Source organism: Anopheles cruzii, chromosome 3 (genome assembly GCF_943734635.1).
Source record: "Anopheles cruzii chromosome 3, idAnoCruzAS_RS32_06, whole genome shotgun sequence".
Lineage (NCBI taxonomy): Eukaryota > Metazoa > Arthropoda > Insecta > Diptera > Culicidae > Anopheles > Anopheles cruzii.
In genome coordinates, this window is record NC_069145.1 from 721626 (window position 1) to 778693 (window position 57068).

At 49.8% G+C, this 57068-nt stretch overlaps 3 protein-coding genes across 3 annotated transcripts; 2 read left to right on the forward strand and 1 right to left on the reverse strand.

Moving 5' to 3' along the window:
• The first annotated feature begins 10938 nt into the window (after window positions 1-10938).
• Window positions 10939-47492, forward strand: LOC128274473 (protein sidekick-1-like). Its single transcript, XM_053012688.1, has 5 exons — window positions 10939-10999; window positions 26813-26964; window positions 27075-27285; window positions 36196-36453; window positions 47239-47492. Exons 1-5 carry the CDS (start codon window positions 10939-10941, stop codon window positions 47490-47492), a joined length of 936 nt encoding a protein of 311 aa, XP_052868648.1.
• Window positions 11350-13350, reverse strand: LOC128274302 (putative serine protease K12H4.7). The gene is made up of 7 exons (XM_053012448.1): window positions 13091-13350; window positions 12844-13025; window positions 12533-12768; window positions 12039-12455; window positions 11848-11980; window positions 11607-11776; window positions 11350-11539 (listed from the first exon to the last, which is right to left on the reverse strand). The coding sequence occupies exons 1-7, from the start codon at window positions 13337-13339 to the stop codon at window positions 11433-11435; spliced, it is 1494 nt and encodes a 497-aa protein (XP_052868408.1). The 5' UTR covers window positions 13340-13350; the 3' UTR covers window positions 11350-11432.
• LOC128274303 (ATP synthase subunit delta, mitochondrial-like) lies at window positions 41939-42429 on the forward strand. The gene has a single exon (XM_053012449.1). It carries the CDS (start codon window positions 41939-41941, stop codon window positions 42416-42418), a length of 480 nt encoding a protein of 159 aa, XP_052868409.1. The 3' UTR covers window positions 42419-42429.
• Window positions 47493-57068: the final 9576 nt, after the last annotated feature.

The window sequence follows — 57068 nt, forward strand, 5'->3', positions numbered from 1 at the left end:
GTCAATCTCATCTCGTTCTGCCGTAATGGCGCGGAAGCGGCGTTAATTATGCGACCAACGACGTCACGTGCGCGGCAAGAAGAAAGTTCCGGTTAACTTACGAAAGTGATCGTGCTAATTCGTTTGATGTTTTGTTGCCAGAATTGCTTGAGCTTCGGCACTCGATCCGATCCTAAGTGTTGGAGTGTTTCGGAGAATGTTTTGCGGCGTGATTCTCTAGAATACACTTGCTGATTTTCTATCAACCCCCGTAACTAAGTGGAGCTCGCCATGTGGTGCCAGGCAAGGCGACAATTTCGGCCACTTTTAATTTCCATGGTAATTAATGTTAATCAGCTCTAACACCATCTAAATTTCTGATCTATATTTAATCGATTCGGCGAAACCGAAAGCGAAAAGGGCATCATTTCGATTTATAATTATGGACCGTCTTCTGGTGTAAAAGCACCGAAAACCAGCATCGGAAAAATCCTAACAAACAGTACCAGGACACCGATTAGCTTAGCCATTTAGCAGAAAAAATGGTCCACAATTTACGTCCCATCAGAAGTCGCATTGGTTGAGGCCTTCTGAGTTGTTCCATACGTCAGAGGACCTCATCCATAGCCTATCTCACTCGCATCTCGCCATTCCCAGCACTAATTGCACACAGCTTTGCCGCCGATTGCTCAGCGGCTGTCTTTGATCTGCTCAACCGGACGTCCGGTCACGTGAAATCCTTCAAACAACATGATGTGCCCCGTGATTTGTTTGTATAAGACCATTCCGTTTGCTTTGGCGGACTCTAAGGAACGGTCGGTAGGACTGCTTCCGAAGAAACGCACAATTTAATGCTGAGCTTCTAATCCGATGCGCGATCATTAAATTGCCAGTTGTTGCTGTGCGAGGTTCCCAACAAGAACTGCCACTACTGGGTTGATCAATAAGTTTTGAGGTTCAGTAACAGAGGGCGCTACTACTTTTCATATGAACGTATGTGAAGTTTCATGTCGACTGTCACTTTTCTTTATTTAAAAGCCATTTAGTATCGACGTGTCGTAGTATTTTGTTACAATGGAAAAAATGAAGTAACGTGAAGTTATTGAATTTTTGTTTTTTGAAGATTTAAAAGCAAAGGAACTTTATGATAGCATGTCATACGTGTTCATAAATTGGAATCTCATTGGAACAATTTGATGTTCAGAGAGACTATACTATACGATAATAAAGTGTATTTCAAACCGTAGAATTGTGGTTTTTCTTATCGAACCGCAAAACTTACCGAACAGCCTGCTATTGATGCGGTTTAAAGGCTAATCATCCAATGTTGCGTGACCTACTAATAGAAAAGAGGGTTGAATGTTGCAAATGGCGGAGCAAATAAATGGTCATTGTTTCGCTTTCGTATCGTATTAAACTGGTGAGCATCGCCTTTTATGCCGCAGAAATAAGCGTTGATTAACTCGTTTTATTTGCTCACCATTGTAACAATAAAGCACTGTTCAACTACACTTTAGTATAAATTACACACGTAACTTCACATGCGTACCATTTTAGTGCGATCTCCGGTTACCGCTCGTGCGGGCAACGAGCGGAAAACCGCAACCCGGCTGGGCAATAACAGAGACCCGGTGACTCTGGTCTTGTAAAATGGCCGCTGGGAGCTAGCTGCAGTTCCCGCAACTACGCCACGGCTTGTTTTCTGAAGCTTGACAGTATCCTAAAGCGATAGCGGTGGCGTGGTGCAGCATAAAATTGATAATCATGATAAATGGGGATTAGACTTTGCAGCTCTGGCCAACATTATAACACGCTCCAAATTCCAGCCGCCTTTTTGTGTGCCCCGGCCGCCCGTTTAAGCCGCCCAGCCGGGACACATGTGGTGACGTCCTCGCCAGCCACACACACCGTGCCTGGCCGTTTTGTAGTGAATTAAATTCCTAAGCCAACTCTTCGTGTACTCCAGGCCGGCCCATGCCATGCTACTCATAAGTGGGTAGTTCGGTGTCGAGTACATACTTCTCGCAGTTCTTTCCAGTTTTTTCCATGGACAACTTTATGCTGCCTCCCCTTTCAGGTTTAGTAGCTTAATTTGACCACTTACGGGCACTTCGCAGCGACGCCATAACCCTTCGCAATAATGCGTCGTCCAGGCTGTCGGCTCCGTGCGCACCGACACCGGCACCGTCGGTCGATTAGAAGCTTGAGTCTTGTCTTCTAATCGGTAGTAATCAGTTAAGTGTTGTGAATTTATGAACCTTATCGAGGGGGGGCCTGGTGAAGCACCAGTCAATGGCCGAGCCGTAGAAGCTGTTCGATAGTGAACGCTGCAGATTAAGCGCCTTACGCACGTTCGATGCGACTGCAGATTGGGGCGATTGGGGTTTTGTGCCGCATTTTGTCCCTATTGTGTCGCCATTGAAAGGTTCCGTTTTTTTCCTCTGCGTACCGTTGTCGATTGTGCGATAAATTGAGTTAGAAGGGTCAATTGGGCCTGCCTCCTGTCTTGTTGAAGTATGTATTCTACCTCCATGCAATCACCACCGATGGGCACGGAATACCCAATGAACCGTGTTGTAATATATTCGCATTTCACCAACCATTAAAAACTTTGCGGCAGACCCTTCGGTCCGATCGCAGCAACCCGGGTTGTAATGCCCTTTCGCAGAATATTGTTCTCAGCCGCCTGAGATGCCTTGAAGAGGCTTTGGGCGGAAGCGACAAAAAATATGCTCAAAGAAACTCCGGTCGGTGGTGAAATAAAACGTTATCCCCGGCTCCGGCCCGGTAAAAGGGGTTGGAAATTGAATATCTCTGGTCTCGGGCTGAAAAACGGGGCCAACTGCAAAGTTTTTTCGTGCCCTTCGTACTTCGGGTTAGCAGGATGAAAAGCGTTGTTCGCCAATCACCTGGCCGGCATTCCATTCGTCGGCCACCTCTGGCGCTTTCTTCGGCTCGGTGAAAATCGGTGCACGAGAAAATCGGTCCTTTTACTCACCTCATTTTGCAGTGCTCGAGAGTAGAATTACCGAGCGAGGGAGCCCGGGCCGAATTTGGTGCACAAGAATCATCAAGATTCGGGGGAAGGAAAAATTATTCCAGAACTTGCCAGTAAATATATGACCATTCTGGCACGTCGTCGAAGCGCTAGGGCCACCGTGCGGAGAAAAGAAAGATCGTCTCCGTCCTTCGTGTGCGGGGAAAAAGCTAGATGAATGTTCGCCATTTCGGTGCCCTTTGCGTACGTTCCGTGCGAGTAGCGAGACCCATGCTCAGACCCCTTCGCTCATATGCATCAAAGAAAATCCTTCCTATTTATTATGTCAACTTGTACAGGGAATACGGAATTAGTTTGCTTCTCGGGTGCGTACGGAATTCATTTCGTTCCACCGAGAAGGTGAATTCAAGACTCGAATTCGTTTCTCGAATTACTATTAGACACCCCCCGCGCTACGCATATCGATTCCAGCTGTGCCTTAAGCTTGACTGAGAAGGCATCCTATTTATCCTTTAATTGACCTGTGGCACCGGATAGCGTGGCTTTCGGGCATCTTTGCACGAATTATGTTCCGGATTAAATAGCAACAGACGCGGGAGATTGAATTCCGGCGCAAGAATTGATTTTCAAATACATTTTTCCATCCTGCGGAGAATACTTTCATCCAATTCATTAATCGTGCGTCGTACTTTTGCTCTTTTTGCTGATCCTCTCTTAGCAACAAATTGATTTGTCCGTTTGTCCAATTGAACCTTCTCTCGTTCGGATCACGTGCCTGTGTCGAAATGGCCGCCCGGATTCACCGGAAACCCGGACGGTGAACCGAAGCACATTTCGATCCATCGATGGCACATGTTGTTAATCTATAAAAAGAAAGTTAATTGGAAAGTTTAAAAATGTAAAAATGCAAATTCACCATGCCAGTGAGAGGTTGAAATGCAAAACGCGAATACACCAAAAGGGGTCAAATGTAACCGGTCTGAGGTGAGGACAAAAAAGGTATGAAAGGGGCGAACAAGGTGCACAACATGTGGAGGAAAAAGGGCTTTAAAAATAAAGAAAAACCCGCGGCGTTCACAGGTTCACAATGAGGACGGAGCGGTAAACAATCGGTCGGCAAAATAAAATGGAAAAGCGCAAAGCGTTTGTGGTGCCAAATTTGATTTCCTTTTCAATTTAATCAACAACGAGCCTGGCGTACAGCATTTTGGGCCTCGGTTGTTTCCACACCCGGTACGGTTCCGGCACAATGCTCGGGGAAAGAAATTCATTAAAGAAGCGTTGTAATTCCGGGACAGGCAAATTGCACAAGGGCCAAACACTCCAGCCCGTCAGCGTTTGGTCCTCGTTTTCCCTGGGCAATAAAGTAGTGGCGGAGGGAGGAAAACATCAAACCCAGCGGCGCAAAGTGTTCGGCCAAACGGGCCGCTACCGGATCACCGGGAACCGGTAACGACCCCGGTGCTGGCTGCCGATCTCCTGAGCACCCTTTAGCGATGCGCAATTAAGTGCGTTAACTAGTGCTCTTTGATGCGAGCGGAGCATTGTTGGGCGCATTGTTTTCATTACACGTGTTGCGGAGTGTTTTCCCGGTGGCCATTTCGCGCGCAGGATGGCAGCGTGAACGATAATTAAAAGCGACTCCTGGCGCGGTAACGATCACAAACCCAGCACGCCCGTCGATATTCCGGAATTATCCAAAAATGAACCGAATGCAAAGTATTATCGATGTAAGTTCTCGCTTTAAGACCCACCTTTAATGGAGTCAGCTGTCGCACATAATTTCAACGGGTAATAAATTCCTGAACGCTTTTCCACGCTGATAATCCTTCACCTACACGAGCTCATTTTAAAATCGCCCATAACAAGTGTCCTCTTTCGGGGAAGCGGAAGCACCAAAAGGCAAGTGAAAAGGAATGAAAAATGTCGTTATTAATACTTAAACTTTGCCCAGCCCACCCAACCGAGGGCCAGATCTCGGTGTGACCACCAGCACCGGTTGGTTCCTTCAAACACTTGCACACGCTCCAAGGGATGATCCGGCCCGAGGCCCGAGGAAACCGACGTATGTTGCAGCACCATTAAAAGCACTTAGTCAAAATCAATTGAGAAGTGTGCCGGTCCGAACGCCGAAGTGGCTCTTTATCATTTTGTCGGAAAATTAATTGAAACTATAGATCACTACAACCCCGGGGCCCAGACCAAGCGTGGGCGGCAGCAAACCACACTTTTGGGCACCCTGCAACGAAATCTAGCGGCCGGTCGATCGAAGAAGTCGATCGGTGAAAAAAGGAATGGCGAACTTTTACGCTAAAATTTATATGAACCACCAAGCCGGTGTTCCATAATCGACAGTCGGTGTCTCTGGTCAGCCTCTGGTGTGATGCACTAACATTCCGCAGCCCCTAAAAAGAGGTCAAAATCGGTCTGGCGAAGAGAAATGGCGAAGGTGAGCAGCTCGCTAATCGTTCCGAGCCACCGGCAGGGTTGCCGTTGTCCCCATGAAGCTGCTATTCCCTGCTAGGGATTCGCGTAGATTGCGCACTGGCCTGACGAACAATTTGCAAAATGACTTTGCCGACAAAAACGGGGGAAAAAAACAAAAATCCGAAAAAGCCAATCTCGAAACAGACCCGAACAGATGGCCCTTGGCCTTGGCAATAGAATGCTGCAGGAAATAATTAAAAATTTATAACCACCCGCCGCAGATTTGAGCCGACCGCTGCCGACCGCCGGAAGTGTTTTTCGGATTCCTTTCCTTCCTGCCTTCCGCTAAATCAACCTTCGATTCCGACAACCCGTGTCTCTCGATGCGGCCTCGGATTAGCAAACAATTTTTCTACGGTCGCATTCGGAAATTATGTACGAGAACTTTAGCTTTAGCTATTGTTTCACCGGAACCGCTGGGCACTCTGCGAAAGACACTAAACTACGGAATTGGACTCTTCGGTCATGACAGAAAATTGGAATGCAACTGGCCAACCAACTACACACAATGCTCGAGTTTGGTTTGCGTCAACCGAAAGTTGTAAAATCCTTTTTTCGGCGGCCGGAGCAGCAAGCAAATTAAGAATCCCGGAGGGCCAAAACTCGCCCGGCCCGGCTGAAATAATGCAGCAGCAAAGCAGGCGAAAAACGGATAAATCGCGACCACGCTCCATTGTCGCCAGTTCGGTTTCGGAACAGAAGTTCCCCGAACACTCGCGCGGTTGAAAAGTTTCCCGGTCCGTCGGTTTCCGCGCCGACCGGATTGGACCGACGATTTCCCCCAACTTGTGGCGCAACTTTGGGCCCAACTCCTTTCGCGAACTATTCCCGGCGTGCTGTGCGCCCACTTTTCGCCTTTTAGGAATAATTAATGCAAGGGCCGTGCTTTTATCGATATTCTGCACTTTCAGAGATATTATCCTGCGCGCGGACCTCCCCCGAAGCGCGTCTAACAGTAAGAAACAAAGAGCTGCCGGGAAAAGGGGACAAATAAATGAAAAGCCTCCAAACTTTCAGACGTATTCATGCCCGCTACAATGAACCGGAAAATTTAAAACCGCTTTTTCTGGTTTCGATGCCCGCGGCCGGGCGGTCCTGGCGTCCTTACCAACCGCGTCACGACGATAGGCGGACGGACCCGCGGCACACGATCCTTCTGCCGCGAGCACAAATAAACAAAACCATTACCATAATCATAATAGAATGTCAAACAGCAGAAAGTGCGCATAAAGTGCGGTCGCGCTTTAGGGCCGCCCCGTCAACATCAGAGCGCCGGATTCGGAGTGCGGCGGACGCGGCATGATCCTTTCCGGCACTGCCAGGGCGACAGGATTGGGATTCGCGAGCTAGAGCTTAATTTTTTTAATCCTTCCAAGCTACGATGAAGACGCATACCGGCCCGATTTGCCGCTTTAGGTGCACAGCTGCAGTCATTTTAAATTTTAATTTATTTCCTAATTAGCGTCCTAATAATGTTAGCAATGTTCGCCGATTCAAGAATGTGTCCCTCAACGGGAAAACATTTAGTCACAAGTTGAAACCAAAGCAACCATAGGCTGCGCCTCGCAATGCAACAGCAAACTATTTGCGAGCAGAGTCCGATCGCCGCGTCGCAGTGGCGCTTTTCCGGTGAAACTATTCCGTTTGCTTCGAAATTCTCCCGGTGGACTGTTTGGTGAATGCTGCGCAATGGTCGCTCTGTCTTAGAGGTGAATCAATAGCCAAAACTTTGTCCATTTACGCTTGTATTAAATTAAACATTTGACGTCAATTACTCCGCAGTTCATTTTAATTGACACGCTGTATTCCAACTTTATTTATTTCATTCCACTTCCCCAATTCACGCAGCCTTTCGAGCAAATCAGCTTAATAATTTTACAACTCATAAAGCAGCATAAAGTTTCCAAATTGAATGTAACTTGAACGGTGCACTCCCGTCTGAACACTCTCATAAGTGGCGAGATGGCACAGATAGGGTCTTAAAAAAGGCGCCTAAAAACAATATTCACGCTTGCCAGCAAATGATATCTCCATTTTGCGTACATTTCACCAAAGTAACCAGATAGTAGTTGGTAAGCTTCTCTCTCTATCTGCCGCCTTGCCGCCCGCTGTCCGCCGACCGACCTACGGCTCGGTTTAATCCGATCACGACAGGGAAAAAAAGGACGTTGCGACAGTCGTCGTCGAGCACGGTGTCGGGTTTTCCGTGGTTCACGGAGCAAAGGAATAACGAAGCACGAATAGCGGGTTGATGAAAAACGCAATGGCAAAAAGAAATCAAAATCAAATATCTTTCTACTGCAGGTCCTTTCACGGAAACCAAGGGGCCGGGCCCGACCAGGGCATCTGGCTCTGGTTTCCCCCTAGTCCTCGTACCCGATAAAGAGCCGTACCATGCAGTCAAATGTCCCTTAAAGGATGCTCATTACTATTTGAAGGAAAGTATTTTTGCCACCGCTCGGTGTGCGACGCCGAACCAGAAAAAAGTTCCTCTTCGGGGTCGGTTCCGGCGAGCAAGAAGATATTGAAACTTTTGGCGTTATCGGAACAATCGTTCACTGATAAAAAGTGGCGAAATATTTGATCTTTTAAAAACGAAACGCGGGAAGAAACGCCCCAATCTTGAACCGTTCGGGATATTAATATATTTGTGCCGTGGAAAACCCCGGCCGACGCAATATTATCTTTTTCGATTCGCAGCGACAAGAGAGCATGGAACAACCTACCGAGAGAAGGAATCGGAATACTTGTATAGAGATAAAGCGCCTGGAGTGTCGTTTAATGAAAGCGACCGGGTAGATATGATTCAAACGACACAATCCGCTTAGGCATCGGAGGGGCCCAGAACCTACGGTGCCGTGCCTCGCTTCAAGGGACCAAAAGTAGCTTACGGGCTCTCGGGCGCGTTCGGTGTTCGGCGGCGACTTATCATTAATCTATGTTCTGCTCCCGCTCCCGCTCCCGAGCTCCATTAACTGCGAGCACACGCTCTTCACATTTTGTTACACAACATCTCGGCCGGCCAAAGTGTCCCCTCAGACACTCAAGTGCGGACCCAACAACATACTCAATTGCCGACACCCTAAACGGTCTCACCCCGATGCCCCGTTTGTGGTCCACTCGGTCGGCCGGAACGATTTATTCGTTCGCTTTCCACGCATTCACTCTTGTCGGGCACGGGCTGGGCAGGAAAGAAATTTCAACTCATTGTCCCCCGAAGGTCCCCCCTGCGGTCCGTGGCAAACACGTCCCCGACATTCGCACGCTTTTATCCATCTCTCAAGCCCAGACAACCCGCCTGTCAGCTGACCGTTTTCCCATCCAACCGGGGAGTGGCGTGTATAGTTGGTGACCGCGCGGCGGCCACCAGCGTCCTGCGTCCTCATAAATTTCCTTTTTCGAAATCGTTACGGCAATCAAAGTAAATCTCTCTGCGGCTCCCGGGACGGGTTCCCGCACTCAACCACATCCTGGCCCCCTCCCGTCGTCGTGGTCCTTCATCATACAATTGGCACAGAAAAATTATCTCTCGTCCGCGGCGCGCGCTTGAGCGGGGTAAATAAAATCAACAAATAAATTTCCTTCCCCCCCAAAAGGCCGGATGCGCCGGTGCGGCGGGGTGGAAAGTTGGTGAAACATTCATCGCCGGTGTACAAGTGTGATGTACGTTCCCGCCCGAGGTGACCCGCTACCCGCCGTACCTGTAGGGTATTAAATTATAACACAACATTCAAAAATTAATGAACCGCACGTTTGCTTTATTTCTCCGCTAATTTCCATGTGGCTCTGCTGCTCTGGTTCCGGTCTCTCCGGTCGGAAGCAACGGTTTTTCCACTTGCCGCCCGGGTGGGCGGTGGCGTGGTGGGGCGACCGCGGTCACTCACCAGTGTCTGGCGCATATCAGCTGGCCGCGCTCACGTCGTCGTCGTCGGTTGCGGGGAAGTCGAGCCGAGGTCAACGGAAGTGCGCATGTACACCGAAGGAGACGGGCACTCACCGACGCCGCACTGACCGACCGACCCGAAGGCCGGAAGGGCCGTGTTCGCCATCGCGCTGGCGAACACTGCTCGGCACCTCGTCAGTTCCGTGAAGATCCTCACACGTGGCATACCGACGGTGGTGGCATATTTCAACCCGGTGCTTCCGTGATCGTCGCACGGATCGTGCTCTGTTCGTTGGATTACGCGGTGCATTAATTGGTTCATTTTGTGCCGCGAAACCTTTTTTAGCGGAAAGGAAACGTTAAAATGGAATGCTGTGTTTTGTCAAATGTGGTGTAATTAAGTCCGATAAACTAGGGAGAGAGCGGGGAGAGCGAGAACGAGGAGAGTGCGGTCGCTGTGTCCGGTTAATCAACTCCTTGGCTTTCCTGGCTTCGCACCTCTGAACGTGGCGTGGCGCAGAACGAGGCAAAATAATTTACCGTGAAAAGGGTACGACAAGTCTGACAATTTGACAAGCGTTTGTTTTCATTTGTTCCGCGCGTCCGCTCACAGTAGGCGAACCCCGTGAACCCGGCTTTTTTTTAAGTGACACACTTTTTCACTGCCCATCGAGCGTGTCCTCCGAGGCTGTCGACAGTGTGACCGCCACTCGGCGCTGTCGTCGACGGGGGGAGCTGCGATTAAATTAATGTTTAACACCCGTGGCCCGGGCCACGTCAGCTCGGATTAGATTGCGAATCGGTTCGGAGTTTTTACCGGAGTGGAGCCCGCAGCTTTCACACGCACGCCACGGTGATGAACTGACAGCTCACAGCCTGCTGCTGCTGCTGCTGCGTCGGATCGCAGCCATCCTTGACACCTTCGCCGGGCAGGTTCCGGCCGTTCGGGCAGCAAAAACCGTCGACGGCCGGCCACGGTGTGTGCGTAATGATTTAATAATGCGGGTACGCATGCAAATGAAGACTGCTGCTGCTGCTGCTGCTGCTGACCCGTCTACTCTACACAACCACCGCGCTCAAAGCCAGGTTCTGGAGGAGTTCAAAAATCAAGCATTGCTGAATCATTCAGACTTCAGGCGTTGATCGGACCGAGCCGGGTGTCCGAACGATAACCGACAGCGTCGGCCCGCGTGCCCGTTGTCACAGTGAAATGATTGATGAATAATTTAAAATGTGCTGACTCTCGCCGAAGCCGAAGTGTGCGGTGCTCCAGATACGCATCTCCGTGTGTTACCTTCCCCCGTGATCGGCGCACCCGTGATGTGTAATGCGAAGGATAAACACGGTCTGCGGCCGTAATATGCAACAAAGTAGAGTCCTAAAGTGGAAAGTGCTAAAAGTGCGGTGCGGTGAAGTGGGTCATTATGCCGCTATGGGCGCCGTGGATTACTAGTGGTGTGGTCCAATAACTGTGTCCAATCCGTGTAGCAGCCGAGCATCGGGAACTGCGCTGCCGTCGGCATCCGTCGGCATCACTCGGGGTGGCCCACATTCCGTTTCCGACGGGCGGGCCGTGTGCGGCAAACTCAACATGGAAACGCGAATAGGATTATTGGGATTATTTTTCTATTACTTCGTCGTGATTTCTGCGGGTAAGTGCGCGACTGGCCGCGACGCGACGAAGGCTGGAAATCCCAATTATCATTCAATCTCTCGGGGGGAGGATTTGGATAATTTTCCCGAATGGCCACCGCCGACGACGGTTGGTCTTGAATTAATGAATTAGTACAAACCGAGGGAAATCGGCGTGAAGCGAAGCGCCGTAGCCCTTGAACGACCGAAGTTCCTTTTCCGACCTCACCTGGGCACCATCCCCCGGCTAAATTGGATTCCGATGCAGAGTGCCTTCCATTAAACGCGCGCTTTATGACGCTGCTGCCTAATTATAATTAACGAACACACCGACGGGGTCAACGACGAGACTCCGACGAGGTTCGGGAATGACTCACAATCCGCGAGTCGTGAGTTCGGAACCCAGTTTTATTGCACAAGTCAGTTTAACGGTTCTCCGTGGACCTTTAAAACTTAAGCCAGCCACACTTGAACGAGTTCAAATATTCTTTCCTTGGCCGCCCGCATTTCTGTTGAGTCTCGTTCGGAGATTGAACTCAAGTCCGCACAGTGGGAGGCTCCTGGGAGATTTAAGGAAAAATCGATTAGACCACGAATCGATACCAAAAAGGGGGAAAAAAAACTCACCCGGTATGACAACGGCAGGCGAGTGTTCGTTGAGATCCTCCTGAATTCCCATCGCACGCCAGGGGTCCAGCTGGCCTTGGGTGAAGAACACATTCGTCACCTCCGGATTCCAGCCCCCGTAGATGACGTTGGTGCGCTGGACGTTCGCTTCCATTCTGGTCTCGTCGAAGCTACCGACGAGAACAATCGCCCTTAACCATCAATACGAGTTACGAGTTGGCCCCATAAAAATAGAACTCACAATCCATCGTACAGATCACCGCACATCTCCACAAACAAGTCGACCGGGAAGCTGGAGCCGAAGATTTGGTCGGCCGACCCGGAGATCTGGTACCAGCCGTACTCGGCACAGGTCTGGTACATCCACTGGCGCACTGGCAATGAAACGGAATGAAAACTCGAGACTCCTTTTTGGTGGACTTCCAAACTTACTTGCACCCTGCGCCGCGCCATGGTTCCATTCGACATTTTTGTAATAGTCAATCATCGCTTGGTACGCATAGTTCATGCAGCTGTTAGCGCCGAGCCCCTGGGTGACGTACTTGGCCAGCGCGTCCATCTCGATCGGCACCGACGGGTCCTCTATCACACTGCAAACGCGCTCAATGTCCCCCTCGGAGTGATACTGCACCACACCGGCAAACTCGTCCGAGATGCTGCTGAAAAAGTTCATCGCATCGAGTGGCCTCGTAAGATTCACATCGCTGCACAGCCGGAAGTCCTGCACCACTCGGTGGTGCTGATCGTTGGCAATCAGATCTTCCACCTGGTGGATGGCCCGCTCGATCCGGTCGGCACAGTGGTCTCCCCCGACGAGCCGAATGCTGTCACTCACGATTTCTTTATACTCTACGAAGACAGAGAAAGAGAGAAAGGTTTGAGACCGAGCCACTTGGCCACCGTGGGGCTTAATCCGTTTGACGTACCGGTGAATTCCATCTTGGCAAACACGGGCGCACTTGAGGCCCACGCGCCATTGATGAGATGTGGGTACTTCTGGCGGAACCAGGCAACCATCGTGGCCGAGTAGGAGCCGCCCGTCATGATGACACCGGACTTTTCGGCCCCCGGGATCGTCCGACGCATTTCGACGACAAAGTGCGCCAAATCCGCGAGCGCTTGGTCGATGTTCAAGTACTTCAACTTGTCCGTTCTCAGGTCACTGTTCACAGGATGGAAGCAAAACGAAGGTTCATTGAGTGCGTTGAACGTTTTTCGGCGGTGTTCGGAATCTTACACGGTCGGATGGCTCAGGCCGTAGTATCGATGCTCGGTGTAGAAGAGAGAACCATTCAGCTGGCTGGCCATATCGTACACGTGGCCACGCAAGATGCTGCCCTCGGATATCGCCCACTCGCCGCCGACGTACACGAACAGTGGTCCGCCCGGTTGGTAGTGCTCTTCATTTTCCATGTAACGCTGAAGTGCACACGTTCATCAATCACACGGAAGCCACTCGAGAGAAAGCGAATCCCTATACTCACCATCGACCAGGTGTTCACGTTCTGCGCATCGAAGTGGTCCAATGGCTGCAGGATGTACTTGGTCGTTACCGTGTCCGCCTTCTTCGCCGGGGCGCTGCTATCGCCGCCCCGTATGGGAGGTTCCCGGTGCAAACGGGTCCAAGCGCCACGTGGCCCAAGATATTCGTCTTGGGTACCCTTCTCCTGTGGCCGGCCCAGCGCGACGCCCACCACAACCAACAAGCCGATCAATGTCACCGAAGTTTTCATCGTACTCGATCCGCCACTTGACGAAGTGTACAGCAGTCAGGGCGCTTTTGAGCTACCGTATTTATAACCGCCGTCGGAAGCCGCGCTCCTGAGTCTAATCTTATCGACCAGTGGCATTCATCGGGGAGAGATATTTAAACCCCGAGCGATGCTATTCTTCGCCACCATTCGTGGGTGATATAAAATGAATCGATTCCTTCATTATCGACGATTAGTTTGCACACATTTCTTTGCCGTGCCCCGTGCCCCAGATAAAAGCGTGACAGCGCGTCCTCCACAATCGCTGATAACTGGCTCGGTTCTCCAAAGAGATTACCTTTGCTGCGCGATTGCCTTTCGAGACTTTCTGCAAAAGCGTTATGCCAATGAACAATGAACCTTCATTCCGAATAAACATAACGATCTATCTTGGTTGAGGGACGAGCCCATTATTGCGAAATTGCGAATAATTCGCCATCGTTTTAGTGATACGTCACATCGGACGTTGCATCACATTAAACCACGACGGTGTTGCGCGACGTATAATGTTTCGCACTAGAAAGGGTCAAAGTCAATCGCTTAAAACCGATTAACTCGAACACTAATTCATTGATCCTGTGATCTCGGTTTGCCGAATGATTTAGTGACACGTGCGGAGACCCATTCGTAGCGTAGTGTTGAACGGCGCGCATGATTTACATCGAAAGCGGTCCACTTTCAGAAGGGCAACCGACCGTGAAACCAACAAAATCGGAAGGAGATTTTCGTCCCAAAAAGTGAACCCTTCCTAGCGTAGCGACCGATCGAAGCAGGCCGATGTGTGACAGCAAAGGGGTGGCACTTTTGTGAAGCTTCAGTGAGCTTCAATAATGGGATAAACATATTTACATAGACGCAGAGTGCGGTGCGTTTCTGCACTCACCATAGGACTCTTCGATGGCAACGAGCTGCAAGCGGATACTGGTCCGCCCCCGGGGAAAGTGCGTCACCATAGTTTGTTTGTTCAGCGTGACGCTTCCTGTAGCTAAAAACTCGGTCCGTGCGTGAAAGCTTTCCAGACCCTCCAGAACGGGGCAGACCGCAGCCGGCGGGGGGAGCAGGTGGCGCTTTTGAAACATCTAAGAGGTTCCCGGAACGCGACGGGCGCCAGCGCCAAAGTGGAAGGCATGAAAACAACGTTATCGTTACATAATGTTTTGCATAAAACATAACGGAACGGAGGCAAAGTGGCACTCGCGGTCGATACTTGAGGGCAACGGGCCCTGGCAACGACGGGCGCGTAGGTTGTATGTGTGTGCGTGTGTCAAGATAGGAAGACGAACGCACGGAATGCGGTTCATTTCGGTTTCACTTTTCCGGCCTCTTGCACCGTTTAGGAAGCCTCACATCATACGACGGCGCCATTCCTGGGTCATGCGTACATTAAAAATGTACTATCCTGGGAGCCGTTGCTGTCACCTTTCTGCCTTCATCGAGCACCACACTTCCTTACGCCCGGCTGACAAGTAACGATTGGCATGTTAAGGCGCGCGCCCAACATGTTCGGTGTCGAATACCGGGAAACATGAGCCATCGGTGTTGGTGTGTCACTGGCCCGATTTCTGCTTTGTGGACTTTTTAATATTCCCCAACCCTTAGTTGGCGTTGGCGAAAAGTTCATTTGATCGAGATTTCCATGAATAAGCAATGGCATCACCCGGGCAATAGCAGCACACGGCCTGCTGTGAGTGATGGTTTGCTGCTGAATGAAATCGTAATCGCTTCCGGGAACCGACTTAGTTCACAGTCACTTATCTTTGCGGCAATCGGCAGGAGCTTCAAAAGCATTGCGTCGATATTGAACACCAGACATTGTTATTCCCGAGGGATAATCTTCTCATAATCACTTTCAGTTCTCGTTGGCCAACAGCAGCACCACAATCAGGATGGGCCGATCAAAGTCGAGCCGTCAGTCGCTTGGATCGTCCAGACGCACACTGTTTTCCTTTCATTCATTTTGTTTGTTGCCAAAGATTACAGCGCAGCTGCTGCTGCTGCTACGTCTATGTAAGAGGTTTATCGATGCCTACCGATACCTCGTGTCGCCGAAAGCTCTTGACGCAGACCGAAGCACAGTATTCCATCAGTCCCACCGGCGTCGGTGAATAGAAATCTCAAACAAGTTCATGCTTACACAAGATTACGTGCCATCCGTCTGCTATGGCAAACATCATAAATTGGCCTGTTTAAGATTTGTGTATTTTCAATCGATACAACCTCGAACTTTGTTTACCCTGGGCACACGTACAGGAAGGGCACACACACACCTGACTGCCTCGTGGGAACTGAGCCACTGGGCGCCTCCATTTGGGTGAAAATATTTTGGTCCCCGTTCGCTCCTTGATGCGATCGACCACTGGCTGGCTCTCGCAAAGCCCGGCCAGTGCCTGTGGTCAGCCTAGCCTGGACCAGAGTTTGCTGACGCCATTACCGAGCATTCCAGAAAACAACCTCAACACAACCGCCCCGCGGACAGAATTCATGCAGAATAATCGAAATCCATGGTAGATTAGGGAAGTTTAACAACTAGTCGCCCCGCCGAAACCGCCAGCAGGCAAAACTCACTGAAGCTTCACGAATGCTTCGCGTTAATGCTAAAAATTCAAATTCTCGCGGAACCGCACCCGTAGGGGAGCCTGTTTATTCTGTTGGATCGCGGCAGCAAAAAGGCCAACCAACCGACAACTTCGCGCCGGCAGAACTTTGCCTTTCGGAGCGATGACTGAGCTTGGCTTCGCGCTCTTGCAAATGGCCAATTTTCCACATTTGGCAGCGTTAGAATTTGTGCTAGACGCGGGCTGGACGAAACTTTCTCGCCGCTCGCCGCCTTTGATCAGCGTCGTTACATGACCACCTCGTCTTCACACATCACATCACACTATCGATCGAGCCAAGCTTCCGGCGGTGGTTTCTAATTTATGTTTCTGCGGATGCAAATTTCGCGAGCTTGAAGCCAGCTTTCCAGATTGGCTGATTTCAATCACCGACCACGACGCGGCCACGGGTCCGTAAACGATGCTTCGTAAATAAAGTGTTTTCTGCCGCCAAAATGCCGCCAAACACCCTTTTGCTCTCTGCGGAACTGAAGCGCAAACAACGCCTAATCACGCCCGATGACAGCCGACGGTGACAAGCGACGGCCACGAGTGAGCGGACCGAACTTTCCCGGTCCCCGGAAGTCTGGTCGAAGCAAGATATTCTACTTTAGACCATATTTACTGTCGAAGCATAAAAATTCAAATCCACTTTACCGACCCTTTTTTGGGGTGCCAACGATGGCGACGGAATCCCGACGGCCAATATTGACCCAGCAAATAGCGTCTATTCATCAACGGGCTCGCCACGGATGAACCCGCTGGAACCCGGGCCGATCGGGCCACTGACTCAAAAACGACTCAATCAGATACGTTTTTCTGCTGCGACCACGAACGGCGGCTTTTCACGGCATAGACGGGTAAAACTTGAACCATGCGGCCGGTTCCGGCGGAATTTTGGTTGTCTGCTCGTGGAAATACACCATGAATAACCAATTTTCCACCGGCAGACAGGGACAACGACAAAGAGTGAGTTTACAAAGTTTACGTACACACCAGCTCGCCGTCAAGGCCACACGCCGGCGATGATAAAGTACGTCAACTTTTAAATAAACTAATAAATTGCCATTTCAATTCCCTCGGTCGCGCGCGTTCCATAAACTGATAAATTTTATGAATACATAAAATATTAGACTGATTTCGACTGCTTGTCTTGTGGAACGAACGGGAGAGACTCCGGAGTCACGGTGCAGCCTGCAACAACCCATCGGTGGCGTTGAAAAAATGCCAACCCCATCCAGGCCACCGGTCATGTCGGACGTCTCGACGCTATCGAAGGCTTGCATAATTGAATTGTACGCTGCCTGGTGTTCCTTTGTGGCTAGAGCGAGGCTGGCAAACTACGGAACGTTGGAACTCTGTTCGAAGCGATGCCTTTGTTGCTCTTTTTTAAATGCCTTTCGATGAATGATAGTTTCTCCGGACCCATCCGGATAAATGATTGGCTGACGGAGAAGTTGGAGCGTTTTCCAGCTTTTGCATACCAACCCGGATGCAAAGTGGAAGAAATTGCCAATACAGCACTCGGGAACCCAGCGGTGAGCCAGTCTTCAAAAGGACCACTTTCGAAGTGGCCGTAGAGCAACTTGTTTGGATGTTGCTGATCAGATAGTGCAAAAATCTGTATCCAGCTTTGAATAGCACAAAAACTGGTGTTCCACAGACTAGTACCAAACAACGCGATAAATAGCCTTGGAACCCAGCTGGGGGCAACGAAAAAGAAGATTCGGATTGTTGCTCTGTATTTATGGTCTCAATCTTTTTTAATAAGACGCGTAAACAACTCCCTATCAGAAATGGATTAAATGGGTTGTGATTCAGCCTTTTGATCTATTATAATGTCCTCTGTAAGCTTTTCCATTCGATGATTAAACATTCTGTTAAAACCACAAATCAACTTCTTGTCATGTATCCACCACACGGCGTGGTGAATAAACGCGACAACTGACGTCTGTCGAGTGGTGAACTTCAATAACGCAGAATCGTGTCGTGTTCGAGTAACTCGAAAAAGAGTGAAAACTTAACAGATATGTAGGTGCTCCTTGTAATATTTAACACTTCTCAAAGTATCGCACAAATTCCATTACATTACATTCACTGACAGAAACAGTTGTCGCATGTCACCCACGGGGACACTATACTTGGCCTTTGAAGTTCAGTTTCAATCTCAAACAAATCGTTCCGCTTTCCATCGACAAACAAACCCGGGATTAATGCTTGTGCTGTTAAATAACAAATGGACAGCTAGGAGCCAGGAGGTTGTTTGGGTCCTGTTGCCGTTCCGAGAATTGGCGATAAAGTGTTTGCGAAAAATGGCCACCTCTTCTGTGATCCCTATCGAAATGAGGCTCGCAGTTTCGTATCAAACATTTAGTGGCCCCTTGTGTTACGCTTAACCAGTACACAGACACACACACACAGTAGGGACACAGAATATTGGGCTCAGAGCACTTGTTCGCCTTTGTTCGGTGCCCAATGCCGGTCTCGTGTCATGCCAACAAAATCGCTTGTCGCCCTGTCGATCTGTTGTCGAGAAAAGAAAAGGGCCAAGCCAAGAGGCATTCGAGTGGCTTCTTAGCGTTGCGTGCTGTATTGGCCTTCGTCAATTTCCTGTTTTTTTTTTACTCTGCTTCCCTCGGCAAGTTAACCGAATTACCCGGCATTTTTTCCCGGCTCATCAACAATAATGGGTCACATTCTGCCCATTTCATGTTCGGGGCACCTTAAATTGATGATCAATCAAGACGATCCACTGTGAAATCGGGGAACTTTTCATCCGATTCATCCGATTAGTGTGTAGCAGTCGTAAGTCATCGGTACCCCGAAAGGACTATAAGCCGCAGTTGGGATACTTTGGCGGGGGCCTTCAAATTCAAATGCCGTGATCGCGTTTGAAGGACCTCAATTCGACCCTAAGAAATTGTTCGATATACCGCGCCCGTATTCAGCTTGCCGACGGAGAACTTTCAGTCCTTTTGCTGATCAATTTGGTTGATCCTTTTTCACTTCTTTCCTAACTTTCACTTACCTTCCTAACCAATTCTTCGCCGGTTGGCTTCCACACCCGAGCGGAGGCAGTGCAAAAAAGAAAACTTTGATGTGGTCCACTGTTTCGCGCTGCACACTTGCTGCCAGCACCTCTACTCTGTAGTGCTACTTGGCCGTCGGAAAGGATTACGGACGCGCGGACGCGGGCCTTCGTTAGGAAGTGGGAAAAAGTTTCCCATTTTCTACCGTTTGCTTTTGCATTGGGCGCTCTTAAACTTGGACACTTTTTCGCGTGTTTCTGTTCTACTTTGTGTTCGAGTCAAGTTTACGGGTTCGCAAAGTTTCCCTTCGTTGTGTAGTGTTTTTGTGCTAGTGCCGGCCGCGGAGTCGTCAGGTCTTTGTGCCATGCAGGCGGCTTCAGAATGCCACATTTAACACGTTGGCAGGAAGGCACCTTGCGCTTACCTTTTCGATGCCGCCGACGGTTCCCGGTGTTGGCTGGTGAAAAGTAGAAAAGATCCACTTTTAAAACAGAAAGTCAGCTTTCTGTAGCACCAATAAAAAACACCGAACGGAACCGTGGAACATCCTCACTTAGAGAAGGTGTCTCATTTGCTTACGAAAATGCGCGGACTATGCGCAACATTGGACGGTTTATGGCGAAGGCACACAATGTCACTGCGTTCCCCCCGGGGGTTTGCTGCGAAACGCATCCGTTGTAAAGTTTGTAATTTGTCAAGTTTCGTTCGTCTTTTTACACCCAACTTTATCGCCCCGGGGGTCACGAGCGAATTTTGGTGGCCACAAATTCTCCAAAACATTCTTTTGTTAGCGACCCTCCCGTATTCTCAGTACTCTAATTAGATGGGGATAGAATCTTGGTGCTATAAAATGTAAAACGGAACAGTGCAAAGGTTGGGGCCACTCGCCGGCTGGGGAATCGATTTTCATTTAGTAGCAGGCCAAGCCGGCCTTCGTCGGCTAAATTAATTTCGCTCGTCCTCGTAAAGTTAAAACTCATCGTGACATTCCGATCCAAGGAGCACATGGTGCGCGCGTATGGCAGCGTAGTAAATTTGACATTTTATTCGATCATCCCGACCCGAACGGGCTCACTCGCCCGTCGGCTACTGTGTGCCGTACTGTTTGTGAAATAAAATTTGCTTGACCGTTGCCCAGGGCAACGCGCGGAAGGACGTAGCCACGCAACCGAACAGCAGGCTCGCAGCTTCGCCCTAAGCCCTGAGGAGGTCCATAAAAAAGTGGTTCGTCATGGGCTCGGTCGAAACGACCCGTTGCCCGTTGGCCTACGAAGGGCAATAATCTGAATTTTTTGACACAATTTTCAACTCGCTTAGCTCTAGTCAACATTCTTGGCCACATTTTATTCATTTCCACACATTCACTTGGTGTGGCATAAATTATGCTAACAAGCTGTTTATGGGGTCCATCGTTTCGTTCGCTTATGCGTGAAATTTGCTTCACAGAGTTTGATATTTAAATTTGACATTTTCTTCCAAACAGTTCCAAATGGTTGCGGCAACCAAAACACGCCACGGCTTGAAAATTTAATCAATCATTTACGACCAGAAAGTGCCGGTCAATCAAAAAGGGCTCAAATGTGTGCTGTCTTCTTGGCGTACGCTTCAAATTCAATTCCTACGACGAACAGTCGGACTGTCGGATCCCACGACGAATCGAATCTGGCCCGAAATCGATAGAAACCACGGTGCCACCGGTATTATTATTATTCTCGCGGGAACCTATATCCATCAGGTGCCCGCGTCGGTTTGACGGTTTGAGAAACCGTTGATATGGCGAAACGGAAAATAAAGTTCCATCCGAAATCCGCCTTTACGAGCGCCCTGCCCTGACAGCAGCTGGATTTTTACGACACTCGAGAGAATAATTATGCCGTAGGTTTGCCACTGGCACGACGACACCCGCAAGCTCGGACAGTCCCTTTTGGGGACCGTCTCGGAACGCCACAGCCGGTTCGGCCAACGTCCCAAAAGGTACCAGGCGGCTCCATCGGGCTGGAGGCTCCCCACGGAGCGTGCTTCATTTTACATTTTCCAATCACTCCCCAACGAAGAAACAATCCTTTCGGGTGGTCGTTTGTTGTTTTTTCTCCCCCGAATGGTGGCGAAAGGCACACAAAACGAGCTAGACCAGCAGAACGGAATAAAACGCCAGCCGCGTACCCAATCCGGCTGCTCATCAAATAAGCAATAGCGATCGTCGGAGTCGGCCCGTAGAAAAAATCCCTACGGAAATGCACGACGGGCAGCACCCTATTCCCTATTGGCCGGGGTTCCGTGTCGCAATATGGGCATAGCTCCTGCATATTTGACCTTCCGTTCTGTTGACAGGCAATGTAAATATCGACACGTTTCGCCGCCGGAAAAGCGGAAAATATTGCATCGCATGCACAAACACAAGCCAACCGGTCCGTGTTGTCGGGAAAACCATTTCCCATAGGTTGTCCGGGGATCCGGGGAACTCGCTGGCTCGCTGTTTAAGGGAACCACGAATTTGATGACGATTCAGCAAAGAAGTACTTATTATGATTGTCTTGGGGAATAAATCATTGATTTGTGTGTAATATATATTTTTTTAGCCTCAGAGATTGTCCAGCGAATTCCCCCGATAGGCAACGGACAATTTAACGACAGTATTTGCAGAAACAATCACTTTCGTTACATCACCGAAGGAGAGCCTCCATCTTGGGGACTGTGAAATGATGAATGGACTTGAGGCCCACGCGGAACGCCAAATGACACCGCGGGGATTTACTGCGCAATTAATTCAGTTTCGAAGCGCGAGCGAAAACCGTTCACCGGATTCGGAGCCATAAACTGTTTGTCCGGATTTTAATTTCATATCCCCCGCGGTGGCTGCGGCGCCGGAATCAATCTCGGAAAAAGGAAGAAAAATAATCGATTCCCCCGGGGTGCAGTCGTGCTAGTGACACAAAATTTGTATTCATTTCCGGGGCCCGGGCATTGGCATTGTATGCGACCCGCTGATTCGATTCGCCAACGTTTACATCCCCGGCCCGGCCCAAAAACAGGCCGACATTTGATTGACGAGGCCCCGTGGCACGAAAATCAATCTAATTCCCGCACCCCGTGGGCTAAGAACAGTGAACGGCGCGTGAAGCCTCTTGGTGGTGTTTCGTGAAAGGATTAGGGATAAGCCCAACCAGCTCCGTAACCAGCGAGCGAGCATTCGATGAACCCTTACGATCCTTTCTGGGAAGTACCACTAACCGTAAACTCGATTAGTGCGCCAAAAAGGGACAACAAAAGTGCAAGCATCAGCATCAGGATCAGGAGCTGTTTTCCACAACGACGCAATGTAATGTCACCGTCTTGGTTTTGGGGTTCGCCCGGTCGTAAACTTGGACGGTTGGGCAACCGAGACCCAAGACGACGAGCACCTGATCTCTGAGGTGCAAACGAAAGGTTTGCGAAAAATTTACGATCACCCATCGACGACACCCAATGACGACAACGACGAGGACGAAACCATCCGGTGCTCGGTCAACCCGAGATCTTAACCTCTGCCTTTTCTAATGGCCGACCGGCTAACTTCCGTGTATGGTTTTTATGTTTCAAAAGGCGGAAAAAGGTCCAGTTTTGCGCCATCTTAATCCCGGTTTTTTCGTCCCCTGAACTCCTGAGGGAATGTCCGGTCCAATTTTTGAAACCCTCATCTTTCACAGTTCTCTAACCCACCGTCCTGTTTTGAAGCCGACCGTCAAAACCAGGCATCCGACTTTGAAGCGAGAAGGTTTGTTTAACATTTGTAATTTAATTTCTACACGAAAAGTTCCGTAAAATATGAGCAATCTGGTTTCATCTAACATCGCATCGCACTTTCCCGGTTCACGGCCCACAAAATCTCATCAATCAAAGCATGCCGTCCGTACATGGTGTTTCCGACCGGTTCGTCGCTGGTACGACACTCGAACCGGTATCTGATCGTGACGTTTTTTCGCGCTGTGCCTACAATCAAACAATTAGCTTTTCTTTCGTGCGCCAAATTACGCGTTAGACCGAAATGCCTCATCACTCTGGCCCATCCATCATAAGTGGGTGTGTGTGTGCGTGCTGCGAGCAATTATCCGGTTCGGGAGATCGGTTGAAAAATTGTCCTGCGAACCGGTTCGGGGAACGATTTGCCGGCGAAAGAAAGAATCACGCCGCGGTCGGCTGCGGCTGCGGGATGCGCAAGTGTGAACATATGATGGCTTATCACCGAAACAGTATCTCGTTGCTGGAATCCTCTCAATCACGGTGCCGCATCAAGTGCTTACCGCTACCTCCCGGAGATGCCCACAACGACAATGATATTGCACCCTTACCACATTCACGGTTAGAACCTTCCTTCGTCATCCATTCGTCGTTTTGTTTTCATCATCATCATCATCATTCATAACAAAATAACGATGAACAAGGGGCCTGGAATGCGAGTTACAAACGAGCATTCGCGGAGTCGGAGTCCTCCGTTGTCCCGAGCGCGCCATGTGTTACAACATTGACACAACATCCCGGACCCGAACTTCTTCGTCATAGACTCACTCGCGGCCCCTCAGCCGCCCGGGGCTGTAAACTTTTCGGAAGAACTTTTCTCCGCTCCTGCGCGTCGCCGAGACGCGCCGTATTATTTCCTATATTAAGGCTCTTCTCTGTCGCTGTCGGGGGTTTATGGAAGGATCATCATCGTGTAGACCGTGGCCCTGGCCCGGCATTTTCCTTCCTGCCGGGAAATCATTTTGAAAGGAGACAAGGAGACGGCCGCCGGGACCCCTAACGAGACCCTCAACTCTTTCCGGTGGCTGGATAATGGGCGGTACACGTATGCAGTCGGCCCCCCGTTTGCATACAGCCCACCCGGGCCACCCGGCGTCCCCCAAAAAGGAGGCCGGTAAATTTCATTTCACTACCGTCCTTCAGATCCTTGGCTGCTTGTAGCGACAAGTAAGAGGCTTAAAAAAGCTACGAAAACACCACGCCGTAGAGATCTCGGATCTGCCGAGATCTGGCTTTAGCGTCGACGTCGGCCAAAGGAATCGCTTCGAAGCGCTGCGGTGAATGTAGTTTATTAAATTAATGAAGAATTACTGTCACAACATGCGGCCCGGCGAGGGAGTCGTCTTAAAGGAGACCCGGCCCGGTTTGTTTATGCTTACGGTTGCCAAGAATGCAGCAAACGACTGCCGACGACGACGACGACCGCCGCCTAACGATTCTAACCCAACCATCCGTTCGACGGAGTGTAATGAGATAAGTTCTAGCCGCCATCAGTCAGCAGAGCCCGCCTGCCTGGGGTCCTGGCGGTAGACTCGAGCAATTAGAGACTTCTTTCTCCTAGGGCAACGACATCGGAACACATCGGACGGAGCCCGGGCCCGGTTCGTCGTAGGGGTTTAAATCCGGCGCTCATTAGTCATAGTAATTGACGATGGCGCAAATAGAAAAGGTTGAGAATTAATTTGATTTCCCAACGCAGCGACACACGGTAGGGCCCAGGGACGCCCCGGTGGAATTGGGACGGGTGCGACTAACGATGTCGAAGAAGTCCCGCCGCCAGTCGAAATGCTTGTTTACCTATAATTTGATTCCACCGGCAGACAGAAATCGATTTCTTCGTCACTCGGTTGCTCGGTTGTGTGTATTTTGTCAGCCTCCGTAGTCTTTGTGTAATGAAAGCACAACATCGAGGGAAGTGTCGGGGAGAAATCGCGAGGACAGGAAGCCATTAAACGGGGCGCAAAGTGCGCGACACGTGTGGGACGCCATTTTTAAAGTTCACGCTAAACTGCCGTTTCAAGAGACTTTTAACGGCTTCGCCTCCGGTGCACTCCGGGGGAGTCACGTACCAAAAGTACGTTTTCCGCAAAACGTCTCTACCGATGTCTTCGCGAGCGGCGCAAAGTTTCTACATTTTAATAACCGTTTTTATTTTTTCACTCAATTGCACCACAAACCGTCGCGTCACCGCGCGACGTCAATAAATCAGAGCGTCCTTTAGCGGTCCCGAGGCCCGAGTTTGTGCCATAAATTTTGCAGCGCAAACGAATAAACAACGACGTTAGCGAATGCGGCAAAAGGCCTCCGCGAGCGTTCTGCGTTGACATTTCGGACTCGTTTTGTAAAGTTTGAAAAAATACGTTAGTTACGTACCCCAGCAGGCTTTGATAAGTGGACCGAGTGAACGCAGCCGGTGGTGATGGTGGCTCCCCCTGGCGTAGGCAAATTACACGACGACTAGCGGTTCTGACAAGCCTCGCCGTAGAAACAACCATCAAAAGCCATCACCGGTTGACGTGCGCCTATCGTTTTTATGGTTTTGATTTATTTTCCACTACACTGATCCTGGCCCATGTAATGGCCACAGAGAGAGTGGAAGGGAGTGAGTGAGTGGAGGAAATAGTAGCTCATCGAATCGCGCACTCGCCAACGGACAATTAGCCTTGAAGTGCTTCGGGTCCCGCCGCCATTGCATTGATTGCCGGTGACGGGCGGACAGGCAGAAGGCCGTGTTTTCAGCGCTTCCGCACGGAACCGTTCACTCGTCAATCATATCGCCCCTGGCCTCTCTCGCCCAAAAGGGTTCAACATCGTCGAGGACCTCTAACGGAAAAATAATGCCCCCCGGACCCCGGCCGAGAAAATGGCCGACCCGGCCCAACGAAAACACAATAAATCACCTTTTTAATGCTTTATTATTGAGCCATTAAACCCGGCCGCCGGAAGACGCGGGATCCGAACGTGCATTATGGAGCATTAACTCGGCGTGCCTGCCCGGACCTTCTTCAACTTTCGAGAAGTTCGGGGCCACGGGCGGGTTCGCTAATGCATGGCTTGATCGAAAATCCTTTCACGGCTTCATGTTCGAATGGTTTGCCGTGCTGTGATTTGCTCTTTCACGAACTCGGAACCCATTTAGTATCCGAGCTCCCGCCGACCGACTTGTTCACAATGGGTGCAATTGTGGCCAGGCGCAAGCACGTGTAATTTCTCAAACACGCCTCAACACCTTGCTGACAGCAGCCCGGGAGCGGAGGTCGTTTGCGGTGCCACCCCAAAACCGGACGCAATCAGACGGATCGTCGGTTCTAACCACCATAACCATCTCGGTTGAATTGTCCCATTTCCGGCCAGCCATCGGGCCAGTTGTCACTGTTAACTCCCCGTGTGATTGCGGCCCGCATCGATCGCATCGGATCCATAAATTTCCGTTTCTCCGTTTCACATCAATCAGTGGCGCGGCTGAATTTTTCCCACCGGCTACTTTGATGCAATATGGAACTGGCTGTGGCACGGGCACGGGCGGAGTCTGCAGCATGTGCAATCAAAGTTCACTATGGCGCATAAGTGAGGCAAATTTGCAGTGCGCCGCAGCGTTCCGTTCAGTTCGTTATCGACCGGATTTTGGGCAGCCACGGGGAAACGCAACGCAATTTTGATTTGAAACCGGTCGGTGCAGCTGTTTGAGAAATGCGATCACGTTCCTCGGTCCGCAGTCTGAAGTGCGCATTAGTGCACTGGGTTCGAGAGGAATGTTGAAAGGGAAAGTGTGAGATTTCCGGAAGCGGATTGGTGAGCGTTTCCGGAGGGGGTTTCAGTGAACCGAACACTCACTCATACACTATCGTAATGCCTAGGCAGTATTTTAATTAAATACTGGAAGTTGCACCAAGCACCGTCCTGGGAGTGGAACTGCAAAAAGGTCATCCATTCTCTTCGTAAAACTCTCGGAAGGATATTACCTAATTATCTCGCCCTAAATGCCATGCATAGCCATGTGTGTGTGTGCGCCCCGTGTACTCATGTGTCCCCCCATTGCCGACGGTCCATTTCAGTGCTTAACATCATCAGCGGCGAAGTGCAATCCTACTGGGAGCAGCCCTTTTCGCAGCCTTACTTCGACAATAGCACCAAGCGGGAGGTGACCGCCACCGTCGGTCAGTCCGCATTGCTGCACTGCAGAGTCCGGAATTTGGGCGACAGGGCGGTAAGTACGACGAGGGCACGGGGCGAGTGTGTTACACACACACTCACGCCCACTTCCGGTGTCCGTGACACAGCCTAACCTAACCGGTCGCTCCGGCCGCTTGTCCGCAGGTGTCCTGGATACGGAAACGTGACTTACATATCCTAACGGTGGGCATTCTCACCTACACGAACGACCAGCGCTTCCAGTCGCTGCACACCGAGGGCAGCGACGAGTGGACGTTACGCATCACGTCGCCCCAGCCGCGCGACTCCGGCACCTACGAGTGTCAGGTATCGACCGAGCCGAAAATCTCCCAAGCCTTCCGTCTCAACGTGGTCGGTAAGTACATTACGCCACCCGTCGCAGCGGGCGGTCGGCCAGCTCATGCTCACTGTTTAAGTGACCCCTGGACTGGCCGGACCGGACACCGGTGGTCCGGAGCTTTTTCTTGCAATCCTACGCAGCGGCGGAAGGACACCAGGACAACGGTTTAATTATGTGTCAGCTTTCACTTCATCAACCCGGCTCCCCGACTGCCGTTCTGCAGCATCCATTATTGGCCGCTGTTGTCCGGCTTCGTCCGGCACACAGCGGGAGGTCCCAGGATGAGATTTCTACCATCATGGCATGCTGGATAGCTTGTCCACACACACTCACGTTATTGCCCGCATTTGGAGCGTTCCAGCAACCCTGGTTGCCTGGGAAACCGAAGCACAGTTTGTCGCTCGGCCCAACTGGAACGATAATTTAAACAAAACTCACCAGCAGGCGGCGAAGTTGGCGAAAACTCCAGTTATGCCCGAAGCATCCCTCTCTGGTTAGAAGACACCGAATGTGGGACTGACCTAAAAAAGCCTGACCGACGCTCTGATATTATTGCGAAACTACGAGTGATTGTTGGACACCGTGAAGTCGGGAATGACACGACAATGGGATAATTTAATTAAGACAACTTTAGTGGGACTAACCCAGTTGGCGATGTTTGTCTTCCACTGCTGCTATGTACACAGACGCGTCCAGCGGTGGTCAAACATGCCGGGGTCTTGCTTTCAGGATTGATGCTGGATTGTTACAAACTCACGAGCTCAAGTTTACCCCCAAAATACTTCCCATACATCCATCCGCCCGTCAGCAATCTGTTCGGCGGCAGACACTGTGTTTGCTTCGTGCAATTTCATGAAATGTTTCCTGTTTCAAATCCCACAGCTAATCCCGCTTGCTATGTGAGTGGCTGCCAGGCAACGAACGCAGAGGACATCAATTCCCTAATTATTACAAGGAAATGAAAGCTTACAGAGTGCTGTGGGAATGAAAGTATCCGGGGCTTCAACACGCCCTCCGGGCAGAATAGAGTTCCTCTGAATTCTTCATGTGATACATCTTTATTTCATGGCGAGAGTCATCAACGTGCAGGGTCGTTTGCATAAGCACCGATTCTAGCCACAGAATTACTGATGAATGCTGAAAGCTTCGATCTTGCATAACCTACATCGGCCACCGGCTGCCACCGGGAATTGAAGCAACAGCGGCGTGCGACTTCGGATTCGGACAAAACCTATGCCGGACGACTCGGTCCCCGGTCTCGGTGTTTCTGCGTCGGTAAATCGGTATGAATACAAATCTTTCGGCCGGGATATTTAGGGCCCCGTTATCGCCATCAGCCGGTGTTGATCCGAACCTTTGATTTCCGTGTGCGCGGGATGCTTCAATCCGCATTGATATTCATGTGGCTCCAGAAGAAAAAAGAAAGGTGGTCCAAAATAGTCCAAAGCAGCTCATGAATACGGCTCTGCGGCGCACCAAATAATCCATCAGCAGTGGCCACCCCGAAACAGATTGCTAAATTCAGAGGCCGCAGCAGAGTGCTGCCAAATTTGTTTGTCACGACCCAGGGCCCATTATGACGAGCATAGAGGCATCCGTTTTGGGGTCGTAATCTGTAGCGTGGATCCCAAATCGGATGGGGCCGGTTCCGCACTGCCAAACCTTCGTTACCGAAGGACTACCGCGCGCCCGGCGTGGAAATCAGCGCATAGCTGTAGGTGAAATTAAATTGGATCAAATGTAATGGAATGTGTCTGTCTCCCGATAAATCGATCCTTTTGAAGTGTGCAGCAGTCGCAAAGGACCGACCGTCCCCGAGTGACGAACAGTAAGACAAGTCCGATCAAGAATTATCCCAAAACCCTCGGCGATGGGCTTTTGTCGTCAGCAAAAAGCGGCCTTTCCCTTTTTCGATTTGCAGCGGCCTGCGGTTTCGAAAGGACGCAAAAATGTTCGCTTTTTGACAAACCCGAAACCCGTCGTGGCTGTGTCGCTGGTCCATCCGTCCGACCCAATTTGAATTCAATCAGGCGCATTCGGCCGGAAGCGGTGCTCAAAATGCGGATGCCTTGCCGTAGCCCTTGTGTCCTTGTGTCATAAACCGATGAGTCGCACGTGGATCCGAAGCTAAATCCGACCCGGGGGAATGGCGCACCAAGAGAAAGGTCATCTTGTGCCACTCGAAATCAGCGCGCTACGGAACCCAATCATGGAAACCCCTTCCGGTTTATTCTGCTTCTTTTCTTTCTTCCAGGAACCAGGGACCCATTGTTGGCTCAATCAATCGAAAAAGGCGTTCAGTGCGAGAGTAAATTGGTGGCGCAACTGATACTCGGTGCTCGTTGGATGACTTGTTGCTAACACTTTGGCGCCGTGATTGAGACGTTCCCTTAGACGGGGAGGTGGCAGAAGCCTTAATTTATAACGGAAACATTTTTTAGCCGCTCCAATCGGATCGGGAACATGCGGCGAATGCGAAACAAACCCGGCGGAGTGGTTCCGCCAACGGATTTGCCTATTAGTTGCAGTCACACTGTCATCGTCAGCGTGAGTTCCGCCGCGGCCTGTGTGTCCACCGCAGTGGTAACGAGTGCGGTATTGATTTAATAATTTGTCCGCAATCACCGCCAGTTGCATGCAGTTAATTATCCTTTCCGAATGCACACGGCACGGTGCACGAAACAAACGACCGCCGCACCCGGATGAACCCGGTGCCGGTGGTGTTGTTGGCTAACCCGGGCAAACTCTCGGGTCCTTTCTGATTGAGCACCGCGTCCGTGTTTAAGTGAAAGTAAACACATTTAACAACCATCAACGTGTATCGACACAACCTCTTTCGACCCAACATTATGCTCCGACTCCGACACTCAGATCGACACTTCTCCGACTCCGGCGCTTCGCACATCGTTAAGCCACAAAACATAATTAAAACTATTAGCTCATTGCCGCCGAGTTTTACATCATCACCCGGTGGACGGGAACAAACGGTGCGGAAACAAAAATGGCGCCTGCATTTCACCGTAATAAATCCTGACAGTAATAAAGTTGCCGCCGTATGGCCGCCACGCAAAGTTTGCTGTTGGTGCTACGTGTAGCTGTGGTTGAAAGGTAATTCCCTCAACCCGGCATTAACTTTGCATCAACCGGGCGAGTGTGCAATGGGAATGCACTCGTTCGCGTGGCGTAATGCTTTCCGCACCATTTACTGGCTAACATTGCCCCAAGCGGAGGTCAACATTCCGGCGTCGAGTTTATTCGAGTTTCACTGTAACAGTTGTGGCCGTAACAAACTGGGGCGAGTTGCTTTTTGTGGCCGCCCGGGTTTATGCAATACACATTTGCACATATATGATGATGTCAAATTTGGTGAGCAAATACACCGCCACGGCCGGAACCCGAAGCACTGGTCCTGGGACCATTTTTACGGATTCCTTCGCATCTTCGACTTGCGGCGCACGTAACCGTCATAAATATAAACAAGTAATGAAAGTAATCCCCAAGAGTGATGCGCCCTGAGTACGGTCCGAGGACGATCCGAGGACGAGGCCACCCCGGCATCGACGACATGGTATCACTTTCATCGACCCCACCGGCCCCGGGTTTGTCTGTTTCATAAAACCGATTACCTCGGCTCGGCTTGAACTTTCTTGACCGGACCCCGGAAGTTGACACACGGTGCGACGGTGTACAGCCGGGGGCCTATCTTTGAAGGACCGAAGGCTAGGCCCAAATCACGGTCAAACGAAGGCGGCCTCTTCTCGAAAGGACACGCGTTACGGTGTCCCACACGCGTCGGATACGCACACTGGGCCGGTTATCTCGACGACCGTATGACCGCAGGCAACCTCCGGTTGCCCGGTGTGTGTGTGGTAGGCAATGTTTGTTCCGGGCCAATCCGGGCCGTGGTGCAAATCAGATACCGGGGTGTTGTAACAAGGAAAAGTAATTAGTACGAGACACTCCACCGGAACCCTTTTAACCCTTGGGCTGGCTCGTGTCGAGACGGTGTCGTGTAGTCGGGCCACAAGGACTTATCTATCAGAACGGCCCTGCGGGTCCGGGGACCAAGCGAATCCGAATTCCATTACAGGAAAAAAAGTTCTGCCGCCGCAGGATGCGTTTGTTGAGCCGACCTGGCCGACACGTTGCGATGATTTTATTCTTCTTTCCAGCGGGTCACGCAAACGGATGTAGCCGTGTCACCGTCTGACACGGACATTAGTCAATTCAGTCCGGCCAGCACCGACCAAAGTACCATGAGGGCGCGGGGGTCAGCTGTTGGGATTTTTTCCCCTCTAGTTCATGTCCAAAAGTGGTTATTTGTTCCCCAAGGGGAAGCAATCACTCTAGAGCGATTAGCGGCCACTCTGGTTGCAATGTTTGAGAAAGGTTTATTTGATCCTTTTTGATCCCCCCGGAAGCTTATTGTGGCCCGGTTCGGAGAAGTGTGCGACCGCAAAAGCCAGGTCCATGGCCGCTAATGCTGTTTATATTTAGCATCATGACCCCAGAGCCCCAGCATCAGAGTCTCGTCCACCTGAGCCACTGCGCAGGAGCTAAAAAGTACCACGACACGAAACTACGATCGGTACAAATATTAATAAATCACGGACAGCTTAAACTTCGTGTCCGTCGGCGGGACGGGACAAGGCTCTCGGTCTTGTCGGTCGGAGGAGGCAAATGATAACTTCGCGTCTGCTGCAGGCTGTCAAATCCTCGTGGTACCGAGTGCCGGGCTCATAAAACATTTACTTCTCGAAACTCGGCCAAACTCTTGAATGAGAATTGTCGCTTTCGAGCGAATAAACGAACCAATCAAAAAGTTGTGCTTTCCTCACGTGCACCGGGAACCAACCTGAACCGTGAACCGGCAGCATTTAAGGTCCTTAAAAAGTTTATGAATCGAACCGAATTCGTGACAAACCACGGCAAACATCAAATAACTCATTCGACGTTCGGCTGAGCGCAGATCTCTTCTAACTTCTAATTGCTATAATAGGGGCCCCTAACCGCTGTTGACTCGCAACCGCACCAATTGGTGTCCACAACAGCAATACCTCACTGCGTTCGATCAATAGCATCGGCTTCCAACCGGTGGCCACAGCCCCGTCGAACCCCCCCGGGGCCGAAAACATTAACATCCGGCCCCGGTGTGGTGCATCTGTAACAGAAACAGTCAAACCACGAGTGTCGGTGAAATGCCGAAAAGCCAATCAAAAATATTGGGGCCGTCGGCCGTTCGACAGACTCTGATTTTCGGATGGCCATCCGACCCGACGAACGTTTTTGTGCGGTTTGCGGTGCGGTGACGGACAGTGACTGCATTTGTCAAACGCGAGCACCTCACAAACAACCGCAGCAGCCCTTCAGCGACCTAGGGCGGCAACAGGAGAACTTGTCGAGCGGATGCAACACACCGCCCACAGTCCGGCAACAAAAAGGTTGATTCCGATTCCTGTTGCTGTGGTCAACCCGGCGCCCTGCCTGGTGTTTCATTACGGGCCAATTTCCAGCATAGCCTTTTCAGCATCAAGCAAACCGGAACTCACAAAATGGTTTATGAGGAAGAGGCTGGACGATGAAAGGTACGCTTAAAGAGCAGAGCTAGACGGTTTCGGGCTTTTCAGAAAGAAGTTCTCAACATCTTCTTAAAAATATTGCCTCAAAAATCGCATCCCAATTGAAAACCAAGTAAAGAACAGAAATGTACCTCAATGTACCCAGAGAAGATGAACTAATCGAAACAACGACCGAAGCAAGAATTGGGTTATTTACTCAGGTGCACCTTAAACCCGGAATTGGTACCAATTCATACAAAGATAAGAAGTTCCCCGCATGGCTACAGCTGGAATGGAATTATGTGGTTTGATTGAGCTGCGGAGTCTACTATAAATAAGAAACCAAAAAATGGCTGAGAAGAACATCGAAGTGTAAAGATATTTTTATTTCGAGGTTCCGCAGTCCGCTGGCTCCAGGTGGAATTTTACAACTTAAGGCATAACGTCAAAATCGTCATTCGATGTCTACTTTGATTGCGTTCAGTTTTGTAAACTGTCATTTACGATTTCCTTTCATTTTTCCACTCTATGTCATTTGGAGTTACTGCAAAAGGAAAGAAATCCAAGCAACCCTTTGTCGGTTAAGGATCAGTGGATCAGCTTTTTCGACAAACTTTAGTAAATACATCAGGAGCAGTGGCGCAGCAACCTTCATCAAAATGCGTACCAATTTACTTGCCATTTGTGTTGACTTCTTATTTTGTGAATAAAGATTACCTTACGGTTCGGATCACGCAAATGGCGGGCAAAGGTCAAGAGTCCCACGGAGGACGGACAGAGCCTGGCCGTAGTTTGTGCCGAGATAATCGCTCCTTGTCCCGCGCTCCATTAAGGAAATAATAGCGTCCATACAGGTACGCTTTTTATCTTCCGGACGCACGCTAACCCGCACGGCGGCTTGGCATATGAGCCACATAAACCGTTGATGAACCCTTAAAGGCGAATCAAAAAGGGCCTACTTCGTCATAGTCGCTCGCTTTATATCACCACACACATCCGTCCATCAGTTTACGAGCTCTTCGTCGAAATGACGCGACAACGAACCGTAATCAACTGTGTAACGCCTCGGACCTTCGCTCTCGCACTTCGTTAGCCGTCGCCTGTAACGCCCGCGGCAAACAAGAAGCTTTAATTTATCGGCAGAAATTTAATTTTTCACAGCCCATCGGGAATAAATCGAATTTGTCCGTCCCAGTTCTGATGCAGTTAGAGTGTGATTCAATTAGGCGTCGCCAGCGCCGTGTCTGGGTCCAGGATACACCGCGACACGTGCGACCGGATTTAAAGTTTGACCGTCACCTCGAGCGCTTATCGGCGCCGCAACCATTAAGCATCGTTTTTTCGATAACCCACCAGCATTCCCGGGGTGGTAGGCTTCCCGGCGGATATCTGAAGGACGCTTTCGACCAGGCACGTGCATGATTGCTCTTTTGCTTTGTGTCTACAACCATCCAACGCTCGGGTTACGTACGTTAGAATGTTTACTTTCCGGTTTTCACCGCATGCAAGTTGCACCGGGATCAGGAGCTCCAGCGAACCGGAATGAGGCGGAAGTTTATCTGTTTGTACGTGCACTGCTCAGTTCGTGATTTTTTTTGCTCATCCCGGGGCAATGTTCCGGTTGCTGCTGCTGCTGTCGTGGTCCGGTGCTCCATTGTGGGATGCAGAAAAATCGTTCCGTTCCCCATTGTCGGTCCCCGGGTTTCCGGGCCACTACCGGGCGCCGAGTGGTCAAAGTTCAAACACTCGAGCGGCAGGCAATCCGGGCAAGTTTTCATGTTTACATTTATCGACTGAAGGAGAGTGCTCCTCGCCGAGCGAGAGAGAGTATCGACCCGTGGCGTGGCGATAGGGGAGCTCCATAATCCCTTGGCCACGGAGCTCGGTGGCGAAATCTATCGCTTGGGTGGGGGGAAGAAAGTTTTCCGCCCTTAAAGCCGGGATCGGGAAGAACCGACCGGGAAAAAGGGGATGCCGTTAAACCCGGGGCCAGTAATGATTGTGCGCGCGCGGAGGGAATGGCGACGTGACACGACTACTCTTCGATCCAAAGTGCCTCCATCGCCGAGTGCGGAGCTATGGTAATCATCGACGTTTCTGGTCGACCGACGGAGACGGAAAGAAAACTCGGTCTCGGCACAGTGGGATCGTCGGTGTCCTAAGTAGCCGCTTTAAAGACGGACATTATTTAACGGTCAAATGGTTGTTTAGAGAAAGCTTTCGCAATCCCTGAGGTCATTCTTCTCTCCTTCGACGGTAGAGTTATTTACCGAAACTTTCACTTATTTACTGAACTTAAATCGAAGGACGATCCGTCGCTCAGTGTCCCCGACTCCAAAGCACAGGCGGCCGATCACTTTATCGAACACACCTCAAAGATTACACCTTGAGGGGAGCAAAGATTGCCACCTGCCAAGTGGCCAAGTCCGGGCCGAACTTTCGGATCGATTTTTATGCCCGCTGGGGTGTTGTGTGAAAATCCGCTCAGCAACTTCCGGCCACACCGGAGTAAACACGGCACCAAGTGTTGCGGCCAAGGCAGGGGCAGTTGATGTAAAATTGATGAGACGACGCGTGTACTACATGGCCAGCGGCCAATTATAATGCTTATCTAACGCGCAATTTGGGCCCCAAGGGTGGGTCCATGTAATCAGAGCGTCGATACAATGGCCACGCCGGACCGCAGCTCATCGTTTTCCAATCATAAAACAGCATCGTCACAATTGCTTCGTTATGATCCTGCATAACGGGGCACCTGAAGTGGCACCTTCAAGCGTACTTCTGGTACTTGGCCGCCGCTCCCCGAAAAGCAATAACCGGTGGTCCCGGTTGTTTGTTTGTTCCCCGACTCCCCGAGAGTTCCGGGCTGGTCCGAACATTGTATGAATTGAATTAAACTTTTTCCACGGCGAATCCCCAACCCGGAACATTGTGTGGCCAGTGCGGAAAAAATGGGAACTTTCCCGATGAAAAACGAGCTCTCCGGGCCCCGGGTCCTTGACCGGGAGTGAGACAATGTGTGAGAAGCAACAATGCGCTAACCGCGTCCGCAATCCGAAATGCCCGAAAGGGAGGGCGGAAAGTCCGCGCGCTCTCGGAATTAGGATTCTGTCCGAATATGAAAAATGATCCAGCGAAATCTGACATGCTCCTGCCATGTCCGCCGCGTGCAAAAGTCGCACCCAGCCAGCCCGGCCGTGTGTGTGGCCGGAACCGGAACCCGAACCGTGGGTCTGGTGCGCGCGAAAGACCATTTTTATCTTTCCATTTCCGCCTGAACCTGGTTCCGTCCACATCAATTTATCACTCGTTCTAACACATATTCTCTCTCATTCAACCTCGCCTTTCCTTCTTTTTCCATTTCCAGTCTCGAAGGCGAAAATCCTCGGCAACTCGGAGCTATTTATCAAAAGCGGAAGCGATATCAATCTAACATGTGTTGCGCTGCAGTCCCCGGCGCCCCCCTCGTTCATCTACTGGTACAAGGGCGGCCGGGTCGTTAATTACTCGCAGCGCGGCGGCATCAGCGTCCTGACGGAGCGACAAACCAAAACCAGTAAATTAGTGATTGCCCGCGCCATGCCCGCCGACTCCGGCAACTACACCTGCTCGCCGAGCAGCTCAGGTGAGTTCCCATTTTCTCGTCCTCCCCTTCGTTTCTGTTTTTTGTAGGCACCAAGGCGCATCGGCGCAGGATCATTCGATTCCGGCCAGACGGACGGCGGAACTGATGAATGATAAATGAGGCCACTCCTCGCTACTGTGGTTCGCTCTCTTTTCTCATTTCCGGCCCACCAGGGATCCGGGCAACTACGCTGCGCTGCATGCCAATCGCGGTTTCGTCCTTTCGGGATGCATTTTCAAACCCATTTTCGGCCGCGACTGGAGAATACAGCATTGAAAGCAAACAAATAGTGCTCCAAACATGCAGAAAATACCCGAAATTTTCGTGATGGAACGAACAAAGTCCCCGAACCTATTAGTCGCACCGTGGCCGATATCGGTCCCCGATCGGCCGATGATAATTGGATTCTTCTGGAAGCCGGCGGCTTGTTAAGGCCTTCGAGTTTCGTCACGCAAGTCACGCATTTCTACGATTGCGGAATTGATTAAGCCGCCGCGGCCGCGCGGTGGTTAGTGGTCTATCAGATCCCCTGAAAATCTAATTGGTGACTCGTGTGCGATACCTTGGCCCCGAAATTGCGAGTCCTTGAAGAGCGCCCAAATTGAACCACAAACTTAGAGCAAAATTTGGAAGATCCCCGCTTTGAATCCAGCGACAGTACACCCGGTTCCCCTCGCACAGTAGGGAATTTGTATGGGAAAGGCGGACATATTTGTTTTTAGGAAGAATCTAATGATTTTTTTCAACGTTTTTGTTTTCTTTACAAGTGTTTTGATTAAATTTAACTTTTTATGTGTAATACAGGCGTTCAAGTGTAAAAAATAAGCTTTTTACGTTATTTTAAGGTTTTTAAACGCCTGAGCTATGCAATCTGCATTACACCAAAATGTTTTAATGCACAATCTAAACGCCTGGGTTATGCAATCTGTATTGCACCAAAATGTTTCCTCTGCAAATACGTAAATCTTCTGGAACAAGAAACCAGGCGCCTCCTTTTACATCAGGAATTGTTTTCTTGAAAGCTAAAAAAATAATGCTAAAAATGTGGATTTGTCATAGACAACTTATCTATTTTATGCTAATATAACTAAAACACTCAGTTTCTTTGTTGACTGAAGTTGACTTATGACCGCCTTTTCCCCACAGTGCCTCGGTCCGGTACGTTCCATTCCGCTCTTCAAAGAATCTCCGGCCACGGCCTAGAAAAGCCCGTAGGTTCGTGGCAGAAAATTAGTTTTAAAATTCGGCCACCGCACACGGGACACCGCACAAGCCACGAGGTGGGCCGGAGGAAGATAATTGGAGGGCAATGTGTAAAGTTAATTAGCATGTTCGACGAAACTAAACAGGGACCCAATTTCGGGCCGGACCCGGCTGCGTTCCGACGAAACGAACCGACCAGTCTGCCGGTGGCAGTGCTGTCCAGAGCTCAGCCAAGCGAGCCGATTTCAGCCGTCCTCCAATCACTGCCACAAAGGCGAAACAACCGGTTTTACGATTGGCAAAGTTTTATTTCCCGGCTCAAAGCCCGAAGGACCCTACTCCACGATGGAACTCGTTGCAAAACATCCCCCATCGCCGCCGCCACACATCGTGTCGGAAAAGTTTGCTCACGTAGCTGCTCCTTTTAATCACTTTCCAAAAATTGCTCATCTGCCCTCAATCGAAGGATGCCCGGTACCGGAGCCGCGCGTTGCCCTGGTGACCCAGTGTGACTTTCGGCAAAGAGCAAATTGGCGTGAAAAAACCGGAGCCCAAACTTGGACCGGTGCTCGATCTCAAGGTTGAAATGGGGCCACCGGCACCGGCCTTTCGGCCAGTAAATCGCCGCTTGTGTCACGGAACTTAAAGACCCAGTTTAAGGTTTTCGAGGTACAATCGCTGGAGTGGGTTATAAATAAGGCGAAACACGCATAAAACGCAAGTACAATTGTTTCATAAAACAAACCTATTTGGGGCCAGTTTGTTGCTACGCCACCGGCCGTAACTAGTTGCGCAAGAACCACGCAGACCCGGACCAGACCGGGAAGCCCTCACCTTTTGATGGTAGCTAATAAAAGAGCAACACATCGATTGAATGGTAAAATATGCTTAATCTAATTTGTGTTATCATTGCAGTGGCCGTACCCGGGTGGCTCGAAGAGAATACAAAAAAGCCTCAAGATTAGAGGCGCGCCCGGTGCCCGTTGACGTGTCGACGGCCTGTGCCGAGGAGTGTAATAAAACTTTATAGACCGAAGCGAAAGCGGCCCTTAAATTCATCGACGTTTGGCCCCGGGGAGGCTTTCTCCGTTCAGCACCATTTTCCTGACTTCATTGCGCGTACGCTGTACGTTTTGTTTCTTTTCTCACGTCAATAATGGAGCTTGGTCACGAACCGGTGGTTCAAAAGGCCCCAAATATCCTCCGGAACACGCGATCGAAATCCTTGAAACAATTGGACCCATCAGAGCCGGTTCGCCGCCGGAACACAGAGCAACGGACGGTGACACTTCATCGACGATCTGCTAATTGACCGAATGCGCAAGAAATTCGACACTTCAGCGCTAGAAGCTGTTAATGGATATTTTATTCCAATTTACCCAAAAGTCCCGCCATCAACGCGCACAATTAATGTGCCACACCGATTTCTGTCACGACCGAGGCGCGTTTGAAATTAAAAGTTGTGAAAGGTGGCCCCTCGACGGACCAGGAATTTCCCTCCTGGGGCCGCGCAGGTATTTTTAGAGGCAATTCATTAATTCATCAGCGTCAGCAGCGCCCGTCGTTGGGCGACAATTTTGGCACCAAATCAAATTTTTGAACCGTCTCAGTAGCCCGCCGTTAGCACAAGTAGGCTGCGCAAGCGAAGTAGAGCCCTTGAATACGCAAAACATCAACCGATTCCTTGAGAGGGCCGCCCCGAAAGTGGATGGCATTTTTAGTAACGTTCCGAGGAGCCGCCGCGCGCAAAATGGAAAGCAATTAATTTCCCACTTATCAACGAGGTCCCATCAGCAGGTCCCAAGCCGGTTCGATCCATCGTCGTCGTCCTCGTCGTGATTTGCTGTGGCCGTTGCCCCGTTTCGATTCGCGGAAAGCCGCCGCCGTCACGGTCCCGGAAGAGAATCCGGTAAACTGCTTTCAGGACGGTTCCGGCGACGAAGCACGTCCTGCGTGGGGCAATAAATTGTACAATAGCTCTGAAAGGAACTCATTTTCAGCACGATTAGTACGATACGGACCGCCATTTCCGGTGCCGGGCCAGCTCGAGAGTCCGAGTATCATTGGCCGAAGATGGCGCGAACCAAAGGGCGACCGCTTTGAAGCGCAGCGTCTGCATAGTTTAGCACGGGGGAGGCTCATGGCCGCCGTCGCTGGCCAGATACTATCGGGTCCCATCGGCTAACGGGGCCACCTAATTTGGAATTCATACAATTAAACAAAATTAATCCTACCGAAAACCGGGGGTAAGGACGAAGCGCCCTTCGTAATTTAATTTTCAAACGCCACCCCTAAATGTAACTGCAACCGGTGAACCCAAGGGCCCCATGTTAATTGGTCACTCGATTTTCGATGGCGCCGTTTCGAGCCAATCGGCTTATCGCGGAACGGTGCCTCGTATGCGATTAGGAACGAATTAATTCCGATGCTAACCAACCAACTAATACCCGAAAGGCCGCGAACGCCAACCGAGCAGGGTCACCGGTGCAAAAGATGCACCAATAAAAGCGCTCGGGTGCAGCCCCCGAGGATAAATTATACTCACTCGAACGCCGCGTGCACCGGGCCCGAAAACCTGGCCCCGACAGGAACATCCATTTTACGCTACATAAATTTAGCGACCGTAGCCAATCTCGGCCGCTTCCAGAGCCGCCCGTACTCTGTGTGACGTGATTGGAACCAATGGGACGTCTAAAATATGCATAAAACATAGGAACAATAAAACGGCCTGGCAGGCCCGGGTGGGGTCCAGGGGAGGCTGGCTGGCAAGTGTGATTTCCTCGTTAAAAAATTACGGCATAGCGGCCCTAGGTGCAAGAACCGCCAGGATGCCCGCATAAACTCATTTTTTATTATTCATTCATTAGACCGTGGCGCGCGCCCTCCGCACAGGATGGGCTTCGGCCCGTTCGGCGGTCTTATCAAAGTTGAGTCAACTTTTGCCGACTCCTTTTTGTTGGCCCCGCCAAACTGTAATCTGAAAGTTGCCCTTTGAATACTAAAAATGCCCTCACGGCACGTGTCCCCCCGAGAAAGCAAACGGCCAAAAAACCGGGTTCTTGAACTCGGAGATCGCGCCTCTTCTTTACCGGGCGACATTACCCGAAAATGTGTCGTCCTTTTGGCGCAATCGCATGAATGGACCGCCCGCCCGAGATGGCGACTTGTCGCCGCGTTGATGAATAATGATAACCACACGTCCTAGCTGAAGGAAATTATTTTACGATCTTCAACGACCCGGCCCAGATAGTGTGAAAAATAAGACCTTCCGGACACTCTAAGCACCATCCACAAGCGAGTTGCGTCTTATCGTGCACACACGCGCCACAAGAAATGGGTGCTTAGAAAATAGCTGCCACATTTCACCGAAAGCAACTTGTCGTTTTTAATTAGCCAGCACGGGCGGGGCACGGGATGGCGCAGATCCCGGGGAGCCGGGGAACTGTTGTTAAAAATATATATTTACTCAGGAAATTATTCAAATTAATTTTTGCCACCTGCGCCCCTCTCGCCCGGCAAGTCGCACCAGTTTATAAGTCGCGCGGCGCGGGCCGGATCTCAGCATCTTATCAACCGCGAAAGTCCCGCGTCGCTTTTCTCATCCTTTGCCTGCGGCACCTGTGACACGCGGATAAGAATGTGACGAAAGTTTCTGTTGGAGTTTTCGCTCAGACAATTCGCGGGCCATTTAATGTACGTACCCCGTGTACCGACTTTCCGCACCTAGCAGCGTGCCACGTAGTTTGGTTGTGGCAAGCACATGGGTTGAAAACTATCGAGCCTAATCGCCTCAAACTCGCATTCTAAGTTTTTCTTATAGAACCGCGCTATAGCCAGCACGAATGGTTACTATGAGGCAGGCTACAACTATGGCCTACTGCGGTTATCGAGTAGTAACGCTCACCCTAATTCTTCGCCGTTGTGACAAGGGTGAAAAATGTCCGAAATCAACCTGAAAATGAGTTAATGAAAGCTTTGCGAATTTGGTTGACGATTACTCACCAAAAAGGTCCGCCAATTTGGATGCGCAATTGGATTCTGTGTGTGAAGACTCTGTACCATCATTTACCAGTGTGTAATTTTGTGTAGGTACACTGACATTTGACACTGTGTGCAAAGGTGTGCGTAAGCGATAGAGCAGATGTCATCCGCACATTTGACTGATCTTAGGAGGCTGTATTTTTTCAATTCGAATTGAATGTTGAGTGTATCTGGTTGAACGAAAAAGTCTAGTTGGAACAGATCGGTTGGTTTTATCATTTAGGCACAAGCGCACAGAAACATGATGGCTATGCGAAGCACCCGTTTGGCCCGTTACATGAAGCCGGCCATCCGTATAGTTCAGTCCCGTGGCTATACTGAAGAAATGTCCTTCACTTTAGCGGCAGCCAACAAGGTGTTCTACGACAGTGCCAACATCCGGCAAGTAGATGTGCCTTCTTTCAGTGGAGCGTTCGGCATCCTCCCGAAGCATGTTCCAACGCTTGCTGTGCTGAAGCCGGGCGTTGTCACGGTGTATGAGCGCGATGGTGCGCAGAAGAAGATTTTCGTATCGAGCGGTACCGTCACTGTCAATGAGGACGCTTCCGTGCAAGTATTGGCGGAAGAAGCACACCCAATCGAAGATCTGGATGCGTCCGCTTGCCGAGAACTGCTTACCAACGCTCAGAGTCAACTATCATCTGCCTCAGGAGATAAGGATCGTGCCGAAGCTGCCATTGCCGTCGAGGTAGCTGAGGCTTTGCTGAAGGCTGCGGAATAAACTTTCCAACTCTCCAATAACTGAACTTTAAACAGATTTAATTAATAAAGAAAACGCACATAATTTGAACATAGGTTCGTCACAGAAAGCTGTCGGTGCGATGGTTGCTCCGTTTGCTCACATCATGCTGCGGTTGCCATGGTGAAAATCCACGGTTTGAACAGCTTGACAATTCACCTTTACCTTTAGTTCCAAGCGACTTGTTCCGTCTGGTTAATTTTCGAACCACGCAGTATTCCGCGGCCAACAAAACAGAGTGACAGTGCAATAGTAAACGTGAGCCACCCGCTCCGCTGTCCTGGGCGGCAATTACCAGTGTTGTCCTGGGAAATGGCAACCATTTCAACGGGAAAACGTCAGAAAGCCAATAAGTCAGCCCCGACAGATCAAGCGGCGGGGCCACACGTTCTGGCCGCTGCAGAAATGGAAAGTTTCTATTTCGCTAAATTCAATTTTCGATCCATCTTCCCACACTCTGCCGGGCCGGGAAGGACATTTCTGGTGCCCCGAAAGTTTCTGCCCAGCCGGTCCGGCTCGGGGCACCGACGACGGGAAGTGGCCAAAAGTTTTCGATAAATTCAATTACCATCACAGTGCGGCGCGCGCATCCATCGCTATCGCTATAACGAAGTCGTTCGAAGTTTGCTTTCCATATTTCGACTCGCCAGACGCAGCCACAACCCAACAGAGCACATTAGGAAGCCCTTGAGCGCGGGCGCCGTGCCGGGCCGGGCCGGGGAGAGTTTTGCATTCGAAGCAATAATTAAGTTAGGAGTTACCTGCAACCAAATAACAGGCCAACAGCGGAAGCCCGCAACTTTCGTGTGCTAGTTTTTTGTCCTCCTTCACTCGTCCCCTCTCTTATCATTTCCGTTTTTTTTTGCCGATCCGATCCCGTCTGCGTCTGCTGCCGGCAACCACCAACTTTCGAGCGACTCCTTCAAACTCCGACGATCGACACTTCCATTTGATGGCTCCCAACCGGGCGGCCCCCATTTTTTATATGCTGAAAGCCCTGAAACAACATTTTAATCTCGGAACGCAAAACTTAAATCGTGCACAGCCCAAAATGCGCGCCTCTTTTTTTGTGCGCGGCGTATGTAAATGGTAAATAATTTATGAAAAACTTCTCGGGTGCCTCTCGGCATCACATGGCATCTGGCTTGATTATCGCGCTTGAAACTTTCGCGCACGGAAATTGTGTTTAAAATGTGTTTAATTTGAATCGCGGCACACGCCGCCCGTTGGTAAAAATCTTTTCTGCGGGAACGACGTGCCCGAAACGGGCAACGATTTTTCATAATTTCTCTCGCGACGACGATGACGAAGACGACGACGACGGAAATCATCCATTATGCAAAACGATGATGGATGGCTATCATTTATTACCGGCATCCGAATCATCGATTTGTTCCCATCAACGACCAAGTGTTTCAATGTTTGCCCATCATCGGCATGCGGTGGTTTAAAGCTGGTGGCTTTATCCGAATTTGAGATGTAACTTTGTGGTTTTTTGTTTGTTTTGCCGGTATTTCCGGCGTACCGGTTTTAATTGGATGCCTGAGCTCGACGCAAAATAACTCGCACAAAGCTGTTTCCGTTTTTTGCGGATAAAACCATTTTTCAAACTTCGAAACAATGCATGTGATTTTGTTTCCGTATTTGCTCTGCTCTTCCAACTTTTTTGTAGAAACATTTTTTAATAAATAGTCCTTTTTGAACAACTGATTTAATGGCATTTTTTCGCTACTGTTCTGCTCTTAGTTGTGGTAACTGTTGACGCAAAGCATAGGGCTTATACGATATCAACGGCGAGTTTCAGACTGTGATCCAAAGCACACTTGGATCATGGTCGTTTCAACCGACCTACCAACTCAACTGTCAACAAATAATACTATTTGAGTGTTCGGCCTGACTTAGTAAAATGAAATGAATTTAGAAGAATAAAGAAAGATTTATCGAGTTAAAAGCGAATTTTCGATATTTTTTTGCCACAGTAATATGTTGCATACAGATTCGGAGCTCGTCGGCGCCTACTTGAAGCCAGTGCTCGACTGACAGGAAAACCCAAGAACCATCAAAGATCCCTTTGAAATGAAATTAGCACCAAGATAGAAGACGCCATGTTGTTTTCACACAAAAAATTGCACAAACCCCATTGGTGAAATTTTCAAAGTTGTGCGATTTTAACATCGTTCCGTACGAAAACAATCCACTAACTTTTGCCCAAAAGCCCCCGAGAGAGTGAGCTTCCGGCGCGAGCAAAACAACCCGCCAAAGAATTACATTTCGCTGGAAAACACATATTTTGACGGCAAAGGCGCAGTTCGTTCAAACGTGCACGGCGGACGCGGACGACATCAAAGCACCACCACGACGGCGTCTCATGATGAGCATCATAAATGCGCAAACTACGGGTCCCGGCCCGGCACCAACAACACAGCAACTAATACTCCTCGGCCGCCGACTGGCTGGTACGGAAACTTTCAGCATAACTCTCGTGCAGCAACGAAGCCCCTAGCCCCTAGCGCCACGTGGGTCACCGTCGGGGGACCAATATGCTTTCGGGGCCGCCCCAAAACGGTCCATTTTCGCAAAACAAAAGCGAGAAGGGACCACTAGGAGACCTCCGAATAAAACACTGGGCCACCATTGCTCCATCATTATCCTCCTGCAAAGCCTGAATTATTAGGGAAACGTGGTCGCAACGTGGCGTTGGCACAGAACATTCCTGGGAGAGCAGCCCGCTCGCACGTAAAGCCTCGGCGCACGCCTTGAATCGACCTCCGCCGAGGCCAAATGATCTCGGAAGTTTCGGCATCATCTTTTCATACCCGCCGCCGGCCGGCCGGCCGGGCCGCCTTTTATGCACCGTCCTTCCTCGCTCCGCGTGGATATTCAAATGAGGAAACACTGATTTCAAAGCCCCGAGCAAGGCCAACCAACGAAGACCTAAAGCCTGAAATCCAAGGATGGACAGCCGAGCGTTACGTTCACGCGCGCAGCTGTCCATTTTGGGGCCTCTTTCTTCCCCACAATCTTCCTGCCGGCCGCCTCGACCTCGGCTATTAATGGTTATTTTAGAAAAGGCATGCTGCATATGCTAAGCTGCAGGGCTCGTGTCGGGCGACAACAAACCGCTGCCAGCATCTTGCGGAGGAAAAAACGGACGATGCACGTGTTTCGCGCAAGGACGTGTACCTGTGTCCTCGCCTCGGGCCTTCTGTCCACCTGGCCCCGCCACCGGTTGACCCGGAAAATGGCTCAACGGTGCCTATCAGCTTTCATTATTCATATCACCACTCCGGCCAACGGGGCCACGTACGTACCGGGCGTGTGTGCATCCACCCGGGGCTTTACCTGGGCAACGTGTGGCGCGCATCTTCGCCCGGGCCTCGACACGCCCGAGACACGAGAGCCTGTAAGTACCCGAGGTCACGTTCGGTAGAATGTTTAATTTAAAACTGGAATATAAACGATGAATATTAATTCCTGGCCGGGCCACTCCCTGGCTCCCTAGTTCCTCTGTTTTAGAGATCCGCGCGAAAAACACAGAAAAAGGCGACGGCCGCCGCGTGTGGTAACTCTCATCGCACCGCCATTTGATCTCGACGACGATGGCCCCTTGAGAACTCGCGCAGATGGCATGTGTGTGAGTGCGAAGGGCCCCCCCTGGATCGCTGTGACAATTGCGAAAGGAGCCGCCTGCCAGTCACGTACTGCGTGGAAGGATTGCAAACACACGTCGAGGGCCGGCCCCGGAGGGATCAGGGACTCTCGCGAGCGACAGTCGAGCGGCCCTTCGCGGCCCGGGGAACGGCAACGTGGAATAATTAAGAGTGTGGCTCAAAGCTCGAAAGGGGACTCCAAAGATAAAAGTGGTGCTCCCGAAAGATGCCGCACGCCCGGACGGGATGGTCACTCGACGGAATGTTTGCGTTTGCCGAAGCGTCAATAAAGCCCGCCCGACAAGGAGTGGTGGTCGCGGGTCCCGAAAAAGAAAGGATAACACGACGGCCACACGGCACGGCACGTTCCGCGCTTTAACACACGCCAATAAGCACGGGCCGCCCGGATAATGTGGCCGCCCCGGAATTAGTATGTAAATGAAACGAGAAATAAAAACAAAAGGTGCTCCCGATAAAGGAGCACCAGGTGGCCGAAAGTGGGCAAGTGTAGCATATTTCCGGCCGGCCAGACCGGCCACATGATTAATCTCGCCCCGTTGCGCTATCTTTTCCTATTTAGCGAAACGTTTATCTTGTCCGCGTCCGAAGGGTTTGGCGAAAAATGCAAATGCAACCCCGCAAGTTTTGCGCATCGTTTTGCAATCAGTGCAGCTGCGGCAGCAGGGGAATGGATCGCTTAAGGGATTCCGCTTCGTCCTTGAAAAACGGTCTCTTTTAACATCCATTAACACCCACTTCGCAATTGGATTTACATCCGCTTCTAAGCGACGCAGCGCCGGAACCGGGCCGGATTCGAGTTCGGAACTTATGAATAAAACACTCGTTTCTGGGACACTCCAAGATGGGCCCGACATTATGCGCTGGTCACAACCGCGGTTCAAGCGCTTGTGCCAGTTTCGGGCAGTTTCGGGTCGTTACGACCGATTAGTATGTTAATGGGACACACAATGGGACAACGCCACCAATTGAAACGCCGGCTAACGACTAATTATGATAAATTGGTCCGTGTCGCGGTTAGGAATCAATCGGTTCGATGATTTGTTAACCATTACAGCCCGAGCACCCGGGTGATGATGCTGGCCATTAACGCAACACTCATAACTCTCTCCTTTCTCTCCGTTCTCTCCGCAGATTCCGCCAGCGTCGTGGTGCACGTGATCAATGGCGAGCAGCCAGCCGCAATGCAGCACGGCAATAGCAGCGCTAATAGCGTTTTAATAAATAATCGCAGCTTTGGCCGGTTCCGAGGCTGTTGCACCTGGGCCGGCCTCTGGGCGGCCTTCTCGGTGGGTGGCAGTAAAAATGTAATCTTATCATTAACATCGTCCTGGCTCAGCTGCTGGCTGCTGAAATCGGCGATCGGGCTGCCACCGCCCGGCAGGTGATTTACGGTGTAAGATCGCCCAATCGGGGCCGGCCCCAACCATCCCAACGCCATCGTACTGGAGGAGCTGTAAAATATGGAACCCAAAAATGCGAAATATCATGTGAATAAGGGTAGTTAGTGCAATCCGCAGTGCTAAGCGCTCGCAAAACAGTGTCCGCGATCCTTCTTTTCCTTCGACAGCATCCGACAGTCCGTCGCACACACGCGCCCGATAGGTAATGCAGCATGAATATGTTATGAGGCCGCGATGCACCCGTCCGCCCCATATGATTGGAATTCCCATTTCACTGTCGATGTAAATAATCCATTCCGGCGATCCCCGCACCACAAACACGGGCACGGAACAGATAATGGAAGCGACCTCGGGTGTGTGTCTGACATGCATGATTTAAATTATTCCATCTGTCCCGTCTCCCGTCGATGTCCCCCGGTTCTCGACGCCTCGGAACCATATACCACCGCATACAGTGCATATACCAAAGAAGTCCCCTCTCCTCGCCGATTCTTTTCTAGAAAGTGTAGCGAAATTTGATTTTAAGCTGAATCGAAAAAAAGAGGCGAAAACGAGCAGAACTTTGTGAATACTTCGGGAGGGACAATCCTTTCCCCTATATACTAGGTGTGTGCGTTGAGAAGTGAAATTTTAGAATGACGGCTGTACCTGCCGATTGGGACTTCCCAGTTTTGCGGTTCATTCATCATTACCTCATTTTGACATCAGGTAAATCAGTCCAGGTCGCAAAAAAAATTAATCAGTTATCAAACGACCGTTGAAAGGGTTAGACCATGCCAATCTTTGTGCCTGAAAATGACATTTCGCGGACATTACAATTTTTCTGCTCCTCTTGAAGAAAACTGCTTCGGAATCGCACCAAATGCTTGTCGGGACTTGGTTTTGGAAGATCGCTGTGCTTTGAGTGGTTTAAAAAACTTCAAAATGGCGATTTTGACTTAACAAAAAAAAGCGTCGAAGGACTCCAAAAAACGGACTTTCTGATGGGACAGAAAGGTGTGGTGTTTCACAAGCTCCTAAAATCTGATGCAAACGTTAATTCCGATCGCTACTGACAACAAATGATCAATTTGAACCATGCATTTATCGAAAAACGACCAAAATGCAATTCTAGGGGGGTCCGATGGGGGCGCCTGGTGGCCCGTGGAAACAAGCACGAGGCCCCCCAAAAAACAAAACTGTTTGAGGATACTATCAAATCACTTGGATGGAAGCTGCTATTCCTCCCCGCGTTATTCCCCAGACTTGGCTCTTTCCGAATATCATTCATTTTCATCGATGGGACACGTATTGGCTGAGCAGCCCTTCGTTTTTCCACGAGGAAGTCGAAATTGGATGACTAATTAGTTTACTTAAAAAGTCGAAGCATTCTTTCGTCTGGGAATCCATGATTAAGCAGAGAGATAGGAGAAATGTATAGCTAACGATGGCACATACTTTGAATAAAATAGAAATTTGCATAAAAATTTTAGAAACATTTTTTGTATTTCACTTCTCAACGCACACCCCTAGTACTTTACTGACCACGATTTTATGCGGTTCCTAGAACCGCGTCTCCGACGTTTTTCTCTCCGACTTCACACACTTCTTCGCAATCCGATCGCTGCTACTAGACATATATACGACTTTACTGTAAGAAACGGTGTTGCATAGAATAAATTGATAATTTCTTTTCTATAAAACCGTGCGTTGAGTTTTTCCGAACTGACTCCGAACGGTCGCCTGAAGAAAGGTAAGTATTTGGCTCGGCAATCATTAGAATAACAGTCAACGATGCACCAGTACGCGAAACCGACCATTTCCTAATGACTCGATTGGTTGCATGCGGCAAGAACCGCTTCGGTTTCGTGCCGTGCAATCGAGAGTCATTAGCGACCAACCCGTAGCCAGTGGCCACGACTTTCCGTTGCTGCGATTTCGAATCCCGGGCAAATTGCAAATCAACCTCGGATCTAGTGGCTGAACTAAGCGCTTAGAGGGGCGCTTTGAGGGGATTTTTCCGGTTCCGGAACGATGCTGATCTGGTTCGGGCATAAACTTGTCATAAGCGCTTGTTCCGACGGACCGCCCATAATTAAAGCATTACAAAGCGCCGGTGCCCCGGTGCTGGACAGTACTAAATTATTTCGTCACCACATCACGTGTCGGACCCTCTCGTCGTCGGAGTCGGAGGGCTGGACCAGATCTGGATCGGACAGGGAGCATCAGGACTCGGGCGGAATAAATGTTCATTAATGCTACCAATAATTTATTTGCCGATAACATAATTATTTTAATTCCATTCCCAGCCTCGTCCAACAGGTCACTGTCACCCTCGGAGGTGACCCTCCCGTCGAGGGGGGGCCAAAAAAAGAGATCGACAGCTCCGGGCTCATAAACAGCTTGTGGTCCAAACGGGGATGGGATAAACTGGTGATGTCACACGGACTGCGGGAGTTCGGTTCCATTTTTGCTGTCGCCATTATCGGTCAACTATCGGGATCAACCCGGCCGGGGGCTCTCGATAATTCGCATCCCAATAATTACGTTTGCACCCGCCGCGACAACAGCGCGCTCACACTTTAGGCATTCTGGTTTCCTTTTTTTATTTCTATTGCTTCTAAAAAACAGATTTCAATTTCCGGAACTGCGAATGGATTGAAACTGATCTCTCGAAATATCCAACGGATGCATTCGTTATTCACGACCAGCGTCATCGATATGGCTTCTCGCTTGACCGCGACCCAACGACCGAACCTGGCTTACCGAAAACTGAGGGCTGGTTACGGTTGGGTCACAACGTGCATTTTGAAGCGCAACCCTACGACCTAATTGCCGTCCTTCTCCTGTCCGCCCGACCGACCAACCAACCATCGGGCCAAATGATCATCAAATTAGCTTGTTACGAATTTAATTCGACTCCGCGTTCAAAGCATGTTTTCAATTTGCTGTGGCACTCGGTGCCCATAAAATATGCACATCGGCCACTGGCTGCAAACCGATCGTTACGTCTCTTTTTAGTTCCATATGGTATGGTGCAGTCGAAAGTTTGGCCTGTGGCAATGGAAACAAATTCCATCATGATGGCACGCAATAATGTAGGCTTAAAGCGGTTCGTGGCGGTTGAAATCCTCGTGATTGGCCACACTGAATTATGCTCCAAAACTAACTAAAGGCCAATCCAGTCAACAATCCCGTCAGGATGCGTCAATAGTATACGAATGCGGAACGTAAGTTCGGTGGAAGTTTATTAAAACCTGATGAACCCTTTTTCGGCGCTCCGTTTTTCACGCTTCGTGTTATCTTGCGCCAAATAAACACGGCTTCCGCCGTAGCCGTACTTGATTTGGTGCACTTTCGTCGGGAAAATCTTGATAATAACGGTGTTATTTCCGCAGTTCCTATGCTCGCTTCCTTTCCACGCTGCCGAAACCGAGAGGCCAACCGAGAGGCCGGAGCAAAATCATTCATCAAGATGATGTATGAAGCAATTAAAAATTTAATCGTTTTGCCACCACGCTCCTTGGGCCCAACTTACAGCGAGGCGAGTGGCCAACGGTCGACCCCATTGTCAACCCCGTTATCCCCCCCCCTGTGTTCGGGGATTGCAAAAATGCAGCTTCGTGTCCTTGGCGTGAAGGCACGGCAGCAGCAATTTATTGACAACATTTCTATGCACCGTACTCCGGAACGACCACGGAGCTGTTCAATTAACGTCCTCCAGGAACAGGCTGAATCTTCTAATTATACATCGGGAAAACCTTCCAAAAATCGCGTTTCAACCTAAAACAACAGAAACAGAACAGGCCAGAATTTAAAAGTGACATACTTACGCCCCGTGAGTGCGGAAGCAACATTTCTCCTGCAAACGAAGAATTTACAGCTGGCCTGCAAACCATTTCGAAGGCCCAGTGGCCGCCGGACCACGGGCAACCCGAAAATAGCTTGCAACCCGACTCTCCGGGGCGGCTCCGGAAGGCCGCTTGGCCGCCTGGTGGTTTGCCAGCCAGTTGTTGGTTTAGCTTTGTTTGGTCCCGCGGCACGTGTTTTGGTGTTGTGGTGTTTAAAAAGATATCATAAAACACTCGGCGGACGGCGACGAAATTTATGCTTTCAGCGTGCGGCCGCCTTTCGCTTTGACCGCAGTCGTCGCGCAAGGGGACTGTGGACAGAACCGAGAGAGATGCTTTTGTTTTCATATGGCATTAGAGATCCGGTTCAGAATTTGATGCTTCTTACCCATCTTAGCCCCCTCGGGATGGGGTTCTTTTTAATTTATTAATCTCACTTTTCATCATTATGCTTTGTGAAATAATTTTCCGAAACTGCTCTCCTGGAACAACCCTTTAACCAGCTTTTCGTCTCTCATCCAAAGATTACTTTGATCCGGTTTCGCGCGGCGGCTAATGCAAGTGGCGGTTATTGTGCAGGGTTGTGCGCAGAGTGCGATTGTGCAGGGTTTCCCCATTTCCTTTCCAATTAACATCCGACAATCGTTAATTGCCGAACATTTCGAAAGGCCTGTGCAGACCCAGCTTAAGTTAAGAGCGACAATGTATATGAGGAGAAGTCAGACCCGTGCAACAATGGAGCAACGCGAACGCTGGGAGCACCAGAACTGCATCTTCCGGGGGTAAATCGCGCTAAGCAGCAGTAGCAGATACATTAAACTCAGCATAAACGATCGCTTATGCTGAGCACAGCAAAAAGGGTCACTACAGGATCGAGTGCGAATAAGATCAATATCATTCCAGACGCGGATGCAAGAGGTTGTACTCTTCGCATAACGCCCATTCGTTCATTCGGCAACAGGCGTAAATTGCAATAGCTTCCCTATAAACAGTGAATACAGTGAATTCAAATAACAGATACGCAAACAATAAATAACAGTGCGAAGAACGAAAAGAGTGTAACTTACCTTCCTTTTTGCCAGTGCACTACAAAGGATAACTTTTCTTTCGGTAAAAGCTGCCAAGCTTTCATTTGTGCAATTAATTTACAGTTTCAAGGAAATTTATTAGCGATTTTCATAAGTGAAGTCGGTTGCGGTGCTCCTCTGACGGCCTGTGTCTTCCTATAATAGAGAGTTTGCCGCCCAAAAGTAGATTGTTCTAATCGTAGGTGCAAGGACCGTCCGCTATTTGGAACTCTATTGCATGATACCGCCGTGACTTGAAAGGGGTACCATCATTTCATGCTTTCCTGCCCGTTTGATTGTTTTTTCCTCGCTTTCGAACACAGTGTAGAGTTTGGAGCAATTAAATGGCGGTAATAACTGGATTGATCGTGGAATTACGATGATTGGTAAAATATTTCAATACTGCTGGCACAGCATTTGTGTTCCTGGCAATTTTATTGACATGGTTAAGATTGTTGCACGTGTACAGGTAGAAGAGTGTTTTATCGAGTTAGCATTGGCTACTGACCGGAGAGCGTTTTTCACACACGGCCAGGCACGGCCACACACACCGACACCGACACTTTATTAACTGCTTACAAAAAAGTTGAGTTGGCGCCCATCCTAATCCCTGGAACCACGGCCCAACCACGGCCTTGTAAGTGAGTATTATGGCACTAAACATTGCTAAACCCTTTGATACATGATGTATATGTTTAGATACGTACTATATACGAACGATTGTGTTTGCATAGGATCCATTTGGTTTCGTTTTCCAAAGAGGCGGTCACGTGAGTGACTCAAAGGTGCCCTCCCCGTTTATCGTAGGTGCGCAATCCACAACCACCCTCCCTCAGGACATAAGATTCAACAAGACTCGCATTTTAACAGGAATTTCTTATTAATGAGTTAATATGTGTAGTAAACAGCATCCCTTCGGGATCGGTAAGGGAGCAGAGAGCGGACTGTTGCTAGTAAATGCACGTTTGAATTGTAACCATCAGTCAGAGGTCAGGAGGCGAGAGGCGAACATCGAACGGACACCACATTTTCCGCGGTCCCTTTTTCGCCCTCGAGTCGAGTCGATCGATGCCTTTTGCCCGCTAACAACCCGTTAACAAAGGTACATCACAATCGATTTCTTTTCCGTTCGCCTTAAGGCGGAAATTTTCTCCGTCCACAGAAAGATAAGCCAGTGGTCCAGCAGGCCAAACGCCGGGCTCTACGGGAGAGTGGCGCATTTCCAAGCGCGTATCGAAACATCTGATTAATCCATTAGGCAAATTAATTTGCTCGTTCGCTCGCTCTCGCTGGGACTCCTGCCTTCGGTCGATTACGGTGCTCGAGCCAAATGTAGCACGATTGGCTTCTTTCGGTATTTATACGTTCATCATGATTTTCCACCCGGGAAAAGCTCCGTTGGCTGTGCGCGCCTGTTGGCTTGATGGCCAACACACCAACTTATCCTTCTGCAGACGGGCAGCGCCGAATTGGACAGGAGATATGTAACATTGATTTTAGTTAACGATAGGATATAAAGAAACTCTCTCTTCACAATCGGCTACCACCGAGCTCATTTAATATACGATATACGCGAAAGTTATGGCCAGCATAACTGTGGATAAGAAATGATACTCTGCAACTCTGTTTTTGCATGCGTCTGTTATGCGACTTCCTTATCGTTAATAATTAAATCGTACCCTGCCAGGCTTGTGTGTTTAAGGATTAAAGATTGTATTGTTTTTTGATTGAAGTGGCCCTCTTTGATTGAAGTGGCCACAAGTTAAGGGCATTATCGCGGGACATCGTTAGTCGCGCGCGATTATCATTAGCTGCTAAGCTGTAAAAGGGAAGCCGCGGCTGTTGGAAAGGCAGAGGAACCGTGCAACCGTGGGTGGTTGCGCTAATCTGTCCTCATGTGTCCTCACACGACTGGCCACGTTACACACACGTTACTCGTATATAGGTAATGCTGTAGCAAGCCTCGTTTGCTACTCGCCATTTTGAACCATAACCGTCATATTTTGTTATGTTTTTGTTTGCTTCCTCTGTTGCTGAATATATGAAAAGGATAGTCGATTTGTCAATTCCGCAAAAAACGCTTGTACTTACCACCCCACACGCTTCACTCAGCACACGATCGCTCTGCGGCCGGCCATCGGCCGGCACTCGATGCGTCCGGTTCCTCTCTCTCTTTGTGATGAAGCTCTGTTTACTTTTTCAATTGTTCACCCGGCAACCCGGCACCCGGGTTTTCGTTCGGTAACATTTTATAATTAAATTTATGCTTTTTAGTTTTTAGCTAGTATGGCGGCAGAGTCCTGCCAACAACGCGTCCCAAGAATAGGTAACCCGCTTTTCTTCGAATGTGGAATGTGAATAACACTATCACCAGTCGGTGCTCGCTCTAAACCTCCGAAGTTAAAAAAGTGATCAGATAAGAGATGGAAAAGACTGCATTTTCTTAAGATGTTAAGTCCCGTGTGTGTGCAAAGGACATACGAAGCCAGCTATCCTGCTCGCCGTTCCGTTGGGATCTGAAACGAAACGAGAAGATGTTTCCAAAATTACCACCACAAATTGAAACAACATGTTGTAATTATTATGACCTAACGAATACACGAGGCCCATCTTTGGAATGTTCCTTGGAGCCTTAAGGTGAAACAAAAATCGATGCAGTCTCAAATATCTGTGCGACTCGCGCCGATGAACTACAGCAGCCTAGAGAAGATTTAATCTTAAATTAAATCACCCACCGAGCGGCGCACAATGCAAGAAACAGCGGAACACTCCCCGTGGGTAGCGTCGGATGCTGGAAACTAATTTTAAATATTTACGTTACATAATTATTTCAATCTCATTTCGCCGTGCTCCCCCGTCGGGGTAATCTTGTTGACACTTTGGCCCATCTGCCTGCACGTGACGCGGTGGCGGTGGCCAGCCCCGTTACACCGGTTCGCCTGGTGACCAAGACTGGTCTGGACTGGTCAACCCACGCCCCTCTGGAGATTTCGGGGGGAAGCACGGTCCTTCGCCCACGGCCCTTTTGAGGTTGAGTAAGCATAATTATTGTCTTCGAACGGAAATGTATCCACAAAGTTTCCGCAATAGCTCGGAGGCTAACAGAGGAATGCTTTATAATTCAGAGAGTCCAGCATCCCGAAGCATTTCACGGCCCACACTCTCGGAAGTTATTAAAATGAGATTAAAATGCCCGCCTCTCCACGCTTCACGGTCTCGTCCGCGTCGCATTCGTGGCCAGGAGAATTAAGTCCTCCTCCGTCAAGGAAATACGAGGCTCCTCTAGAGGGTGGTAGAGGGCCGAACTAATTATCAAGAAAATTAGAAATCAGCTTAGATCGCTTATGCAAGTGGCGATCAAAAAACAGTGGTAAAAATCTGAACACCGCGCTGCAGATGAATATTTCACCATTTAATTACCTCAAACAATCCGAAGCGCGATTGCGGCCCTCGCGTTTGCTCCCCAGTCAGAGAGCTGACCAGCAAAAATACGATTTAATTTCGCGTTTAAGTGAAGAGGCTCACGTTAGTAATTAGGAAAACTGCGTCTGACGCCACAATGGCCAAAGATGCATCTCAACTAACGTCAATGGAAAATGCAAGGCATGTAACGTTAATCACGTTACCCGTTATCACAATGCCTCTGTGACCGATTAGCGACGAGCGATGTTGTTTCGGATGTAAAACTAAAGTAAACAGTAAAACGATAGTATTTAACCATAAAAAAACATACTACTTTATTATTCCATACGTCGAAGTGTTCAAACGTAAGAATGTTTTTCCGTAGTGATAATATCACGTCTCTCTCCTTTTTATCTCTTGCTAACAATTACGGACCGGATTTAGGCCAGCCGCATATGGAAGCGTCTTCGCCCTGTTGGCCTCTTCCTTTATCAGTGTTGTGGATGAAATTATTTGAAAGAAATTTTAGTGGTTGGTTGAGAAGTTATTCGAGTAATTCGAACAATTACGATTCATGATGACTATCGCGAGAAAAAAATATTAATCGCTTCGTTGTGTGGACATCCACACAAATATCAGTAACTATACGCCGTACAATCTCTATTCATTGCAAATGCAATGAAAACCCCTTCCGGGGGGTTAACCTTTAAACATGTGATGACATCTCGCTCGCCCGTATACTACCGAAATCGAGCTAACTGCTCATCCCAAATTTAGGGTATAGAAAATATTGAGAAATTCTAGTGGTTGATGATTATCTCCAATCGAGAGCCTAATATACGTCTGCAAATTCTCGATGTTTTTAGACTATCAGTTGCTTTAAGATTATTTTGAAAGAAATTTCAGTGGTTGACTTTTGTTCTACAAACCCCTATCGCAGAGACCCTACACTACATCCTCTCCGTCGATACCTAACACAGTAGGCCGGGATGATCCACGCAGAATCTTCTCGCATGCGCACAAACCCATTTCACGCACACATTGAAACACGATGAGCTGTCACTGGCGGCAAAGGGTGTGTGTGTGTGTGTGTGCATGTTCCCATGAAGCCGTCTCCGCATGGTGTGACGTTGAGATGATGCCGCCCGTCTAGAAAATGGCGCCTCGAACGAACGGTGAAAATTATCGACCTCCTGGCCGATCACGGAAAGAACCGATGAAGCTTGTAGAACGAAACAGAGACCAGGAAAGAGCCATCCGCC

What these genes read in the sequence shown, in the direction of transcription:
- LOC128274473 (XM_053012688.1), top strand. Translation starts at nt 10,939, where the DNA reads ATGGAAACGCGAATAGGATTATTGGGATTATTTTTCTATTACTTCGTC. An exon ending in CTTCGTCGTGATTTCTGCGG is followed by an intron (nt 11,000 to 26,812) that starts GTAAGTGCGCGA and finishes GGTCCATTTCAG; the next exon opens with TGCTTAACATCATCAGCGGC. An exon ending in GGAATTTGGGCGACAGGGCG is followed by an intron (nt 26,965 to 27,074) that starts GTAAGTACGACG and finishes GCTTGTCCGCAG; the next exon opens with GTGTCCTGGATACGGAAACG.
- LOC128274302 (XM_053012448.1), bottom strand. Translation starts at nt 13,339, where the DNA reads ATGAAAACTTCGGTGACATTGATCGGCTTGTTGGTTGTGGTGGGCGTC. An exon ending in TGGCGCGGCGCAGGGTGCAA is followed by an intron (nt 11,981 to 12,038) that starts GTAAGTTTGGAA and finishes TTTCATTGCCAG; the next exon opens with TGCGCCAGTGGATGTACCAG. An exon ending in GCCTGCCGTTGTCATACCGG is followed by an intron (nt 11,540 to 11,606) that starts GTGAGTTTTTTT and finishes TAAATCTCCCAG; the next exon opens with GAGCCTCCCACTGTGCGGAC.
- LOC128274303 (XM_053012449.1), top strand. Translation starts at nt 41,939, where the DNA reads ATGATGGCTATGCGAAGCACCCGTTTGGCCCGTTACATGAAGCCGGCC.